A 67,506-nucleotide genomic window follows, 5' to 3' on the forward strand; every position below is an offset into this window, starting at 1 on the left:
CACCGTAATCCCCGAGCTCGTTGTCTCTAAAACCCACCAAAACATGTCAAAAAAACCATCTGCAAACACCTAAACAAACTTTATAGAAATAAAAAAATAAATAAATACTGTGGAAAACTACAGAAAAGTAATCAAAAACAAGTAAAAACCAGTTATATTTGAGGCGAGCTTTAGTTGTTTTTTTTCTTCTCGCTTCCTGACTCAGCAGTTTTGAAGCTAAAACTAAAAGACTGGAGTTTTTCTTCTCAGTAAAAGAAACCGAACATTTACCGACACTTTCCATCTCTTTCAGCACACTTGAGTCTGCACTAATCACTGGATGCTCTCTATACTACTGCACACACACACACACACACACACACACACACACACACACACACACACACACACACACACACACACACACACACACACACACACACACCCTCTCTGTACCTTCCTGCAGGATCTTGTTCATTGAAGTTCTTGGCTTCAGACTCCAGCCCCCATCATTTCTGCAGCAAATGCATTGATGACACTCTATGTTCGTTGCTCTCTGTCTCTTATTTCTTCCCCTTTCTGTCCACTAACTTTATTTAATTTAATTTATCTATCTTAATTTATTTATTTCCGAACAAAAAATATATATATAAACAAGAGAAAGAAACAAAACTAATTAAAAAGAGACATTTATTCAAATGAGTATCACTCGACACATACTCCAATTTTACAGTATGTTGTTTGTATGTACAGTATGTTTGAAAAATGGGGTTGGGAGAAGTCCGACTTTTTTAATACTACCCTTTTGCATCTCTACAAATTCACACAAAATATTTATTTTCTTCATTTTTCCTAATTTACATCAATGTTGTTCTATCCTATATGCAAATAACAAAAACGATGACGATTCATCCAGACAGATTCTTTCCCCTCCACTAATAAACAGTGCAGCACCATAACCCACAAGCCCTTGCTCTCATGGCAAAACCCTGTACCTCGCCAGAATCAACTCCTTATATATATATATCCTTTTTTTAAAAACTGTATTCAGTGTGTTAATTGTTTATTCTCTGTTCATAAATTTTTTCCATAATTCTACATTGCGGCTGGTGATACCAAAGCTTTACTGAGTGGCACAGACTCTACAGGTTTTTAACTGTAATTTTGCCCTGAAGTTGTAACTATTCAACCAGAGCAGCAGAAAACTGTCACTTCTGAAAATGGTTCAGCAGCAGAGTCTTTCCCTCTGAGGCTCAGCTCAGACAGAACGCTGCTTCAAAGACTCAAGATCACCGCAAAGACACCCAAGATCTTCAAACGATATAGAACCCGCAGTCTGATGGACTGAGAGATCAGCAGACTCTCAGGATGTTTTGTGTTCTGTCAGACGTGTTAATTCAGTTTACAGATAATTTGACTCTCAGAATCATTTTGTGGTTGTTGAGTTTTTTTCCCCCTCAGTCTGACAGCAGTGAAGACACACACTCACCTGAGCCAGGTAACCTCTTCTGTTCAGGGGCGACACGCCCCGAATCACCCAGATCACCCAGCTGCCAGACGGAGCCTCTGATGTTTGGGGTGCGTTTGATTCGCTCACCGTGGTGTCTCGTACAGAGCCGAGAGCGGCAGGTAATGACAAGGCGCTGCCTCGCCGAGGTTTTTCAGGTGAATTTGCGCCGTCAGACGGAGAGAGGGAGCTTTGTCTTCTGACTTCACTCAAGCCTGTTTACAGGGCTTAGCGGAGCAGGGCCAGGCGGGGGCGGAGGGTGGCGGTGGTGGTGGCGGTGGTGGTGGTGTTATGGAAGGCTTCATTCACTAATGCCCTTCACCACAGCTTTGATTCGTGCCCACATGAAAAGGTGTAATTACGCAGCGTCTCCTCCTCTCAGGGTGTGGACAGAAATCCGTCTGCGGCCCACTTTCACCTGCCTTCCAGAAAACCTGGGACGTTGTGTAACGTGAAGGCGGAGATAGAAAGTCAGGACAAGTGGGAAACTCCAGTTCTACTCATTCCACGGTGAAAATCAGTCCATGCAACACTTGATTCCCTATAAAGAGCAGATAACACTGTGTTATTGAGAGTCAAGCCCTGATATGGCAAGAAGACCAACAGATCAATGGATCCATCAGGATCGGCACATATAGACATAGACAGTCACAACCAATTGGTTGGGATAATGTACTGAAACATCTGTGCCCAGTTTGGACTGGAAGGACCCAAATCCCAGTGGAACGTCCCCCCTGAAGGTGGTTGAGCACAACAGGGCAAATGTCAGACTCAAGATGCATCAGGAGTGTCAGTATGTGTTGTATGTATGAGTGATCCTGAGACAAAGTAACTTCCTGTAAAGCATCAAAAGTTCGACTCTAATTTTGCTCCTTGAGTCTTTTACGATGCAGAAAGGCCAGTTGAGCACTCTGGTTCTTTAAATGTGAAGACGGGCCCAAACCCTGGACAAGTTTAAGAGCAAAGATTGGACAGTATTGCAGCTGAATTCAGAACAACCTTGTTCTGTCCCGCTATTTGACTTATTTCTTGCAAAAACACTGGGGGCATTGGACTGTAAGTCATGTTTCTGTGTTGAGCTGTCGTCACACTCTTCAAACGTCAGGCAGAGCACTGATGAATTATGGGGGATAAGTGGAGGGAGACGGAGAGTGACCACAGACCAAAAACCACCGAGGTCATAAAAACTCTGAGGCAAAAAAGAACACACACACACACACACACACACACACACACACACACACACACACACACACACACACACACACACACACACACACACACACACACACACACACACACACACACACACACACAAACACACAGAGCCTAATTTTAACTTAATCTGATTTTAACTTAATCTCAATTAGCCTGACTATAAACAAACCTAACCTGAATTTAATGAAAGCGAGAACTGAGTCTCAGCCACATAGTAATGAAATTGCATATTGTATTGACAGAAAATATGGCCAAGGGGGAGGAGATAGACAATGAAGAGGATGGGACCGAGGACAGCGCCCTGGGGGACACCAGAGGAGAGGGGAGACAGCTGGGATGTAAAAGACTTTAACTAAATGAACTGAGTGCGATCAGAGAGATTTGACTTGAACCAGTCCAGCGGTGCATTTGATCTGATCTGTGGCGTGAGACAATGTCAAAGGCTGCACCCGGAATGAGGTGGAGGAGGATGGATAGAAGTCCAGAGTGAGACACAATCAGGAGGTCGAGGGTGACTTTGATGAGGCTTGTTTCTGTGCTGCGATAAGGATGGAAGCTGAAACTGTTCATAGAGATTGTTGGTAGAGAGATGACAGTGAATTTGAGAGGCTGGAGTTTTTTCCCCCCAGCATCATTGAAGGAAATGGCAGATTAGAAATGGTACAAATGTTGAAGTTGTTGGGGTCAGAGCCTAACCTAACCTGAATTTAAACTAATTTGTACTTTACTTAATCGTGAATTTAAAAACTCAATTCAACAAAATTATGAAAGTAACCCGAACTCAAACTCACCTAACTATGAATTTAACCTAACCCAAACTTAATCTAATCCGAAGTGAACCTAACCTGAAATCACCTGACCTGATCTCAACCTAACCTGAACTTCACATAATCTGAATTGATCCTGTACTTAACGCAACATGAACTTAAATTAATAAATAACATTTTCTGACTATGAATTTAAGATAAAGTGAACATAATCTAACCTGAATTTAATCTAATCTGACCCAAACTTTTTATGCACTAAACCCTTTAACCTAACATGAACTTTACCTAACTTAAATGTAACCTATGAACTTAACCTAACCTGAACTTGATCTAAGATGAATTTAAAATAACCTGAACTTGACCTATGATTAATTTAACCGAACTCGAACTTTACCTAACCTGAACTTAACCTAAATATGGAGTGATGTTACGCCATCGTTTAACCCATTCACTTAACTCTGCACGAAACTTTGTGTGTGTGTGTGTGTGTGTGTGTGTGTGTGTGTGTGTGTGTGTGTGTGTGTGTGTGTGTGTGTGTGTGTGTGTGTGTGTGTGTGTGTGTGGTCGCCTCCGCCACCCCTGCCTGCCTCTCCCACCAATCAGCAGGCAGCATTCCCCCCTCATGCTGTAATGTGTGTTTTGGGTGTCTGCGGGACCTGATGAGTGTTTGTGTACCAACACAGAGTGGGAACAGATCCACTGCTCACTGTCATCAAGGCAGAGCCAGACGTGATGTCAGCACACACCACTAGCCCTTCAAATTAAAAGCTTCTGCTTCACACCAGCGGTGTATCTTTGACCTACAGGGGGCAGGAATACACCAAGGAGAAGCACTATAACTTACTAAGCAAAGGGATTATGGGAAAACACCTCCACATCCCAGGTAGCTCAGCAGTGATAACCTACAGGTGGCGCCATCTTAGCATGCAGTCAGTGAGTACCTACAATGGGAACGATACTTGTTACTTTACTCAAACACGGAATTGTGACAATTTGACCAAATCAAAGGAAATTCTGTCATTTCAAAATAAAAGGGGACTAATGGTTGAGCCTTGAGGAACTCCTCAAATTCTTTATTCTTGCCTTGTTTACACAACAATGTTTCAAGTGTAAACGCGTTTAGACAGTGTCAATTTACACAGACATGGCAAAAACGATGAAAACTAGTTAACAAATATTTCCCAATAGACATGCAGTGCGTGAGTGCAAGCCTCAGGGCGCCTATTAGGAACATATGAGCACAAGTTCAAATGTTTTGTAAAATACAGTAATTACCTGTGCCTTTATTGACATTGAAGTACTTTTGCAGTACGGAGGCACGAGGGTGACTGCGAGGAGGGATGTGCAACGAGCCTCCAGCGGCAGGGAGAGGGTGGATGACAGGGCGACTGCTCCTCCAGCTACGGCACAAGCCCAGCCCAGGGCTTAGTGGTGTTCAGAATATAAAATTTAAAAAAAATAATAATAATAATTATGTATTTGACTGTTGTATCTGCATTTTTGCACCCACTGCAAAATACCATATTTTATCAAGTAATGAGGTTTGTTCTTTCTTCGTGTGCGCGACATCTTTGAAAAAGGCGCCGCTCTTCTCTGAGGCGGTGCTCTTCTATTAGGAACTATACATGTTAAGCACTTTCAGCAGATAAAACACAGATTGTAATTTCTGGTTGATATTTCTATTTCAACACTTTCCGACGCCATTCTCAACTTTTAATTAAACTTTGAATTTGATCGATTTTTTGCAGGTTAAATTCCAAAATTTTCGGCGTTACTGTGATTATATCTAATATACAATACGAGACATTTTCTTTATTTTTTTCTAATTTACTTTACTATTGCTGCTTTGTTGTTTCACTTCCTGCTTAGATATTCAGAGACTACAATGTTACACTGAACTGAACTGTTCTAGTGTGTGTGTGTGTGTGTGTGTGTGTGTGTAGTTGTCCTGCTTTAGTTGTAGACATTGTTGTGCAGTCTGGTTCTTGCTGTTGTAATGTTCTTGTTCATATATATTTTTTCTGCATTGCTCTGGGAGTGTTGCTGATGTCATGTTCTATTTCTAGACTCATAACACAGTAATTGTTGCTTTTTTGAATGTTGCACTGACAGCGTTGCTATTGTTGTGTATTTGCTCCCCTTGTTGTGTTATCTCCTCATGGTTTCCAGAATCAACCGCTAAAGACAAGCAAGCCTGAATATGGACTCAGTGAATTTAACTCAAAAGTTTTTGCTCAAGTGAAACATTATTTTTTTAACACCCAAAAATGACACTGACGGGTGCAGCAGCTTGTGTCTGAAACCTGAGGAGGTTGCACGACCTCCACCGACTGAGAGTGCGAATCCACACCGGTAGTTGAGTTGAGCGCATTAGCTCAGCACACTGGGTGGATTTTTATTCAGTGAAAATCTGACAGAAGATTTTGAAGCATTTCCTCCCGAGCATGTTGGTCTGCAGAGGGGGAAAAAAAAAAAAAGCTTGTTGACAGAAGAGGCTGCTGGGAGAAAATATCACAGCTCTGAAAATAACTGCACACCGAGGGAGCGCCCATTAATTTTTCCACACCAACTCTGAACAAAACTTTCCAGGAATTATGTAATTTCATGTCAAGACCCCCAGAAAGCTTAGCTCTGCACACCGCCCCCCGATGGAGGAGGACTGAAACTGCAGGCAGGGAATCTTCTGATGAATGTGTAGACAACAATAGGTGTGCTCATTCCATCACTATATATTTGAGTATGTGTATTAATGTATACAGAATTTCTTTTTAGAAAAAACATTAACAGTCCAACAAATCACAACAGACCTGTAACTGCTTTAAAATAACATGTAATTTAAATTTAAATGCATCAATTCATTCATTAATTTGTTCAGTTGAATGATTTCTATACTGTGTGGTGGAGCAAAAAAAAGACATGTTGGCCAATAATTACTTTAAATGGTAAATGGACATCACTTATATAGCGCTTTTCAACTGTGCTCGACATCACTAAGCACATTCACCCATACACCAATGGAGGCCATGCCTGGTGCTGTCACTCCAATGGGAGCAGTATGGATTTCAGTGTCTTGCCCGAGGACACTTCGGCATGTGGAGATGGGAATTGAACCCGCAAAGTTCCGATTGGGAGACGACTACTCTCCCAACCGAGCCGTGCCACCCATTTAAATACAGTAAAATAGAAAATACGGAAGCTCTAAAATCAATCTCATAGGAACTCTGCACCTTGCTTTAGCTTTTTAACTTCACATGAACCAGGTAGAAAATTAATTGGCGAATACAGATGTAACTACACCGGCACGCTAAATAAAAACAAAGAATTGATTCAAGTTATCCAAAGAAGCCAAAAATTGGATAAATTATGGAAAAATTAAACATATATCTTTTAACCTGATGAGGACACAAATCTAATCTCGAACTGAATTTAGAACAAGTCTAAATTGAGTGTGAAACTCATACAATGCAACATAAACCTGTTTCAAAGTGTTTTAAAGGTGTTTGACTTCACTTAATTGGATCAGCATTTGGAAATCCGTATGTGTGTGTGTGTGTGTGTGAGTGTGTGTGTGTGTGTGTGTGTGTGTGTGTGTGTGTGTGTGTGTGTGTGTGTGTGTGTGTGTGTGTGTGTGTGTGTGTGTGTGTGTGTGTGCAGGATGTGATGACACACGGCCGGGTCCCGACGGGCTCAGTTCAAACAAACAGGTGAAGGCTGCTGTCTTTAAATAGAGGCCCAGCGTCTGGGACACACATGTGGAGGAGCAGCTTCACCTCTGCCCGTTGGTAAAAATAGAACATCGGACTGTTGGAGTTCTCCTGCTGTCTGACAGATGTCCCAGCAGCTTCATGGGGCGAGGAGGACGGAGGGGCCGCAGAGCAACACAAGGTTTAACTTCATTCATGTAAAATGTAAACAAACTTTGATGGAATTAAAACTTCAAATAAAGCAAAATCAATAAACTGATTGTAACTTTTACTTTCCTTAAACCAGATTAAATCTGAGCTATAAACAGCCTCTATTGAAACGCTTCCTCTGGTATAATTGAGGCCCACTGAGTCCCCCAGGAACCCAGTCTGAAACCAGTCCAGCACCCTATTTTAAAACCAGTCTAGAATCTAGTCTTAAAACGGGTCCAGAACCATGTCTAAACCCAGTCCAGCACTCAGTCTGAAACCAGTCCAGAACCCAGTCTTAGAACTGTTCTGAAACTAAGTCTTGAAATGAGTCTCATAGGATCTGAGATCTGGTTGAAAACAAGCCACACAGACGGTTTGTAGAATCGTCTGAGCAGAGTGCCTCACTAAACCTCCAGCTTGACCTCCGGTCATGTTTTGACGTGAACTTTAATGTGTCCATCAGAAAAAAGGGCGAGCCACTCTGGGTTTGCTCCAGTTCAGTGTTTTTTGGGTTTTTATTTATTGGAAAAGTCTGCTCACGTCTTCCTGCTGTTGTTCCTGTTGTGTCTCCTTCCTCCACGAATCCTCCCCAACATGTGGGACACATGGTGAACTGCAGCAGACCTGCTGGGGGAATTTTCCAGAACTGTGGCGTCCCGACATGTTTCCACTCCTCCATTTATTTTGAAAAGACTCATCAGGAAGTGTGAGTCCACTGGATGCTTTTACGTCCCAAGTTGTTATGTATTTGTCAGTTGTTAGTGTTTGATTGATCTCTGTGTGTGTGCAGCTTTTGTATGCCGGCCTCATGGCCTTCCATGGTGTATCGTGTGCGTGCATGTGTGCATGTACCTTTGAGAGTCTGGGCGGACACTGTGTATGGACTCGGCGATAAAAATCAGGAGGATCTGTTGAAATGTGTCCATCTGCAGCTCAGATACCATCTGAGTCCGAACGGCGGCTTATCTGCAGGCCGCCGCCCTGCGTTGATGTATAAGATCAATAGAGGAACGCCCGCTGGGTCAACACTCAGCCTCGGGGCCTCTTGGGGGGCCCGGACCCTCGCTGTGTGAAGGTGAGCTTGTGGTGTTTGGCAGCCTCAGTTTATTGGTTCTGGGAGTGTGTGTTGTCGTTAGGATGAGAGATGAAGAGCGAGCGAGGATTAAAGACAAACACGCCTTTATTTCCTTCAGAGATGCTCGGGATCGATGCAGCTTGTCTGATCTCTCCCGCCCCAATCTGCTGAGTCCTTGTTTCCAGTCTACCTCAGTCTGCTGAGTCACTGCTTCTAGTCTGTCTCAATCTGATGAGTCACTGGTTCTAGTCTACCTCAGTCTGCTGGGGGGGCAGGCTCAACAGTGATTACTGTAACATATTTGCAAGTTTTCATTTATAATCGTTATACTTAACTCTTCAGTGCCATCATCACTAACACTCGCAACTTTAATCTAACAGTATAGATTACAATATCCATCCATCCATCCATCCATCCATCCATCCATCTTCTCCCGCTTATCCATTTCCAGGTCGCGGGGGTGGCAGTCTGAACACCGTCACCCAGATCACATTGCACCGATTAAGAACCTTCCTGCAGGTGATGAGCCCTGGGGAAGGTTTGCATGAGACTCTCAAGGTAGTGGGTTCATGTCTCACGCTCTACCAACTGAGCTCGCCGGTAGATCACAATATCTTCAGGAAAATATTTCGCTTTTAGAATCTAGACCAGCGTTCCCTTCCATTTCCTCCTCTGTGGTTCAGGTGGAGTGAAGAAACAAGTTCCTGGAGGCGAACGTAGAGACTAAACTTACTATTTTAGGTGGTGTTTAGCAGAGTTGGGACCCGATCCTAGACCAGCTGCTAGACCAGTTCCTGTTGGTATGTAATGGACTTCAAACCCAGTCTAAATAAACCCTGGTTACCCACAATGCCACAGGTCTGACACCTCCTCAGTTTGTGATTCCGGGGAATGTTCTTTTCCGTCCTCCTGGAAGTTTCCGGAGCAGCGATCAGACGTTGAGGTGGAGGGAAGAGGAGTCTGAAAAACACTCACATCTGCTTCTAAAACATGCACCTACACACACACGCACTCACACACACTTCAAACAGTCAGAAGGGGCATTTGAATCCCACATGAAATTAAACATCCACTTTTTAAAAGCACCGAAGGGAGGAAACATGTTCCATTAACAGCTTTTATTATGTATACGAAATCCAAAGTACAACATTGTTTTAATAATTAGTAGTTTGATATTCTGCTTGAAATTCACTGAAACACACGAGGGAGTGAGAGAAGAACTGAGTGAGACGGAGCGGGAGTCAAAGTTTGAGGGTGAGAGAGTGAGACAGAGAGTGAGGGGTGAGTTGGTTGGTGAATGAGAGGGTGAGACAGATTGCGAGTAAGGGAATGAGTAAGAGGATAAGAGGGTGACTTTGAGGATGGGAGAGGGTGGTGGAGTGAGTAAGGGGGCGAGGGTGTAAAGGCGGATATCTAGATTCCCAATTGCTTTCATACAACATGATGGCAATTTGTTGACCAATAACCACGGAGACAAACAAATAAACAAACAACCAGACAAACAAACACTCTCCTCGTGGTCTTTGACCTCTGCGAGCTCAAGGTGAAGAAAACGAATTCCAGAGAAAGTGACCTATGTGACCGACTTCGAGCAGGCAGCAGCTTATCAGAATGTAAGAGGGAAACAAACCGGGACACCTGCAGGGTGCAGGACAGGGCTGCTGGCCACCGAGCGTTTCTTCAGCCCCAAGAAACACAAACACCTTAAGTCTCCTCACCTGTGTGGGAACTACTGCACGCAGAGAAAGAGAGGGACCTGTGCGTGTTGGTGTTTGGTGGTCGGTGGGTGCAGCTGCTCTCTGTGAGGCTGCAGACTTCAGTGTGTTTACTGTTGTGTGTCAGGTTGGAGTATGGAGACCACCGGAGAGCGGCAGTTTATGACATCATCCCCCCCCCCCCCCCCCCCAATACCAGCATTCATGAGAGACGCCCCACCCCCACAGCATTGACTCACTCCAGTCATTATGGAGAGCAGACTGTCTTACATCCTTTTTCCAATTCACCTCTGCACAGGACATAGGGCCACACAGGGCTCCCTGCACAGGGCCCGCACAAGGCTCCCTGCAGGGGTCTCACAGGGCTCTCTGCAGGGGTCCCACAGGGCTCCCTGCAGGGGTCCCACAGGGCCCACACACTCTCACATTCACAACCGGGGGCAATTTAGGGTCACCAATTAACCTCACATGAATGTGTTTGGTCTGTGGGAGGAAACCCACGCACACACAGTCAGAACATGCAAACTCCCCACAGAGAGGCCCCGGCTGATGTTTGAACCCGGACATTCTCGCTGTGAACTAACTAACCACGACACCTCTGTGCAGCCCGTAGCAATACCTTCGCTGATTGAAGCAACGTTGTGGAGAGAAGGGATGCTGAGGGAGATGCAGTACTCCCGATCAGCCAGTAGAGGACCTGCATATCAGCTACGTCAAATTAAATACAGCTTTTCCAAAACGCTGATACTGCGCCTGTGCACATGGGCCATAAACAAATGAAGAGAAGATTTCTTATAACCAGAGCTGAACTCTGAAACACCATAGACAGACTCTCTGAAATTGGCCCTGACGGGAAATGAAGACTCGTAAAACTTGTCACTGTTTCAAACATTCATCAGACTGCAGCTGGACTCTGAACACAGCCCATACTTTGAATGAAGGCTGGATTCTTTGTTTTGAGAGCAGGATTCCTCGGATGTTTCAATCTATTGAATCAGCAACGTTGATCGAACAATGTGAAAGGGTTAAAGTGTTGGTGGAGCGAACCTTGTTGTTGGGGCACTGAGGTGTAAACCGTTTCCACAGTGGTTCAGGATGAATGAGGAGCAGCACAAAGGCTGAACTCGTACATGAATACGTCCTTTATAGAGACACTGGCTCTTTATGGAAGCACGCAGCAGATACTGATCCTCGGCAAGAGGAAATGTTTGCCTTGGCCCGGCTGGAAGCGGCTCACTCCCTCTTCCTCCTGCTCCGACAGCCTCCCGGGGAACGTCCCGGAGACCCCCGAGGACCCGTAGCGGCCGGATGCAGAGAAATGTTCCTCGGTGGAAGGAAAAGGGAGGCTTCAAAGGTGGCTGACGGCGCGAGGATTATGAAGTGTGGAGAGAGTGACCACACGCAGCTGCTGAACAAACACACTTACTTCATTCTCCACTTAAAACAGTGGCCGTGACAGGGATTATTACTCTGTATACCTTTCTCTCTAATGGTTCCCATGCAGTGGAGCAGTGGGAAAGCCTGCAGAGTGCTGTCCAGCGCTGCCTCCTTATCGCACATCTACTCCCCAAAGCCGAAGGTTAGAAAATATTGGATGAAGGTGTTTATCTGTAATCCCTTCCCGTGTTCAGCGGCCCGTTTTCCCATTGCACACTGGGGGGGAATTCAAATACCTGCAGGGAAAATGAAAGAGGACGATGCGGACAAGCTCCAAAGAAACGCTCCAAACACTAACGAGCTTCTGTCGCCAGGATGATCCACTTCCTGCTGTTGACAAATATTTGAATGAATTTCGATTCAACGTGTCAGATCTGATCAGTCCTGAGCACGTGGTTTTATACTTCGTTAACAAACAGTGTTTTTTTTTTTTTGTAAAGTATACACAGGTGATGGGTTGACAGACAGTTGTTTAATGAACTGCTCACAGATTATGGTTTTATAAAGTGTCAAAAGTCAATGGCTTCCTGACACGTTGAAAGACAATGGTTTTACAAGGTTTTCACAATGTGAAAAGTGTTTATAGGCAGTTGTTTTATAAAGAGCTCACAGATGATGGCTTCATGAATTCAGTTCAATTCAATTAGAATTAATTAGCTCTAAAAACAACAGTGTCGTATGAGTCGTAGGCACTTTCACAGTGAAAAACCAACTGTTCCAGATGAGGAGCAGAAGATGTGGAAAGGAAAAACTCCCTTTAAAATTAAGGAGGCGACCTGCAGATTTTCCAGTTGGAGTTTGTGGGGACAGAAGTCGAGAAAAAGAGCGGACAGTGACAAGAAAGCAACAAACAGATTGCCATAAAGCAGCTCTCTACTGGAGTAAAGAGGTGAAGGATGAAGCGGTGAGACCAGCAGCAGCAGCTTTTTCAGATCCTTCCCACCTCGGAGCGTTCGCTGTGTCATCACTTTGTGCTAAAGCTCTGTTTCACCGGCCGAGCCCATCCAAGCACCTGGAACCGCTTCAAGGACTCTGGGGTGGTTCTCCAAAACCAACAAACACAGCAGCTCTTAGGTGAGCGCTCCAAATGTTCATCAGTCTGATAGGTTAAGGACATCCTAGCCTGTGGTCCACGCCCAGATCATCTGGGCTGCCCTCTGGGCTTTCCTTTGGACCCGCAGATCCTCAGCAGATTGTCCAAATTGGCCTCATTTAAGCAGCAGAGAGGCACAGAGCACTGACATCACTCCTGTTCCACAACATGTTGGCAGCCGTGTGGCTGGAAAAGCAGATAAACTTCAACAAACAGATGCTGGGAGACAATTTTACTCTGCACTCATTATCTGGGAAACAAAACAGGGGCCAAGTCCTGCCTCGATCTCAGAGTCCTCCTGTTTCTGCTGAGAGCGGAGAAAATGATTTTCTTCACGGTGAAAAGTCTTGGAGCTGTTTCTCATTACTTTAGAGTTCTGTTTAAAGTCATCCCCGAATGACCAGGGCTTAAGATCAAAGACAACATTTTGAGAATTGAGGAATCTTTCTTTTTTGGATAAATATAAGAATAAATGGCAAAATGTTGAGAAAGAGTTCAATATTCCAACAATGTATTATTGTCATTATAGCTATCCCCTGTTGTTTCATGTGGTTTTTTTTCCCCCTGCGATTATATGTAATTTTCTGTTTTCTGATGTTTCTGATTATTCTCCTGCTTATTGGTTCTAATGTGTTGTTTTCGGTTTTTGGTCACATTTTGTCATTTTGTGTCCATTGATCCATCGTTGATATGGCTGAGTCTCATCCTGGCACATCAAGTTCATCACAGGAAAAACACTCAGAGGCAGACAGTCACACATGCGCCCATTTACAGCCACCAACTAACCTCAGACATGTGTTGTTCTAGTGCTGTAGAAAACATACATGAGCACAGGAAGAAAATACAAACTCTGCACAGGACGGTCCTGCCGTGTAGTGACACTGCGAACCACTACACCTCATTTTATGTGTTTTCTCTGTTATTCTGAGGAGTTTTGTGTCACTTTTCAGTCACATGATTTGGTTTGGTTTAATGTAGTTTCCTCTGTGTTTTTTTTGTTTGTCGGTCTGACTGCAGCTGGCATTTTAGATGATTGGTTCCTTCATTGAAAGGTTGATTCCAGCTGTTGTTGAGCTTCACTTTGATGTGTGTGGGAGCATCAGGATCAGGATCTCACAGGTTCAATTCCCACAGCTGACAGGTCACCCACCAGCTCCCACCAGAGCCCCTGATGGCTGTAATATGGCTGAACCAGAGATAGGACGGGTAAGTGCAGAAAAAGGAATTTCCCCAAAGGGATTAACAAAGTATGATTTGTTCATTTAGCTTATTAGTTTTGCAAGTACCATTAGCAATATGCAGTATTTTTATATGTGACTTGCAAATGCTAATTTCCAAAGTGGGACCTGGCCATCTGCCCAGCCTGGATTGGTTCCTTCAGTGCTGAAGATGAGACATTTCCTGGGTCAGACTCCAATGTTTGCCCCCTCAGAGTTGCAGACTGTCTCCGATTAGTTTGTTTCAGATCAGTTTAACCAGCAGGAGGAACAATCAAGAGGCAAAGCAAGCGCTCTCACGCTGAGTTTATTAGGTGAACTTCACTTCAGATGAGTTGGGACGTGAAGATTGAAGGAACAAAGAAGTTCCATATGATGAAAAATGGTTGTTTTTAGGGCGCGCTGGCCTCCTTCAAAACTCCACCTTACCTCTGACGTTCTACATCGCAGCCTGAGCCTCCACCGTCAGCTGGATGCTCACTTATGCAAATCTGAGAAGCTGACAGGCATTCCTGAGCATTAACTACCCTGAACCCAGGCGCTGGCTCCTCTGGACTCTACACAACGCCCCAGTTCTCTGACGGGAGGGCAGACGGAGGGCCGGGGCAGCAGCCTCTCTGTGGTTTCTGGGCTGAAAATGATTTTACATTGTTGGTTAACCACAACATGAAAGCTCCACACGTGTGATTCAGTGAGGCCAAACAGTCTGAACTGCAAGCCTGTAATGAACTGAGGAGCCACAGGAAAACACTGGGCAGTTAATCTGAAGGGTATAAGGGCAGGGGAATAAATACCCTAGAAGCACTGAACTACCTTGTTTTTTGATTCTGGTTTCTGGTGGTTTAAGTTTTATTTAACCTAAAATTTGTAAGTAAATTACAATATTTTCTTTGAATGAAGGAGTTAATAACCTAGAAGCTTAGGGTGTTTATGACGCACCATCAAGATCCTGGGTAAGGTTTTCTTCAGGTCCATGGTGATGTGCCTCTGAAGTGTGGGCTGAAGGTTTGGGTAATATTCCCCTGAGTGTTTCTGTTTTTTACTGTGAATGGTAAGAATGTTGTACCCTTGAGTTCAGTGTAATTTTCTCCTCTTTATTTGTTCTTCTGGCAGGTTTTTCTTCTTGCTGTGAGTTAAACTAAAGGGAATAGTCTCCACCGTAAGCAAATTAATTTGGTTTGATCTGAACAAACTAATTTGCTTGATAAGATCTGGTCAGTTTGAGGTCGTTTGTTGAATCCAGTCTGTCCGGTCCAGACCGTATGATTAGAGTCATGTTATTGGCTCAGTTTGATCTGGTCAGTTTAATACAGGAGGTTCTATTTGAACCCTGAGATCTGTTTAGTTTGGTTCCGTCATTTCAGTCTGGACAGTGGGTCCCTGGACTGTGGGATCCAGTTTGTAGGCTCTTAGTAGATGTACCTGAGATCTTGGCTCAGCAGCTGAAAGTGAACTGAGTCTTTGCGCTCAACGCTGCGATCACACAGATGTGAAGGTGTGTCCTGCTGCTGTGTAAATAAGCTCCGATCTGGACAGCAGCCAGCGGCTCTGGATGTGCTGAGTACGGGACTCAAAGCTCCAGCGGGGCCCGGTCCGAAGGTCTGGAGCTCATTACAGGAGTTAAACCCAGCTAAAGCCGATCAGAGCTCCCAGCCCACGACGGTAAGTCAGAGAATCACAGATCAGCCCAGAAACCCTCAAAAACACCTGCAAACACAAACACAGAGAGTGCTGAGAGATCCACAAACCAGCGGAGACTCACAACCGACCGACCGCGGCCCAAACCAAGAACCAACGAACCACCGACCAAACAAATTCACCAATAAAACAACAAACAAGTAAACAAATGAACAAACCAACACCAACTTCAGATCAGAGACCACAAATAGTAGATAAGTGGACACAAACTAAAAATCTCAGATTTACAGTTTGTCCCCCAAATTGTTTGTAATCGTAATCCCAGGTTGTTTTTGTCTCTGATACTTGGTTGTTTTATTTCCAATAATTCAGTCTCATTTGGGCTTTTTGTTGGTGTTTGTCATTTATGTGGTCATCTATTGTCCTTTCATGTGTTTCTTTGTAATGTGTGTCCATCTTTGTCTGCTGGCTGCAGCAGCAGCCAAATAGATGGTGCAAAAATGTCTGAAGTCGGTCTCCGAGAGCCGGGGTCTGTGATTTGGAGGACTGGACAGATGGCCTGAGCAGAGAATCTGACTGTAAGATCTGAGGGTTTCAGACTGATCTTCAATATGTCTGGGCGCCTGATGGAGGGTCTGATGGTCAGTCTGAAGCTTCCGATGGTCAATATGGTTTGTGGGTCTGTATGAAGTGGTGGTCTACATGGAGGGTCCTAGGGTCTGAGGGTTTGACAGTATGAGTGTCTGAGGGTCTGCATGAAGGGTCTGATGGAAGCACTTTCCCACAGTTTCAGGGGCAGCTTCTGTCAACAGGTGGGGATTGGAGGTAAGTCCTGAGGTCTTTGTTGTAGCGATGGTATGCGCTGACATCTGGACGGGTGGAGGAGGGCCCGGTGGGCTCGGTGGGCTCGGACCACCGCTCGGCTCCCACGGGTCTTTAGGCCAACAGCAGGTGCAGATGCAGTGAATCCTGTAATAACAAACACTCAGACAGGATTGGAGAGAGAGCAGATCTTCCTCCTCCTGATGGTCCTCCTTCTCCTTCCCCTTGTCCTCGTCTTGACGGGTCCTGGTCAGCCGTGTGAACAAAGACTCCATTAGAGTTTGAAGTTTGAGCTTTACTACGTGAAAAACCAAAATATATGAAACTGAGTGAGGAAAAAAATCATTTAATCAACATTTATTGGAACCTGGTTGTCAAAAATGTTGTCAATTAAAATAAGAATTAAAATCTTTCTTTGATGTAACAAGAAGCCAATGAGAAGAAGCACATATTAGAGTGATGTGATCTCTCATCTGTCAGTTATCAGGGGAACTCAGAGGATGGAAACTACAGAAACCATCTGTTGTAAGTGGAGGAACTAAAAATGAAGATGCTTCTTGCAGTCTTTCTGCTTTTCATCAGCTCCGTCAGCGGGACGCTCTTTCATCCAGAGTGTCCCTGAATGCCTTGTCTCTGCTCCTCAGTGGGAGTAGTTCAGGTACCGCTGAGGCGTCAGGAGCAGCGCTGAGTGAGTGCGAGCCGACGAGTCCCAGACTGTCACACCTCTTTATCCCTGATCCGCCATCGCTGTTTTTCCCATCATGCCCCTGGTGCCGGCTTCAGTCCCGCGCTGTCCGTCTGCTGACATGACCGAGACACGTTTGGGACACGTCTGAGCTCCATCAGCGAACACTTGCATCACTCCAGCCATCGTTTATGATGATTTCTGAGCAAAGTCACGATAAAGAACTTTGCCTTCATCTGTCTGAACAATACGTTTATCGGTCCAAACTGTTTTGCTGAGACAACAGGAAACAACTCGAAACCATTCGTGACGTCCGTTTTTTTTCCAGGACTCTGATTAGCTAGCATCGCTTCATGCTTCTTGTTACACTGCCCCCTACAGGCTTGACATGCTCATAGTAGCGCTGCAGGAGTATATGCAGTCCGTGTAAATGAAGATTTTTTTTTTTGTAAACGTAGAGGAGGAAATACCAATTTTTGTTAAAACATGGGCACGTGTGAACGTGGCTGAGACGTGGAAGTACAGGAAGGCAGAGACGCAGGAGCGCAGAAAGATTGAACAACCAACACACACAAGAGAAGCCCATTATATACTAAAGCCACCGGGTGACGACAGTCACACACTCAGGCACTTCTTAACCAGTTCTGTGATATAACCATACCTGGTTGCTTCAGCGTGTGTTTTCGGGGTTCGGGGAGGTTTGGCGTGTTTCTTCCTCACTTGACCTGCAGGTTTTCTGCTGTTTTTTTTACTGACTTCACCTCAGCCTCTTAAACACACGCAGACATTTGTTCCTGAGCGACACGGCTCATCACAAAACCACCTGCAGCCTTGTTTTCAGAGGAAAAACACCTCAACCCTGGCTCATTCATCAACACCGTGCTAATTTTAGCTCACCCTGACATCATCGCCACACATGGCTCCATGTGGCCAACTCTCACCGTCAGGAGCGCCGTCTCCTCTTCTTCAGCCATTCGGTGGCACCGAAGGAAAACTTTCATTAACAGCTTTTCTTCTTTACTGTTCATTTACATGGTGTTCCCCCACGGTTATGTTCAACAGCTTTATTTGCTGGCCTTTGGTTTAGGACACGGGGCACTGGATGCTGGGTTTAAGACACTGGATGTTGTGTTCAGGGCACTGGCGTTCACATGTTGGATTCCAGGCTTTTTGGACCATTTAAGAGTTTTTTGGTTTGGAAAACTGAGCTTTTCAGGTCTTGTAGATTAAATTAAAGGTCTGGTAGCTTCACGTTGGGCTCATCCTCGGTTCAAGGGTCTGAGTTCCAGCTGAACTACAATCAAGGTTAAGTCATGGGTTTTATATTATTTTATAACTTTGAGTTTTGGCTTAATGATGCTGTATTTGGTAAAGTAAAGCTGAAAGTAGGTTCAGTATGGTGGGTTCTGGATGGTACTTTAAAGACGGTGTATTCATTGGATCAAGACGATGGTTTTAGGATTTCGGTTCAGTGTGGTGGGCTTAGAATAGAGACTTGATTGGTTGAGGGACGTGGGTCCCCTGGTTCAGAATAGCAGGTTCACTGATTTGAAGTGGTTTGTTCATGATGGTGGATCAATTGGTTCAGGATCGTGAATTCAGGATGTTCGGTTCATTGCGATGGCTTCAGTGATTCAGTGGTAGGTTCCCTGGTTTGGTATGATGGCGTCATTGGTTCGGGATAGTGGATTCAGGATTAAGGGTCAGGTATGTGGGTTCATTGGTTTGGAATGGTTGGTTTTCGATGGTGGGTTCAGGATGGTGATTTTAGTTGTAGGGCTTCAAAGAATCAGGTTCAGTGTTTGGTCCTACAGTGTTGAGTCCTGTGTTTTTGGTTCCTGATGGACTCCGGATGTTGGTTTCATGACATTTGTGGGTCCATACTTCAGGTTAAAGGTGGCTTGTGGCTCAGGTTTGAGGGTTTTGAGAAGGTGGATTACAGAGCGAGGACAATCAGTTTTTTAAATTTATTTTAATCAGCATCAACAGCTTCAATCATTCTTCCATAAAATATTTGGTACCGTGACTCCGCCTGCGTTTTGATTGGCTGCCAGGGTTCCCGGTTCCCCCTCCCTGCCCACTGCCCCCAATCAGTGGACAGGATCGGGCCCCTGCTGATGATTACACTCTTTGTACTGGTTCCACCTGGTTATGATTTGGAGCTGAGGAGAAGTGTTTTAGTTGGCCATAGACGCTCTTTTGTGCCTCGTCCTCTTTACTTTTATTTCCTTTAACATGGAGGTAAAAGGCTGCTAATTGGGAGCCACTTTACTTCCCCACCCCCCTCCTCGTTATGACGGGGTTAATGGCTTTAGTGCGAGGGCACTTTTCGCGGGTTCCCCTGCTTTCTGCAGGGCCTCTGAGCCAATTACAGTAATCAGAGCTGCAGTGTGGATGTGAGCGGGCAGCCACATGTGGAGCTTCAGGTGGAAATTGATCCGAGGAGGTATTTCTGCTGCAGAATGACTCCTTGTTCCCTCCCCACCCCCCACAGGTTGCCCCCCCAACATGTCGACGGCACAAATATGCACGCGTTCCATCAATGTTCAAACTTTTCCATCAGAGGGGAAACTTTCAGAGGACTTCCACCTTCCTGACCCTCAGTGTTGTTCCAGTTCATCCATTTCCACGGCGTCTCTCCCCATGAGGTCCGACACGTTTATTTGATAATGCTCTGGTTTATCTTCGGGCTGCAGAGGAGGTCACAGGTCAGCTCACAGGCTGAGAGTTACAACATCTGGACAGGAGAACAGCAGGAGATCCACTCAGAAGGCAGCCAGCAGAGGTCAGAGGAGTGAGCTTGTGTTGGGAGGGTCACACCGCCGACAGGTTACTACTGTGGGCTCGAATGAGGCCCCAAAGGCCTAAAACCACCCCCAGATTATCCATTGTGATGTAATATAAGAATTACAAAGAAAATGAAGTTCACAGTTTCATTGAAATTAATGGACATTTATTCATGTATTTACTATCTGCTTACCATGTATAAACTGTATATAGTATTTTTTATTGTGCCTATTTCATATTGCTTTTCCATTTTATTTTACTTTTATCCCCTTTCATTCTTTACTCTTTATGTTTTAGGCCTCGACCGGGCCTCAGGAACAGAATTTGGTAACAGGACATGTAATAACATGTCATGGCATGACAATAAAAAGCCTTCAGTTACAAGCTTCATTCAAAACAGGATCAATCCAAACTACAATGAAGATTTTAGGAGTTTTTGTTTTTTTAATTTAATCAATTATGGTCAAAATCAATAAACTTATGACTGGAAAAAGGCTGAATGTGTTTTTTTGAAAGTAGTGATTTAATTCATTCAAAATCTGATACCAATTAAACTAATTCAAGAGAACTTTACAGAGGTCACATTTTGCATCTCACTTGTAATGAAACAAATATCTAAATGTTATTTCTTTGAGACGAAGACAAATAAAGATTTCCTTTAAAAACGTCCACATTAGCTTTAAATGACAAAATATTTCATTCAATAGTACTATACTTATATAAAAATGATACATCTTCTTTAGTAAAATGAGGTCGCCTCTGAAAGAATTCTGCCTTTTGTCAGAGCCAACTGATGTTTCAGATCTAATTTTTGTTTTACATCGTTTCAGTCAAGTGAAGTACTATTAGATGAACTGGGCTTCAACTTGATTGAAGCGGTCAGAGGAACTCAGTCGGAGTTTTCTTTGGCGGACAGCGCCTCCCTGCGGCCCGACACTGAACTGCAGTAACACGTTCCCAGGTCCTGTGCGGAGCTTCCTAGAACTTTCTTCTTAAACTTCAACATTCTGATGTGTGGTGAATAAAATCATTGATTTCATCATTCAAGTCACCCTGCCTCCAGGAAGACTGATTTAGTGTGCAGACACACTTTTTCTCACCACATGTTGAAATTCTAGAGCAGGTTTGAGGCTCCAGAAAAGAATATTTGTTGGGAGACCACCAACATTTGTGTGGTGAACATGGTGACGGTCACAACGTTCTGACCTGAATCAGCACGTCTGCACAAGAGCTTCACATCTGTATACAGTTACAGCCTCAACATGTTCCAAGTGAAGAAATACTGCAGTTAAATTGTTTGAGCAAATCAACCTCACTTTAACGAGGAACTAAACTATCCAGTGGCGATTAAATCAGACAACAATCCTAAGCTCCCTATGAAAAATTTAAAATGAATGAACAGTGATGGAAACATTGCAACACTGGTAATATATGAGCTATTAAAGAGATCAGACTGAGAATCTAATTACATGCAGTGGTTTTTTTGAGCTCCCGACACAGGTGATGGTCTTAATTATATAAAAGAAAGTAACAAAGCATCATTAGATTCCCTCCGACAACGAGACGAAGCAGTAACTTCATGTAGTTTGATGCAGTGCGGTTAGCTTTAGCATTGGCTGCGACAGTGGAGTCGCCAACTTTGATCCGAGGATTCATGAGTGACGACATCTTCTCCAGTGGAATCACAACATTCCTTCAACCGTTAGCATCACAACCGCTGACTTACTGCGACACGTTTGCATTTTCAGGTTGTTTCATTTGAGAGGTTTTTTAAGGTTTTGACAGAAAGTCTAGTCCAGTCTGTTTGGATTCCTTTATTTTTTCGCGCTCAGGTTGAAAACGTACTAAACGTGCTAATAGAAGGTGTTTGGTCTCTTGGTGGTGAAGCGCGGTTTGTGTTGGCGGCGCAGGACCCGGTGAGGCAGTGGGAACTTGATCTTGGAGTCCTAGAAGAAGAAACAAGGGTGAGACGTTTGCAGACGTTACTTAAAAAAAAAAGAAAAAAAAAATCTCATCTCATTTGTATGTCGCCAGGATCAGGACCGCCGAGTTTAAAGATGGAGGCTTTAAACCAGGAAGAGGACTCTGGCTGTTGGTGTTGCGGGTTCATGAACCAGAACTGACGGAGGAGGCGGCAGTCCGGAGAGAGCCCCGCCCACTGACGCTCGGCACCAATACTCACGTGGAACTGCTTGATAGCGGGTCTGCGACACTTGCTAGCAGCGATGACTTGGACCTTCATGATCTGGATGGAGTGAGCACGAGCGCGATGGCGAGCTCCCATGTCACGATCTGAAACACGAGATCAAACACTTTAATTGCAGGAAACAAGTCACTTTCAACGGTCCAGAGGACCTGAAGCTCAGATCTGCAAGTTCTACAACATTTTAGAAGTAGAGTCATAACCAAGTCAGAACCTGATCTAAATAGTTTAGAACTAAAACTAAATCTAGACCTTTGAATCGACCAGATCCACAACAAAGTCTAGAAAAAAGTCAGAATGACAGGATTTTTGTTGTTGTTCCGTTTTTAAATCAAAGCTTCATGTAAAAAAAACTAAATAAACCTTAAGTCAGTCAAGTTCACAAGGAGTCAACTCCAGAATGTTGTGAATCCATCCAGACCACCTGTCCATGTGGTCGCGGTGTTACTTACAGCACTGCGTGACGGCTCCAGATGTGGTCAGGTCTCGGTACTCGCGGTACATGTTGTGAGTGCCGCTACGAGAATCGTAGCGCAGCCAGATACCGAAGTTCTTCACCTTCAGAGGCGTCTTCTCGTGGACCTGCGGGGGAATCAAACACGGCTTGAGCGGAAGATGGTACAAGATCACACTTCTGAAATAATAAACTCTTTTTACATCTTAACTGAGCACACAGACTGTGTGACTCCCGATCTGGGTGAAAACTCACTAAGAAGCGAGCAACTGTTAATATTCTGTGGGAGAAGTGAAACATCAAACAAAAGATCTGTTGGTCTTTGGACCCACCACACTGTACCAGACGTACAACCTGTGACGTCTTCATCGTGATCGTTGTACGAATCAAACACACAAAACAGGTGAAACGCTGCAGTTTGGTCGTGAGCCCCCTAGGAGGTGCTGTGTTGTTCTAATACTGCCCCGATGTGATGATGGACTAAATATATAAATGTGTCACTCCAATGCTTGGAAACGTTTTCTCTACTGAAACATTGAAATTATGAAAAGATTTGTCACAGCTGATATGGAAACAACCAAAGTTCAATGGAAATGTGGGTGAAAGAGTATCCAGTTGTGTTTATGCAGTTTCAAACTGTTAATCAACATGAACTTTTGATCTGTGGTAGTTTTTGTCGTTCAGTTCGTTTCAAAGTGTTTCTACAATCTAACAGCTTCATGTAACTGTCAGGGAAGAAGTGTTTCATTTAACAACCACAAACCTCTCCCATTCAATTGTTTACTAACCTTGTTGCACGACTAAGCTTTTTAATATGCTCCCTCTAATTCATACAGTCAAGCGACCCCGACACTTGTTTCCATGAAAACAAACTCCCAAATCCCTGAATTAGACACAAGTTGTCTTTAGATTTCCGGCAGGACACCCACCAGGCCGCAGTACACCGTCTCTCCGGACGCCTTCTTCATCTTCCTCAGCTGAGAGACAAAGTACCAGAAGCGGGATTTGGCCACCACATGGTTCGGCGCGAAGATCCTCATCCTGTACAGAGGTGGGGTGGGGTTCTTGGCAGAGGGCAGCAGACGCCCGATGACCTTATACTCCCGAAGCTGCACAAAGACACAAAGCCCATCATTAGCAGGCAGACGGGAGACACGGACACGAAGGAGTCGTCACGAGGACGAAGTGTGGACCCTCGAATTCACTTTCAGAGGCACAGTAGCAGCAGAGAAAGGCGACGAGGGTCGTTGATGTTCGCAGGCCTGACAAGATCCCACTACCAACATGGTGGGGCCTTTGGGTTAGGCTGCAGAGCTCACAGTCAACAACGTACACATTAGGATTTATATGATCCAATTTACAAAATACTCCACTCAGAACAATTGACGATGTTTGTAAATATTTTCTTAACATGTTAACATTAAAGTTCACACAATATACCCTTATAATCAATATTTTAAACTTTAAATCTACACAGTGCAATACACAAACAAATAAGGTCAGTACTTTTATTTTTTCAATCGATAAAGAACGACTGAATCATGTCATTTTCTAAAACTTGTAAAATTTCAAACTAGTTTATATCGTCTATACATGATCCACAGTAATTATTGAGATATTCAATAAACTCACACCTGTGAAAACTAAAGTTAAATTCTGCAAGTTTAACTTGCATGTTGTTATTTTCAAATGACTAAAACCCTGTAAGAGGCCAGATATTCTGGATCAAGTGATCAACTGACCCCAGTTCACAATAAAGTCAAATTCGCATCAGAAAGCACAAACACTTTCTGAATCGATCTGCTTTACACCAAACAATTAACTTCTGATTGGTGAATTTATCAGGCTTTAATACCCACGTTGATGTAGCACATTAGCGGCTAACGTTGTCAACTATATAAGCTAAGTTCGCTTCAACTAACAGCCGCCAATGACTTTACCGACGGCTAAACTCATCTTTTCATCTCATTGACAAGATTTGGACCGCTGATTGAGTCCTAACGCTTTCATTACTCAAGACAGCAGCTGAAGTCAGCCCTCAGTGGTCAGCTGAAGTCAGCCCTCAGTGGTCCACATGGTGGCGCGGACGCCATGTTGTAGCCGCAACAGCACCGACACTAAAATAACTCAAAGTCCCGCTTTAACCCAAACTTTTACAAACGTTTTTAACACGAAACGAAAGAACTCAGCGTTATATTGCTGAATCTGCCCTGTTCGGTCGTCTGGGGACGGTTAGTAATAGAAAAAGACGGTTTTTTACGTACTGTGCCGGACGCCTTCATGGTGTCTCGCTCACTGCCACAAGAAAAGAGGAAGCAGCAGGGCGGAGCTTCCGTTCATCAAACTCGACGGGGTGACAGGAGGCGGGACTTCCGGCAGTGGCGCTGCTCCAGAACTCCAGTCAGAAAAGCTTTGATTTAAGATTTAATTTGGCTTTAAAGTAAAACATGTGGACATTCGAGTAGAAATCCTCCCAGAACCTAAGAAAATTGATAATTGTTTATTCTTACGAGATTTGTTAAATATAGAAATATGAATAGGTCCTGGAAATATGATGTAGTCTGCTGTGAAGAATTTGATTTTGAAAGAGCTATTGGACCTAATTATGAACCAACTTTGAACAAGTCTGGATTTAATTGGAACATTTTCATTTCGGTAAAGATTGTGACCATGCTGTGGCTTGGATTCCAGGCAGTAATAAAATATTTATTTAAGCCCACTAGATTTGCACAATAGAATAGAATAGAATAGAATAGTATAGAATAGGATATAATTTTATAATTTGGTCTATTTGTGAACAGTTTTTGGAGAGATATTTGTTGGTGTTTATTGGATAATCACTCATTTGGACCAACAGATGATGATGATGATGATGATGGTGGTGATGTTGACCTCAATCTGAACTAATCTGTTATAACATCACTTCTTTAAAACAGAATAGATTATTATTGTTATTTTGATAAAGAAAGCAAATACGGTGAAGAAAGCATTACAAGTAATACAAATTCAACAAAATATCTCTAACAATAAAACCTTTGAAAATAATAATAATAATAATAATACAGTTGTATTAGATGTGCAAAGTTCCCTCAACATGCATTTTGTTGACGATACCGTCGGCATGTCGACGATATTAAGAGTATTAAATATTCATATTGGTTTCTTCAGTGATATTATTTATGTAGTATTTAGATGTCATTCTGCGTGGCATGATAATCCTGATTAATAGTCATCTTTTAGTATTCCTTTGTTTTATTAGTATTCTTATTCTTATTCTTCTTTACTGTTATTATTTCTCGGACCCTTGTTTCGGATGAATTGGTTTCCATGTTAACTGGTGACCAACGTCCTTTGGCGTCCGTCGTTGCTGCTCGGAACAGCAGAGATTAAAGCCCGACGGAGATTTGTAGCTGTTCTGGAGAACCACACTTTTCGAAGTTTCTTACCTTTTGTGAGTCTTATTTTAATATCTGCCGTTACCAGCAGCAACGACGGACGCAAACGTCTGTCACCAGTTAACAGAGGAACCAGTTAATCCGAAACACCAGCCCCCCCTTAGCTGAACCTCTTCCCGGACGACGATGGTCTGACCCGGAAACGATCGGAGCGGGACACGCCGCACCGACATGCGACAGCTCGGCACTCCTGGCACCGCGGCGGCTCGGTGACGGACTGACGGGACGGAGATCACCGGACCATCGGGCTCTTTTCTCTAAGGTGAGCCGGTCTGCTGAGTGTCAGGGCCCCGCTGCTGGAGCTCAGACCACCGCTCTGGCTACTCTGTCGCTGGGGAGGCGACCGGAGCAGGCAGCGTCACCGGGCCGAGATAAACCGGGATAAAAAAACAAAACACTGTTAACGCGCCTCTACGTCTCCCACACTGCTACCGAAACGCTTCCTGGTGAATAAGGCCTCCGTAGCGGGACTTTATCCGCCGGAGCAACCCCTCCGGAGGACACACAGCAGCTAACGGTTCGGTGCTCTCAGCTAAGTGATGTCAGGGTGAAGTTGTTAGCAGGCAGCGCTAACTCCGCGAAGAGAGAGCCAGGTAGTGTCGCCTTCATCCCCGGACAGGCACATAGAAGCTGATTACTAAATCGGTTCGTGTGTGGAAAGTTTGTAAAGCGATTCATTAGTTAAGGGAAGTTTAAGTTGATGACACTGCATTGCATCATGATACTGCCGGAGTCTCCATTGTGCTCCCTCAGGTCACATGGACCAGGATTATATCTGAGTCACACCTGCATTTAAACCAGGTTTAATTCTGTTTCAAGCCTTTACCCTCACCCGTTTCAGATCTAGATTTAAACCCGTGTCAGACCTAGATTTAAACCCGTGGTAGACCTTGAGTTAAACCTGTGTCAGACCTAGATTTAAACTTGTCAGACCTAGATTTAAACTGTGTCAGATCTAGATTTAAACCTGTGTCAGACCTAGATTTAAACTGTGTCAGATCTAGATCTAGATTTAAACCTGTGTCAGACCTAGATTTAAACTGTGTCAGATCTAGATCTAGGTTTAAACCTGTGTCAGACCTAGATTTAAACTGTGTCGGATCTAGATCTAGATTTAAATCTGTGTCAGACCTAGATTTAAACTGTGTCGGATCTAGATCTAGATTTAAACCTGTCAGACCTAGATTTAAACTGTGTCAGATCTAGATCTAGATTTAAACCTGTGTCAGACCTAGATTTAAACTGTGTCGGATCTAGATCTAGATTTAAACCTGTGTCAGACCTAGATTTAAACTGTGTCGGATCTAGATCTAGATTTAAATCTGTGTCAGACCTAGATTTAAACTGTCGGATCTAGATCTAGATTTAAACCTGGGACAGACCTAGATTTAAACTTTGTCGGATCTAGATTTAAACCTGTCAGACCTAGATTTAAACTGTGTCGGATCTAGATTTAAACCTGTCAGACCTAGATTTAAACTGTGTCGGATCTAGATCTAGATTTAAACCTGTGTCGGCTCTAGATCTAGATTTCAACCTGTGTCAGACCTAGATCTAGATTTTAACCTGTGTTAGGCTTTAACTTAAACCTGTGTCAAATTTGGATTCAAATTGAGGATTAAGGCCAGGTTTACATGTACCCTAAACTTCATTTACATAGACTTCATATACACCTGGTCCAGAGCTACTATGAACATGCCAAACCTGTAGGGGGCAGTGTGAGGAGAAGTATGAAGCTATGCTATTCCATTAGAATCCTGGAAAAAACAATGTCACGAATGGCTGGAGTCATTTTGTGTTCAGGGGTAATGGTACACGATTTGTTTATTTGGACCGAAAAAGAAGCAGAGCTCCTCCTAAATGTGGCGGTAGAAGATAACGTAAAATGTAAAACCAAGCGCTGCTTTCACTGTATCCATTTTCATCACAGCAGTCAGATCTAGATTTAAACCTGTGTCAGACCTTTATTTAAACAGAGTTTAATCCTGTTTCAGACCTACAGTTAAACACAGGTCGCACATGGAGGATGCTGATGAAGCTTCCATCTCATATTGTGACTTAAATCTCCGTCTGATCCTCTTTAGATGCAAACAGAGAAACCCAAGTTCTTCGAGTTCTCCACTGTGGTCGGAGTTTTAAGAAATCTTGTTGTGATCTTGTGAAGTTTGTAGTCACTCGTAGCTGCGTTCATGTGTAAATGCAAGGCCCAAACACAGAGAAATATCAGTTTTTTGTAAATACCTGGGTACGTGTAAACGTGGCCTAAGCCTGTCTCACTTGCACATGCCCCACTGTGTCTCATTCTTGACATCGACCACAAAGGCCCGTTGGATGTTTCCCCATTATATGTTTTGTACTATTTAAGTATGTGTTGTAAGTATTCTTAATCTGGTTAAGATGTCTTCCTCTTTCCTCCTTGTCTCATTGCTGTTGCCATGTTTTCTGTGCTTCCCTCCAAACTATAGACTTGCCTTCTGTCCTCGCCAGCCTGATGTTAGTCTCTTTATTTGCTTTGACCGTGGCTTTCTTGTCCAGCCTGTCAACTCTCTCGTCACCCACATGAGCAGGACCCCACATGAAAACAATTTCACTCCCCTGTTTTTTTAGTCTCTGAATATTCGGCCATTGCTTCGTACAGTAGATCCTGCCTGCTGTGTGACACCCCCCGATCTGGGGCTCTGTAAGGCTGACACCGAGTCACTACACAACTCCGTAGCTCCTGTTACCGACGCCGTCCATTGATCTGTGTAAATGTGGACAAAGTCTATAATTTTCCTCCATAGACGCACAAACCTCATCCATTAGTTGTAACCCTCCTCAAGTGTCCTTCCTTACCAGCATGCTGCGCTCTACCACTCTTCTCTGTCGTCCACACTGGCAATATCACCGGTGGACCCCCCATTTCACCCCTGTGAGACACCTCCATGATATTTATAACTTTGTGACATTTCACCACTAATTGCCATACATTCGCTTTCCATGTTAAGCTTGTGTCCAACCACACCCCCAAAAATCTAAACTGATCTACTCTTTCAATACTGTTCCCATATATTTTCACCTGCTTCCTTTCTGCTCTTCTGCCTTTGTTAAATATCAGGAATTTTCGTTTCCACCGAGAATTTAGCCCAACCCCCTTCCTGAAGTTTATGGCTTTTCCACAGCAGCAATAAGCGATCTTCCCAAATCTCTCTGCATCTTTACAAAAATATCATTACTGAAGATTGTGGAACTGATGACACTCCCCTGCAGTGTCCCATTCTTTACCCAGTGCCGACTCGACAGTTCTGGGCCTATTTACACCCGATTGGTTCTTTCCCTCAAAAAAATCCATGTTCCAGTTAAACATTTTCCCTCCCACCCCCACCTGATGCCACGTAATCATCAGTCCATCTCTCCACATCATATCATAAGCCTTTTCTTCATCGAGAAAGACCACTGTTCCCACCCCCTTATTCACCTGTCCTTTCCTTACATCGTCCTCCAAACACAGGACTGGATCAATCACGCATCTTTTCCTACTAATTCCCCATATCTCTCCAACTTTTGGTGGTACTACCAATTGAGTTGCAATATTCCCTCCAGTATACACGGCTTGTATGTCTTGTTTCACTCCTCACTGCTGCTTGAGCCTGCTTATAGTGAGTCATTGCCAGAAAGCTGTGTGTTCATTTCACCTCCTTAAAAGCTTTATTCCTGTTCTTCACTGCTTCTTTACACTTTTCGTCCCACCAAGGTACTAACTTTTAGGACTAGCCTCTTCTGCTCAAGTATTATGGTCTTTTTGATATAATTATCCAACGTCTCAATATCTTAAGTCATCATCAATCTGATTTAAGTACCTTTCACTCTTCCTCTCAAATTTCCCCCAATCTGGCTTTTCATACATCTACTTGATGCCCCTCTCCCCTTTAGCCACCGACACCTCCATGCCAATCTTGTCACTGGTTAGTGGTCACTTCCTATAGTTCCTTCCCTATATACTCTCCAATTACTTATTGTTGCTGATCCACTAGACACCACAGTTAGATCCAGTACCGAGTCCCTTCCTGTAACCACATCAATCCTAGTTTTATTCATTTATTTCACAAATACTAATAAAAAAACACTCCCTGCAACAAAACTTCCAATCTGACACAGTCTAAATGAAAAGGAGAAGAGAAGATCAGTCTTATGATATTTGCCCCTTTGTTACCTTACTATCACTTTACATCAGTCTGTTACTTTAGTTTTACTTTCATCATTAAGACAAACTGAACTTTTTCATGTTTTCTTAGACATGTAGATAAACTGGTTTTGAACCTGTTCGGAGCTGGATTTGTACAGGATATGAACGTCTCTTAGAGATGGATTTTCATTGACTTGTTTCACTCCTGGATTAACTCTTCATTAGATCTGGATTTAAATGGGATGGATCCAGTGTTAGACCTATCGATTTAGGCTGCGTTCAAGCACATTTTGGATTCTAGCTGGGTTCAAGCCTGTTTCAGACCTGGATTTAAACTGGGTTTTAATCTGTTTCAGTCTGATATCAGGCAAGCAAGTAATACTGTATGTGTTTATAAAAACATATGAACACTTAAGTTGATGTTAATGTCTACGTGCTTTGAGACTTGTTCCTCCAAATAACAGTGCTCTTTCTCTTGCCCTTAATTCACACCAGCTGTGACCATGCCGATTGTGTCTGTGTTTCTTCAGATGAGAGAAAGCTGGCTGGCAGCAACAGCGAGGATTGAACCAGCCTCTGAGGAAAGCTAACCCACGAATGGCCTGCCAGTCTGTCGCTGCAGTCATGGACGAGCAGGCCCTGTTGGGGCTCAACCCGAACGCCGACGCCCTCTACAGGGAGAGGGTGAGACTGCTGCCGCGTGTGCAAGGAGGCTGAATGCGTTTCAAGTGCTCCCTGCTAACGCCGAGTGTGTGTGTGTGTGTTTTCAGGCAATGGTTTACTTTGAGCAGTTGAAGGCGTCTCAGGATGCGTGGGAGGTGTGTGCGGAGGCGCTCGCTAAAGGCATCTACAGGTGAGTTATTACCCCAGCCTGCCGTCGTTGCATCCGTTTCTCACTTTGTCCAGTTTTCTGGCAACAATTTAAAGCTACAGTATATCAGAAATAAGTTTTAACACGTCTTATATACTGATTGGCAGCGGTAAGTCTCAGTTTCTGTTTTCGGACTGAATGCAGGAAACAATGTCGAGTGGCACACCACACCACCTGCGGGTGTAAATTGGTATTACAGCACTGATCACTCTGGCTAGCTGGTTAACTTGTTAGTCTCCGTTGATTTCTCTGCTATTGATTAATGTAGTTTTTAGCTAAAAGTATGAGACTGTACCTTAAGGACCTGCAGTGTGTTTTTTCTGTGATATCTTTCAACACTATTACCTTTCATAAACATCACCCACCTTTTAGAAGGCGATCGTTTTCAATTACGTAATGCATTTTTCACAATGTGATTCTTGTTCATGCTGTTCTTTTTGTTAACCAAAACGACATCCTTTGTCACAAAAGCATTTTTCTAATGTTCTTTTACGACTGATCATGGATTTGGTACTTGGTTGTTTTTCCTGTCGTCTCTCAAACATAGTGATCAAAAGTGTTCACATTTCACAAACAAAATAAGCTTTTTTTCTGAAATGTTTAATGATTGTATTATTTACCAAAGCCTAACAAAAATCTAAAATTGATAAAGGGCCGAGAATTGAGCCCTGAGGAACACCCTAGCGCTCTGATATCTGCACAGATATATAAGAAACGTGAAAGATTCCTCGCAGTATTTAGTTGAACGGTGACGGCCCGGATCAACGTCTCCACAGATAATGAGGAAGATTTAATGTGTTCTTTCAGTGACGACCACGTGAAGTTCTTCTGCCTGCAGGTGTTGGAGCATCAGGTGAAGTACAGGTGAGGATGATGAAGATAATCGGCGTGACGTGATGAACGGGCGACCGTGTTTGAGCTGCTGTGTGTGTTTGTGTTGCAGACATGCAGCGCTGACTGGGATTCAACAGCAGCTGATCAGAGAGACGCTGATGAAGTGGCTCCAGTGTCAGGTAGGAACGCACTGCTCACTGACTGCAGACGGTGGTTTCTGGAAGTGTTTACAGACGATTGTTGGTGGAAGTGTTTGCAGACGCTGCTTAGTACACGTGTCCCTGCGGTGGTTTCCTCTCCAGAGTTCCTGTCTTTCTTGAATGCCTGATGATCTCCACCATTCAATCCTAATTTTTTCCTGCATATCACAGTTTTTCCACCCTGTTGCTGCTCCTGTTCCAACTTTTCTGTTCGTTCCCTTCTACTCATTCGCTCACTGTGACCCACAGCTGATGAATGCCGAGCCGGAGAAGTCGTTCATCAGGAACAAGGCGGCCCAGGTGTTCGCCCTCACCTTCGTCATGGAGTACCTGACCCTGTGGCCCAAGTTCTTCTTCGACCTGCTGTCCCTGGTGGGCCTGAACCCGAACGGCGTGGACGTCTACCTCAGGACGCTCATGGCCATCGACGCCGAGGTGGTGGACAGGAACATCCTGCACTCACCTGAGGTCAGAAGACATGAAGTCAGTGAGGTTTACAGCCGAGTCGCACTTACACATGGTGAAACTACACGAGCCAGGTTCTGCCCCCGTTACCTGCAGAACAGCTGTGAACCGCCGCTCATGTTCTCCACTTCTGGCGCGCGTGTGTGTGTGTGTGTGTGTGTGTGTGCGTGTGCGTGTGTGTGTGTGTGTGTCCTCAGGAAACTCGCAGGAACACGTTGATCAAAGACACCATGAGGGAGCAGTGCATCCCATCGCTGGTGGAGTCCTGGTTCCAGATCCTCAACACGTACCAGCACACGCACCCGGAGCTCACCTGCCAGTGTCTGGAGGTTGTGGGAGCCTACGTCTCCTGGATCGACCTTAACCTCATCGCCAATGAGCGGTCAGTCCAACCCCCCCAAGAATCATGGGAAAACACACTTCCTCAGCCTGTTTGTGTGTATAATAGGTGAGGGGTGTGTGTGTGCAGATTCGTGGCCCTGCTGCTGAGCCACATGCAGGTGGAGGAACTCCGAGAGGAGGCCTGCGACTGCCTGTTTGAAATCGTGAACAAAGGAATGGACCCGGTGGATAAAACCAAGCTGGTGGAGTCTCTGTGCAGAGTGCTGCAGTCGGCAGGCTTCTTCAACCTGGACCAGGTCTCACACACACGATGACGAGCACAATGAGGAAAAATGTTCATGATGTTTATAAAAAAAACAACAAAAACTGGTTTTATCAGGAAATGGTTTCAAACCTTCTTGTCGTTTTGAATTCAAGCGCATGACTTCCTCTTGTGCTCTTCTTCCTCCTGCGCCGCTCCTCAGGAGGAGGACGTGGACTTCCTGGCCAAGTTCTCCCGCCTGGTGAACGGGATGGGCCAGAGTCTGGTGGTGAGTTGGACCAAGCTGGCGAAGTGCGGCGGCGCGGAGGAGGCGCAGGAGGCGCTGCGCGCGCTGGAGGCCAAGGTGCCGCTGCTGCTGCAGCTGCTGGTGCACGAGGACGACGACATCTCCGCCAACATGGTGGGCTTCTGCTACGAGTACCTGCACGTCCTCAAACAGGTGAGCGCGCTGCCACGCCCAAATCAATAAACGCACAAAGCTTGTCCCACTTTGAGTTTCCTGACGGCGCTTTCTTCCCGTAGCTCCCTCAGCTGAACGACCAGCAGAAGGCCAACATCGAGGTGAGCCGGCGTCCGTGAGCATTACAGATTTCTCGGTCGTAGATCAGAGCAGGGATGTTAAATGTCGCGTTGTTCCTCGACAGGCCATAATGCTCGCCGTCATGAAGAAGCTGACGTACGACGACGAATACAACTTTGAAAACGAGGTGAGTACATGTGCGGGTTAGTTTCAGTATAAACGCAACACTTCTTAAACAAAAGTTCAAAAACGATGCGTTCGTCTAAACCAGGTCCCAGAGAGCACGTAGCGATACACAGAAATCCTCGACGTGACTCTTGACGCCAGCGTTGGCGTGCGGCTAACCGTCGTCGTGTTTTCAGGGTGAAGACGAGGCCATGTTTGTGGAGTACAGGAAGCAGCTGAAGATGCTGCTGGACCGTCTGGCTCAGGTTTCCCCGGAGCTGCTGCTGGAGGCCGTCCGCCGCGTCTTCACCAACACCATGCAGTAAGAGCCGCGTCACACTCGCAGCACCGGCGTCCCTGCGTCCTCCGCTCAGCATGTCTCCCCCCCCCCTCTCTGCTCTCAGGAACTGGCAGACGGCGCCCTTCATGGAGGTGGAGGTGGCCATCAGGCTGCTCTACATGCTGGGCGAAGCGCTGCCGGCGTCGCACGGCGCTCACTTCTCCGGAGACACGGCCAAGACCAGCGCGCTGCAGGACATGATGAGGACGGTCAGTCTCGCAGCGCACCGCCTCCTCTCCGTGAGAGCGAGTAACTCTGCAGGCCGGCCGGCAGTCTGTCGCCCTCCAGTGGTGGCAATGATTTAATGAATTAATTATCTGTGGCAAGAAAATCACACGTCAGAATATGGTTCCCTGTGAAGTTTGATCATTAAAAAGCGGAAAGTTTAAACACGTACAATCCGTGACGTCATGAACCAAACTGTGTGTGTTCCCAGCTGGTTACCTGCAACGTCAGCAGCTATCAACATTCTTCAGTGTCGCTGGAGTTTTTTGAGACGGTCGTGCGATACGACAAGTTTTTCATCGTGGAACCGCAGTACATCCCCAACGTCCTGGTAAGGCATGAAAAACAAGCACAGTGCGTGTGCGTGTGTGTGTGAGTGAGTGAGACTGTAACACGTGTGTGACTATTGTGTGCTGTCAGATGGCGTTTCTAGACCAGAGAGGTTTGAGAAACAACAGTCCGAAGGTCCGCAGCAGAGTCTCCTATCTGTTCTCCAGATTCATCAAAACCCTGCAGTGAGTACACACACACACACACACACACACACACACACACACACACACACACACACACACACACACACACACACACACACACACACACACACACACACACACACACACACACACACACACACACACACACACACACACACACACACACATATACGTTGCGTTCACATTATCAGATCATCAAACCGGCATCAAAGTTTTTTAAACACCTGAATTCAGACTTTCTTTGAGCTTGTAGTTTGTAAGCAGGGTTGTAGTTTGACTCCAGCATCACAGATGAGTTGTTGATGTTTTTACACGTTGTGTGGACAGTAAACACATGAACGCCTTCGTGGAGGACATCTTGACCAGAATCCAGGACCTGCTGGAGCTCGCTCCCCCGGTGAGTACCGCCCTCTCAGTTGTCCAATCACAGCCCCCGCCGCCCTCCGGCCACACTCTTGATTGGCCGTGCCGGTGTGTACAGGAGAACGGCTTCCTGGCGCTGCTGACGAGCGATGACCAGCTGTTCATGTTCGAGTCCGCCGGCATCCTGATCGTGAACGGCGAGAGTCCGGCGGAGAGGAAGCAGGTGCTGATGAAGAGCCTCCTCATGCCGCTGATGGACGCCTTCCGCCTGCTGCTCGCCAAACTGCCGCAGGAGACGGACGAGGAGCGGCAGACCGCTCTCGCCGACTGCCTCAGCCACGCCGTGGGCTTCGCCAGGTGAGGGCGCCGCCACGTCAAGACGCGAGAACACAACTCGGAAGAACCGTTTGAGAACGTTCTCTTTGCCTCTGTCTCGCAGTCGGACCAGTAAAGCGTTCAGCAACAAGCAGACGGTGAAGCAGTGCGGCTGCACCGAGGTGTACCGCGACTGCCTGCAGACCTTCCTGCCCGCGCTGAGCTGCCCCGTCCAGCGGGGGATGCTGCGCAGCTCGGTGCGCTCCTTCCTGCACCGCATGATCATCTGCCTGGAGGAGGAGGTGCTGCCCTTCGTCCCCGCCGCCTCCGAGCACATGCTGAAGGACTGCGAGGCCAAAGACCTGCAGGAGTTCATCCCGCTCATCAGCCAGATCACCGCCAAGTTCAAGGTACTCGCCGCCACGTAGCATTAGCGAAAGTCGGATCGGTTAGCGTTAAGCTACAGCAGTGTGAAGATAAACAAACATTTTGACCATTGCTCCTCCTCCCGTCGCCATGGCAGCGGCAGGTGTCTCCCTTCCTGCAGCAGGTGTTCATGCCGCTGGTGCTCGCCATCTTCGAGGTGTTGGCGCGGCCGGCGGAGGAGAACGACCAGGCGGCGGCGCTAGAGAAGCAGATGCTGCGGAGGAGCTACTTCAGCTTCATCCAGGCCATCACCGGCAGCGGCATGAACGAGGTCATGGCCAATCAGGGTGAGCCCCGCCCACTTTGGCCCGAACAGACGGCGACGCCCACCGATCTGAAGAAGGATATTTACCCGTGACTCTCGCCGTTTGTGTCTCCAGGAGCAGAGAACATCGAGCGCGTGGTGTTCACCATCATCCAGGGCGCGGTGGACTTCCCGGACCCCGTCGCCCAGAAGACGTGTTTCATCATCCTGACCCGGCTGGTGGAGCTGTGGGGCGGCAAGGACGGCATGGTGGGCTTCCCCGACTTCATCTACAAGAACATCGTCCCCGCCTGTTTCCTCGCTCCTCTGAAGACGACCTTTGACCTGAGTGACGCCCAGACCGTGCTGGTGTGTATCTGTGTGTGTGTTTGTCGGAGATGCTGTCGGTGTGTATCTTACTGTGTGTGTGTGTGTGGGTGTGTGTGTGTGTGTGTGTGTGTGTGTGTGTGTTGCAGACGCTGTCAGAGTGCACTCTAACACTGAAGATGATTCATCTCAAACGGGTAACGTGTCACTTCCTGTGTGTGTTTCTGGGGAAACCGTGTGTTTTTGCATTGTGTGTCTCTAATGTGACTGTTTGTATTTCAGGGTGCAGAGTTGCTGCAGTTCCTGCAGCAGGAGTATTTACCATCTCTGCAGGTTTCTCCTGAAATCTCTCAGGTCAGTCTCGGTTCTTTAATATCAATTCATTTATTTATTTTAACTTTTGATTTAATTCATTTCAGTGTCTCAATCCTAACTTGATCTTAAATGTACACACTTCTTGATGGACCTCAGTGTGTTCTTTTCTATTTTGGCTCTGCTGGTTTTCATCACTCCAGTTTCACTGTGTTGCCTTCAGGGTCTGTGGGGTTTTTGATAGTTTTCTGTCTAAAGTGTTAAAAGTCCCTGTGTGATTTTCAGGAGTTGTGCCAAGTCCTTCAGCAGCCGGACGTCAAAGTTTTAAAGAACTACATGAAGGTTTGACGGTTTTTCTGTTCAGATTTATTTATTTGTTGTTGTGTTCCTCCCATCGCCTCCTCCTGTCTTCTGATTGGTCCCCATCTCTTCTCGTGTCTGCAGGTGTTCTTCCACCGAGCGAAGCTTTAGTACTAAATACCAACAGGAAGCTTCTTCTCCGACTTCCTGAACTCTTTAAACCTGAAAAAACCTGAACTTACGTGGGAGCTGTCCGTGCACCTGAACGCATCACAGAGCCTCTGAAACTATTGGCCAACATGCCGCTGCTCCACTGACAGGAGGCGGGGCTTAGAGAGGAGCAGAACCATCACTGACTGGAGAGTTTTGGTTTATTTGGACTCTTTCGAAGGGCTGAAACTTTATTTTTGAACATTTTCCTTTTTTTTTTTAAAGCAGTGATTGGTCGGTTTCCAGGCGCTGTAAGCTTGTTGCGTTCTGATTGGTCGAGGACGACAGGTGAGTTTGAGATGGAGACGAAAGTATCAGGATCAAAGTGTAAATAAGAGGATACGATGTTAAAACGTGTAAATACAAATAAAAACGTTTTTAGTTTTTATTTTTTTTCCAATTTTCTTTTCCATATGGAGACATTGTACGGAAGCCCATTTGTGCCAAAATACAGAAAAAAAAAAATACTGGTAAATGATCAAATAGATAAAATTGACTTTGCCTTTTTTTGTGGGAAGACACAGGGTTTTGTTTTTGGGAGGCAACTCAGAAGTGTGTATGAATTTAAGCTGAATACTCGAGTATTTTTTTTTCCACTTTTGTTATTTAATTTTTCACAAACAAAAGTTAAAAGTCTGACAAGTTGACTTGATTCACAGTTGAAAGAGTTTCACCGCACTTTGTTACACGTTTCGATCAGAAAGAACTTGTTTTTCAAAATATTCATCTTGATAATGAGAAATTATTTTGTTTTGAATGAAACTTGATCAATACTTAAAATATTGCCAAAATTAGTCCAAAAACTGATTTACTCCCGTGTTTTATATTCACTATTATATCATTTCTTTAGTTACCTTTTTGATTCTATTGTTCTGAGATTCATAAAACGTTCAATTTGGAACTTTGAGTTTATGATCTGAGTATTTTCGGGAGAAATTTTGACCGTGTGAAAAAAGACTTGCAGTTTTTGTTTTTTTATTATAAATATTTGTATAATTTATTTTGAAACTTCCTAACATTTTCATAAATTTTTATTAAATGGACTCTTAGCTTAAAATCATTAACTTAAAATAGATGAAAGATATTTTAAGTTAATGTGATAGTGTTGATTTAGTTCAAATCATTTATATACTTAATGGACCGTTTACGGAAGTATTTCTTTTCTTTTTCTGGTTTTGGCGCTGATGGGCTTCTGTATGAATCCAGAATGGCTGATAGGAATCCGTAACTCGTTCGGTTCTGTACGAACAGGAAGTAGCTTGCATACGTTTTGTTTTTTTTAGTGACATAACCACGCTCAGCGGCTCCACAATGACGTCACGGTTTGGAACTGTCGCGTCGAGAAAGTTTGGCTTTGATTACAATCAGCACGCGGCTTATGTGACGGCGAACCAACACAAATCAAATTCCCGGAAAAAATTCGGACGCTTTTTCTGGAAAGTTGCCTTCACGAGAGGAAGTAAGGAAGTGCCTGAATGTGTTTCAGTTTGAAATGAAAAGGAAGAAAACGGGAGAATTGGTATAAAATTGTCAGAAAGGAACAAATTCCTGTTCAAAAATAAATAAATTCTTGTCCAAGCCCTCGAAAACCCCGAATCACGTTATTTAATTTCATTGAATCGTCGGGTTGATACACTTTAGCTTTTTCAATATAAAATGTAAATAATATATTTTCACACTAAACAATGAACTTTCCAACAGATCGTCTGTGTTTTGTAGCTTCTGGCAACAGTTTCCAGTCGTTATGCTAAGCTAGGCTAATCGCCCTGTGTTAAGAGTGAAAATGTAAAATTTTAAAACATTTTTCTCACATTAGCATTGGTTTTCTTTGTAATGGCAGAAATTTGTAAAAAAAAAAAGGAACTATTTTTCTCAAAATGAATTTAAAGTTTTTACTTTGAAGTTCTGTAGCTCAACGGTTTCCCTTTGTTTTTCAGTCACTACGCTAATAAGTCTGCTTATACAAACTTTAAAAGATTTTTTTCTCTAACTCGTGCATGTCTATACAAATATTAGATTAAGGAATTAATGCTACCAATGAAAGTCAGAATTATTGTAATATTAATGCAATTCTTCTGAAAGTAGAACATGATTTAAGTATTACTGAATTAAGCGAATTACTTTTGAGATTAACAAACTTTAGAGCTTAAAATCGAATGATATTTTCCGTGAGCTCAGCTTAGCACAAAGACTGAAAGCCAAAGTAAAGTGTTAAAAATAAAGACGAACAGCCGCTGGTCCCCCCCCCCCCCCCCCCCCCCGGTTTACCCATGAATGAACGTGTGAAGTGGGAAATCTGCCAAATGAATGAATCTGATGCTGAAATGTGTTTATTGGAAAGAACCTTCAATTTGAACATTTGTTAGAACCAATAAAGTGTTTACTCATCTCACGACTCGTCAGTTTACTCCTGTTTACCCTGCTGTCTTATTAGATCTATTAATTGACTCGACTTTGAATTCACTTTTTCATGTAAATGAAGTTCACTTTGATCTTAACGCCCTCTGACTCGACTTTTGAACTTCGCTAAACTCTTGACGGGTGTCTGGGATTTGGCTCGGAAACTCTCTGAGCCTTCAACTTAAAAGACTCGACTTGTTTGGACTTCGTTGACTCCATATTTATTATTCACAACAAAAAAAAAAAGGTTTTCTTGGTCATAACTCAAATTCATTCTATAAACAGAAAACTCGTCCAAATGTCTTTCTTCTCGTGCGGTAGTTTCATCCTTTGATGACAGCGATCGGCCTCAGTTTGATCGCCTTCCTACTGATTCCGGCGTCGTGACACGTGTTGACGACATCCGTCACGTTTTTGTACGACTCTGGTGCCTGAAGGTGAAAACAAAGACGTTGACATTGGTGCAGGTATCAATCTGAACGTTACTGGAGACGGTGGAACGTCGTCGTCGTCACCTCTTCCATCACCAGTTTGGGCGAAGCCACTCGGATGGCGATGCCCTTGTCGGCCAGTTTGTCCAGGACGTCCTGGAAGTCCAGGTTTCTTCTGGACTTGGCTCGAGAGAGAGCTCGACCCTGAAATGACAGAGCAGACATTCAGGAGGCGGCGGCGGACGTCAGCGGCGTTTCGAAGAAGGTCGTACCGCTCCGTGACAGGTGGTGCCGAACGTCTCCGTCATGCCCTGCTCTGTGCCGGTCAGGACGTAGCTGCAGGTTCCCATCGTCCCGCCGATCAGCACCGGCTGACCTGTCAGCTGAAAACAACGCGTTGGCGTTAGTGTTAGCAATTCCGTGGCGCCGGTGGACCTCGGTGGCGAGGGCGTGGTACCTGGTAGTCGACGGGGATGAGCGGGTGGTGAGGCGGGAACGCTCGGGTGGAGCCTTTCCGGTGGAGCAGCAGAGTGCGCTGCTTCCCGTCCACCATGTGCTCCTCCACTTTAGCGATGTTGTGAGAAACGTCGTAGATGACGTGCATGTCGAGGTCGTCCGGCGTCGTGGCGAAAACTTTGGAGAAAGCCTAAAAAAAATTTATATTCACCATCAATGTTAAAAAAAAACATGTTACAGTGAAAAGTTAAGAAATCTACATTAACTAGTGAGGTTGCCACATCCCGATCAGTCCTGTAATACCCGTGTGTACCAACAGGTGGTGCGATGAGTCGCTAAATTCAATCCGTAAAATAAAATTTAAAAAACCCAGGAAAAATGACGAAGCTTGAATGACTAAAATCTGACTTCAAATATTGTTGGAACAGATGGGAGCTCGTCTTTCTTTCAGACCAGGGGCTTTTTGTCTCATCGGTTTAACACTTTAACATCAATCACGGAAATTTGGACTCTTATTTTAAGCCCGTGGAATCTATTGACCCTACCAATCATTAGAAAGGAACTTGTTGAGTTGTTACACCATAACTTACTCCACTTTTTACGCTTAATTCTGTTCATTCTAGCACGCTCAATTGATCAGGACTTCGGAGGAAATGACTTGTCAAAAGGTTTGAGCGCACCTGTCTGGTGAGGAACGTCATGGATGAGCGGTTAACCCAGGCGTAGTTCCCCGCCGCCGCCATGCCCTTCAGGTAGTCCTGCCCCTCTTGGGACATGATACGGGCGCAGGCAAGCTGACGGTCATTCACGATGATCTTGTCCCGCTTCATGGCCTTCTCCATGGCAACCAGGGCGTCTGTTAACAGGACACACTTGTTCCTGTCACGTTGTTAAGTCGTCGGTTAAAACACACAACAACCTCCAACCTGCCGCAGATCTTTATGGGAACGTCACCTGATCAGTCCCGCCCAGATTCTGGGCCAGATCTCTCTGTGGAGACTCTTTCACCATCTCCAGTCCAGAACCTTCTACCTGCGGTTCTCACCTGTGGCGACCTGGTGTCCCAGGCCTCTGCTGCCGCTGTGGATCATCACGCACACCTGTCCCTTGTGGTCGATGCCCATCTTCTTGGCGGCGTAGTCGTTGTAGATCTCGTCCACCACCTGGATCTCTGCGTAGTGGTTCCCCGCTCCCAGAGTGCCGAGCTGCAGGCCACAGGAAGTGATGTCAGATGGCAGTCAGCCTCAGGTATGTAGGTATGTGTGTGTGTGTGTGTGCAGGCGAATGCTGCCGGGATACCTGAGGCAAGCCTCTCTTCTTGGCCTTAGACGACACCTTGTTGGGGTCGGCCTGCAGCATCCTGCCGTACTCCTCACAGTGCTCCTTGTCCTCCGCCCACGCATAGCCCTCCCTCAGGGACCAGTCCACCCCCATCTCCAGAGCCTCCTCCAGGTCCCTGACACACACACACACACACTGTAACACACACAAATCTCCAGGGCCTCCTCTGGGTTCCTGTTACACACACATACTTGGCATTCATGGGAATGACGCCCTTGGAGCCGACGCCCACCGGGATGTGGTCGAACAGTGCCTGAGCGAGTTGCTCCTTCACCGGCTGCACGTCGCACTCGTCCAGATTCGTCCTCAGCAGACGGACGCCACAGTTGATGTCGAAGCCGACGCCCCCTGCAGGAACGACGCAAGTTTCAGTGTTTTCGTTCAGTCAACCTTCAGTGTTTCGTCAGCCGCTTTTCTCACTTCAACACAAAGTGCTGCCTCGTTCACTCGAGTGTGTCGTACCTGGCGACACGACGGCATCCGGGTTGCTCATGTCGAAGGCGGCCATGTTCCCGATGGCGAAGCCGTACCCCGAGTGGACATCGGGCAGTCCGATGGATTTCTGTGGAAGAGTCAGACAGAGTGAGCGGTGGTCAGGTGTCCCTGGACTGGGCTGCAGCGGTTACACACTCACGTGTATGATTCCCGGCAGCGCCGCCACGTTCCCGATTTGCTTCATGGCCGGCAGGAAGCCGCCCACACCTGAGGAGGAAGCGATGAAAAGAAGAGGTGAGTGACAGGGGGCGGGATCTTTGTGGGGTGCTGGAAGTCTCACAGAGGAACCCACCTCCTCCTCGACAGGCGTTACGAAGCTCCTCGAACATCAGCTTCTCCAGAGGTTCGTTCACGTAGAAGTTCCCTTCAACCTGAAAAACAGAAGAGTCACACAGATCTTCACCTGCACTTCTATATCCAGCTCAGAGTCTCAGATCTGAAGGAAGCAGCTCATTTCCACACAAACCTTCACACAAAACTCCCTCCAGTGCTACTAATAGGACTAACATCACCCCAAAGAATAAACACACATTAATGTTTATATTCATTAGCCTCCTGGCATATAATGTAGCACTGACGCTTACGTCACTCTGCTACGTCAGTACGTTTTAACTCCAGTTTGCGACTCATTTAAGCGTCGCTGGCAAAACACCGAAAGTGATATTAAAACGCACCGAATGAACGTTAAATGTGAGGTTTGTTTCAGAGCTGTTAAGTTAAAAACTACTTTAAAAACTAACCCGCACGTGCCAGCCGGCTGTTAGCCGGTTAGAAGCTAGCTGACCTGCATGTTGGGCACGAAGCCTTTTTTGATCCTCCAGCAGTTGCTGCTGATTTTATCCAGAAACTGCAGCTCATCGTTGTAGCTGCGACTCATTTTTGCTTCCTCAGTGAAGCGCAAGGCGACAATATTTCACGGATTCTTTTATGAGTTAAACTGACGCAGAGTGCAGCAGCTGCTCTACGGATGCCCGTGTGCAATTAAATGGAAAAACGCGATTCTATATTTTGAATGACCCATCAAATTTCTAATAAGATCTGTGATAAAATCATGGGAACAACAAGAAAAAATTAAAAGTAAGTCTTTTTTTCTCTTTTATTTAATGACCATGTATTTATAGGCGTGGAGCGTTGGTGTAATAATGAACTATCCGCCCTCCGTATTTGTAGTCTTAGGTTTGTTAGACGCGTCACCAGAACCGAAAGTGTCTGTCAAGCTTTCACAGTAAAGACATCAGCATACCGTCAGAAAATCTCCACCAATCGTTTTCTAAATAATTAATTACGTTATCATACCGATAAACACAAGATAAGAAAAAGCAGTTGGAGTCAAATCGTTCTTAAAATTCTGATGCAGATCAGAAGAATGGAAAAGGACAATACTTCTGTAAGTTTAGCACCAAAAGCTCCAAACTGACTTCACTTTCAGGCTGGAGGTCATGAAATAACTTCTCTAGTACTCAAATACAAACAAACGCAACGAGGTGGTGGATACCTCTGGCGCTGAACACCGTTTTTAAAACAAAAATCAATATTTTCGATTCATCCATTATTTTTGGAAACGCCAACCGGAAGCAGATGTGCTGTGGTCACGTGGTATGTATTGACGGAAGTAAGACCTGCAAATGTGACGGAGTTGAAACTCCGAATACTCAGCAACACCTGAAATAACCAGGTTAGTCATCAGATAACTAAACTTTCAACAAGGTTAGTGATTAGTTAAAGACCTTATGACACCATAGTCCATGTTAATTGAATATTTTTCATCGTAAAGATAACAGCGAAAGTCATAATCGCCTTCATGGGATGCGCACTGGAATGTTGACACATTGCATGTTTTTGGACTGTGGAAGGAAACTCAGAGTACCTCCAGAGGAAACCTTCCCGATCAGCAGGTTTAAAATCCTTAGTGTGGAACTTTAGCCACATGGCAAAGTGAATAATCTTATTTTCATAGCTCTAAGTTATGCAGAAATGCACTCTGTGGCACGTTTTGATATTAGAACGGTCAAAATTGGATAAAACCTGTAGGAAGAGAAGTGAGCCAGGAAACACAGAAGACTGGAAAGTATTAGTGCGATTTTTCTTCCAGCATTCACACAATTCCGTGTTAATGTCTAAAAAGAGTGAAAAGGAGGCGAGTAGTTTCTGTTTCCTTTCTGGCTCGGGAGGGGGGGGGGGGGGGGGGTGTATGTTTTATTATTATTGGATTCCTAATGGTTATTTAAGTATTCATGTACTCATTTATTAGCTTTGTTGTTGCCTATCATCATTAGTAGCAGAATTAATTTGTGTTTTAATAACTAAGTTCGAGCTCTGTCACTAGAATGTCACTTTTATTTTGAAATCCGTTTGAGTATGCTCCTATGATAATGCATGGTGTATGGACGTTACTATTATTGAACAAAAACTGATTTTAAGCCTTCAAAATTCCTGTTTCTGGTTTGTAAGCATTTGAAGTTAATCCGCTGTCAACAGAGAAGTAATGTGGGTTCATTGTAAACGGTGATTGTTGCTTTGTCGAGTCAAAGTAACACAAAAATAACAACAAAAAAAAGGTAAACGACTCGTCAAAGTTTAAATTGACGACTTTCTGCTGTCTAACATTGCAACCGTCAAGGAAAAAATATTTAAAGTCTCATTTGACTGTCGTGTTCACATACTTTTGTGTTTTTCTTTAAGAAAACAATGAAAGTTTATTTGTGTGTCGCTCTGAAAAAGACGATTTCCTCCGAAAGGTTCTGGGTTGGAGTCTGTGTGTGGAGTTTGTACCCGGTATTGTGTGTGTGTGTGTGTGTGTGTGTGTGTGTGTGTGTGTGTGTGTGTGTGTGTGTGTGTGTGTGTGGTGCCTCAATGATGGACAGTGTGATGATGATGATGATATGATGATGATGATGATGTGTGTCCTCAGGATGAAGATCAGAGTTCGGATCAACAAACAGACGAGTTGTGTGGAGCTTCAGGGGGCGGAGCCAAGTGTGAAGGATCTGAGTGATGTCATCAGAGAGACTCTGCTGGAGAAACACGGCGTCAGGTAACACACACACACACACACACACACACACACACACACACACACACACACACACACACACACAGACACACACAGACGAGTGCAAGTGTGTGAATGCTTCTTCTCTATTCCAGCTCACAAACAGACTTCAATTTGTCCCTGAATGGTTCGGATTTTTTGACCGATGGCAGTCAGACCCTGGCGTCCTGCGACATCGTATCTGGAGATCTGGTCAACGTCGTGCTGCCGCAGCCCGCCGCTCCACCCTCACCTCCTCCCTCAGCTCCTCGCTTAGCTCCTCCCTCAGCTCCTCCTTCGATCAGCAGTATCTCAGCTCAGCAGCGCCTGCAGCAGGTGAGTCGTCACATCTGGGCTGAGGTTTCTCACAGTTCTCACTGAGCGCTGGCGTTGATGCAAAAGTGATCAAACTGCTTTAATGGTTCTGTCACATCTCAGTGGGGGCGGACGACAGTTCACTTATGAAAACAGAAAGTGATCAACAGGCAGCCGGATTCACTCTTCAGTCCCACAAAATATTTCAATTGGTTTCAATTGAAATCCTCCAAAAACGAGCCGGTGAACAAAGTGATGGTTTTTGTTTAAAGAGATTTTTTATAAAGACCTGAAGGAGAAAAATAGTGCACCGTTGTGAAAACTGATGCGCGTGAAGTTTGTGACGAGACGGTTAAATGTTGTTTGGAGTCGTCACGCTCCTGAACCGAATGAAACGGAAAGTCTTTGTCATTTCTCAGAGCCGGTGAAGAAAAACATCAACTTCTGGAGAAAACATGAGTCATCACACGTTAAAGATCCTCCCACACAGAGAAATTCTCAGAAAGCGAAACCAGTGTGAAGTTAAAAAATAATCTCTTTAGGTTTGACTCTGCGTGTGTCAATGTCCCGCCTTCAGCGTTAAGATTTTAAATGTGGTTGATGTTAATGTTGTTGTGATTGAGGTTCAGCAGTCCAGCGGCAGCAGCAGCGTCGACGCATTAATGGACTGTGAGGATTCGTCCGACATGCGTCCTTCAGCCTCCGTCTGGGAGCCGATGCTGTGCAGCGAGGCGGAGCCGGGTCGGGCGCCGCTCTCTCTGGAGCTGCTGTATCACGCGGTCTGCAGCCCCGACGACGCCGTGATGGTGGCAGTACACCTGCTGATGCTGGAGACCGGATTCGTCCCTCAGGTAAGGCTGCAGGAAGGCGGCGGGTGCCGGCGGCGGGTGCCGGCGGCGGGCGCCGGCGGCGGGCGCCGGCGGCGGGCATGGCCGCCGCTTCTCTGAGCCCAGCGTTTGTGTTCAGGGCGGCGAGCTTCGACCCGACGAGATGCCCGCGGGGTGGAAGTCAGAGGGCGGCGTCTACAAGCTGCAGTACCTCCACCCGCTGTGTGAGGGCAGCGTGGTCACGGCGGTCGCCGTGGTCATGGGGCCTCTGCTCGTCATCAACAGTGAGTTCAGGCTCTGCTCACTTTCTCACGCAGCGAACACAAAGCAACATGTCTGACTTGGTCTGGTCCCTTCTCACTCGCAGTGATGCTGAAGGTGGCGGAAAAGGTGGACACGGTGCGAAAACTCTGTGTGAAGACGTGCAGCTACGTGAGCGAGGAGTGGTCAGGTGATCCTCTGCCGTCCGCTTGATTTTTTTCAACCAACCAGCGTCGTCACCGCGTTTGCTCGCCACAACAACGCCGTCTGTCTGGTTTTCCTGCAGGGGAGTGTGCGGCCGCGGCCTTCAGAGACCTCCGAAGACTGTCCCGCGTCTTCAAAGACCAGCTGGCCTACCCGCTGATCGCCGCCGCCAGAGACGGTGAGACCAGGAAACCCCTGAGATGCATACGTGGAACAAACACATGGAAACACCTAAAACACAGACCTCTAACACCAGAAACCACCTTAAATAAAGAGAAAACACCTTAAATAAATAGAAAACATCTCAAATAAACGGAAAAAAGCCTGAAATAAACAAAAACAAAACCTGAAATAAACACCTTAAATAAACACCAGAAACCACCTTAAATAAATAGAAAACACTTAAATAAACAGAAAATCCCTCAAATAAACAGAAAGCACCTTAAAGAAACAACTTAAACACCAGAAGACACCTTAAATAAACAAAAAAACCCGCCTGAAATAAACACCTTAAATAAACACAAGAAAACACCTAAAATAAATAGAAAACACCTTAAATGAAAAGAAAACACCTGAAACAAACATCTGAGAACCGGTGACCTCGAGGTTTCCCTCTGTTGACTCTGGTGCTGTTTCCATAGCGATGGCCCTGCCAGTGGCCTTCGGTCTGCCGGCTCTTCCTCCGGAGCTCCTCTTCCGAGTCCTCCGCCTGCTGGACGTCCGCTCGGTGGTCCGTCTGTCGTCCGCCAGCCGCCATTTTCACGCTGCCACAGCCGACTCCATGCTGTGGAAACACCTGTACTACCGAGACTTCGGCGCCAGAGGTGAGAGCCGAGTGGTTTTACATCGGAACGGATGTTTTCTTCATTTCTGCACTTTTGTTTTCCCACGAATCACCTAATTACGTGTTCCCGGTGTGTTTTTGTGTGCAGTGTCGAGTAGCAGCAGCTCCAGAGACTCCGACTGGAAAGCAGTGAGAAACACAGTTTCCATTTTTCAGTCATGATGAAATCTTTTAACCTTCCAGCAGGGGGCAGACAAGCAAAACAGATATTTAGAAACAGAAACAATCATTTTATTTCAGAATAATTTCTTGATTTGCATTTTTGAATTATTAATGGGTTTGTTTTCGTTAAAGTACACACAACATCAGCTCATATACATCCGGGCTCCATTGTCGTGTAAACGGAACGCCAAAATACAACGGAAGTTTTTCCATTTTCACTTGTCAATGTTGTGTAAACAAGGCCGTAGTTTGATCCTGAAAAAATAACATTTAATCTTAAATGGAAACAAATTGAATACTTTAATTTATCTCTTTTGTACTTTGTTACTTTGTGTCAAATTGGTTGTAATATTAACTTCACCAGCAGAGGGCAGAAATCTGCACCATTGAACTGTTTCTAAAAACAATAGAACATGAAAACAATTCAATTGAATTTTTTCTGTTTTTTTTTCTTCTCAGATTTACATGAACTCGTATCGAATGCGATGTGAATTGCGACGTCGGACTGTTCCTCCCTTCTTTAATTACGCGGTCCTTCCCGGAGATTTTGGTTTCATCCCCGCGCTGCCCGGTATTATTGGCGGCGAGTACGACCAGAGACCTCTCCCGCTCCACCCTCTGATGCCCCGCCCACGCTACGACCCGATCGGCCCACTCACCAACCCCGTCAGGCGACCGACGGGAGGGCGGCCGTTCAACGTCCGCCGAGGATTCATCTGATTGGACTAATCCCAACAACCTAGTGTTCAATTCCCTTTTGTTTTTAATTGTCAGAAGCACTTGTTTTTTTCTAAACAAAAACACAAAATAACATCAAAATAAAAACCTGACAGCAGTTTTTACCTGTTGCTAACATAAAAAATAAATAAATAAAAAAAACAACAGCTGACATCTCTGACACCTTATTAAACAATTTCTGGTCTTTTCCACTCTGTCTCTTTATTGTAAATCTACATCTCACTTTTATTTAAATATTATTTCTAAATGTTATTTTGTCAACTTGTCGTCCTGCTCATGTTTCCGCTCGGAGACGTCTTACACAATGACGTCATTCTTTGTCTGAAAACAAAGAGAGCGCTTCTTTCCCGACACGCTGCTGGCCGGTGGGCGGAGTTTGCTGCGGTGGAACACCCGTGTTACGAAGAATCTGGTCTCCCGTCGCAGGCGGTGACCTTGATAATTTTTGACGTAATTAAACCGAAGTTTATCAACTCAAACCGACTCGGGCTACGATCATTCGAGTCAACAAATAAATACTAGTTTAGTGGTGGCACCGAATTTACCAGGTTGGATTGTTTTGCCCTAACGTTAATAAAGGCGGTCGAAGCGCCACACAGAGACACTTCGGAGGAGCCGGCGGTGTGCGCCGTGACTTAAAAGAAACGACCCGTCTAGAAGAGTTTGCAGGCCGGCCGCAGAGCTGAAGTTCGCCGTCAGCAACCCGATAATTTTCGAGAAATATTTTCTGGTTACTTTAATACATGGCTTGTGCATGTTGTGAAAATACGGTACAAGACCATGTGACAAGTTTTATTCTTAATATCCGGTTGTCTGATGGAGCTTTTCTCTCAGTTGTTGGTTTAGCAGCAAAGCTAACAGGGGTACGTTCGATTCTGTATCTGCTGAGCGCGGCTGAGCGAATCGGAGAAAATCAAACATTCCGACGTTCAAAGCTCTAAAACAAGATTAAATCACCTCAAATTGATTTTTATTTCTTTTAAGATGTTTAAGTTTAATTTCTCTTTTCACTTCTAAGTTAGTTTTATTAATTTGACCTGTTTTTCAACACAGTAACTCCAAAAGTTGAAAGTTAGTAGTTATTGTTTATTTGGAAGAAAAAAAAAGTTAAAATAGAATTTTTTGATTGAGAAAAAAAAGTTTTTTTTTAGTTTTTGTCATTAAAACATCAAATAAGCTCAAATAAGAACGTCAATATCACAAGAGCAACATCATAAAAAGAACAGTAAGTGAAAAGGGCAATAAAAAATCTTCAAAAATGACCATTTATTATGAAAGAACAATAGTTTATTCAGATATTCTTACATTGCGTAAAATAAGCATGTTAAATGTTTTAAAATACGAAAAATATTTTAAAAATAAAATTGTCGGGTAGTATGTTTCGGTGTTTTTGAATTGACTTATATGTAAATTGTGAAGCGAAAAACAACAACAAAAAACAGACATAATGTCATTAGTGTGCGGGTTTTCCGTGTTACTTGATTATCAGGGTGACGCTCCCTCCCGTAACACCTGCTCGCTGTTCGATCCGTGCGACGGTGTTCTGCGCCTTTAAGAGCCTCGTGTTTTTCCAGGAAGTGTGAGGGGTGTTTCCAGCTGATCCACAGAGGAAGGACCGGACTCTCCCTCAGCACCGGCCCGGCCTGCCTCCGCCTTTTCATCGGCTTAACTCCGCCTGACGCGTCGGTCCGGACTCCTGTCATTGGAGTGTGATCCCCGGGGTGAATCAGAGGGAGAACCGGGGGGAGGACCTCCTCTCCTCCTCCTCCTCCTCCTGCTGCTGCTCCTCTCCGTGCCCGTTACCGTTAGCCCGGACTGTCATGATCCCAGTCCGGAGATGGCGTCCTTCCCCGATTTGTGTAAGGCTGTCGGACCCGCGGAGGAGGAGAACGGAGAGCTGGACGGATCTCTGCAGCAGATGCTGAAGGCCATCGCGGACGAGCGGAGCCGCCTGAACAACCGGCAGGAGATCAGCGGGATCGGTGGGTCTGGCAGTCTGAGGCCCGGGGAACTGGTCGTGGATCAGGGTCCAGGTTCAGGGTCAGGGTCCAGGGTCAGGGTCAGACTGGGTACTGTAACAAAGTCAAAGCAACTAGTTACTTTCTATTTGCAGTACCTAGTAACCCATCTACCCTTCAGAGTATCAATTACTTGGAGTCTCCTTTGCTTTCTTTTATGTTGTTTCATTTTTCCCCCATGTGTGTTTTTTAGTTCTCCTCGTGCCTCCTTGGTTCCTTCATGTAGTTTCCTTTTTTTTTATCCCTTTTTTCTCTGCTTCCTTCTGGTGTTTCTGTTTAGAATTTTCTTTTGGTGATAATTTATCTATCTATCTATCTATATTACTCTCCCTTCGGGGAAAGTTCTTGACCCATTGGTAGCAACCACACAAAGTGGTGCTCAGGGGGTATCTGGTGGCGGCCGAGGGTCTTGTTGACCCCCCACCAGCTTGTTTAACAAGACTTTGCTGGTTGTCTGTGTGCTTAAATGTGTGTCGACACCTTTTTTTTAATATAGCGCCAAATACTACACTGTCATCAAGACACTTTTACAGAGACAACATTTTTTTCCATATGAACATGTATTTGGTGGAAAGAAAAAAAAACTTCCTTTTACGAGGAAGAAACCTGAAGAACCAGACTCAGAAGGGGATATTTTCTGCTGTTCTGATTGGGTTAGAGGATGAAAAGAAAAATCCACTTGCTGCAGACGTGATGTCGCCTCAGACCACAGACCTTCAGCTCCACTGTCAGAGATCCTACAGGAAGGCAGAGAGAAAGCACAGGAAACAGGAGAGAGACTGAATGTTAGTGATATTTTGTAATAGTGTATCGCCACTGTATGGAGAGAAAGAAAGGAGACCTTTAGATTCTTTCTTCAACAGGAAGCCAATATTGGAGTGATGTGATCTCTCCTGCTGGTTCCCGTCAGGACTCTCGCTGCTGCTTTTGATTAATTTCTCCGTGTCAGTCTGAGTCAACATATTCCCGATTTTTAGAATTTACAGGTGTTTAAGGTGGAAGTTGAAGGCTCAGTCATGGTCAGAACTAACTCCCAGGTTCTTCACAGTGCGACTGGAGGTCAAAGTAATGCCTTCCAGTGTTACCAGATGTTTAGATCATTTCTCTCTCTGATGTTTTGGGCTAAATAGAAACATTTCTCTTTTATCAGCGTTAAAAAGCAGAAAGTTACGATCTCATCCAGGCTTTTATGTTTCATAGACAAGCTTTGACAAGTTGATACATTATCCCCAACATGTATAATGTGAAGAGTATTGGACCGAGCACAGAACCTTGTGGAACTCCATGTTTACATTCAATCTGAGCTGAAGAGTCATTAAGTGGAGCAAAGTGGAATCTCTCTGATAAATATTATTGAAACCAGTTTAGTGCCGTACCTTTAACCCCCGATGATATGTTAAATTATCTGCAGTAGGATGTTCTGATCAATACGATCAAATGACATTGGTGCTACTGCTGCTAACACGGCTGATGCTAATGAGGGTGGCGATGGTGCTGTGGCTTTTGTTAATGTTGCTGCTCCTTCATGTCGGAGTGGCGAGCAGTTGCGGGGTGACAGTGCAGCTACCTGTGTGGAGAACACCTGTGGTGATGTTTGTGGGCAGCATCAAACAGCCGTGAGCCAGAGGAAGAGTTTGGATTCAGATACAGCAGCAGGTGACCTCGGGTCACGGACAGTAAATATTTAAAGACAAAGCCACCGCCTGGAGTCAGGGACACTCTTGAAAAGCATGAAATGTTGTTACATTTGTCTTATTTTTATTATTTGAAGCTATTGTTTCTTCATGAGACTGGGAGATTCATACATCTAAACAAGGTGAAAGCAGCCAGAATGCTGTAATTAATGATTAATATAAATATTAGAAAAATTTCCCCAAAATAAGATGTTGAAGTGAACAAAAACAAATTGAAAGAAATAACGTCGTCTTCCTCGTCAAGATGTTAGAGTTCCATGTGATTCCACCTCCGTACACAGGGGGGCAGCACTTAGTCTCTGTGGTTCCAGGTGTTCCCACCTGCGCCACCTGCTGGTACAAAGTGGAGTTACTGCATTGATCAGGCTGGTTTCTGATCTCTTGTTTGCTTCAAGAGTTTTCTCTCCTACGATCTTTCTTTTTTCTGACTCTGTGTGTGCGTGTGTGTGTGTGTGTGTGTGTGTGTGTGCGTGTGTGTGTAGGCTGCTTCAAAGATGACCGTATTGTGTTCTGGACCTGGATGTTCTCCACATACTTCATGGAGAAATGGACTCCTCGACAGGACGACATGCTGTTCTACGTTCGCAGGAAGCTGTCATACGTCAACACACACACTTCAGAGGGAAAGAAGGTACACACACACACACACACACACACACACACACACACACACACACACACACACACACACACACACGCACTCTCAGGTGAGGTGAAAACGTATAAAGAAAAATGATCTCCAATGCTTTAAAATGGAAAGCGTAAGCTGAGAGACGTGGGAGAAAATGAATGTCTATCCTTTGAATGGTTCTATGAACAGCCAGAACGGCAACGACTCGGCCAAGGACACGATGAAGAGGATCGAATCTGTCAAAGAACGCATTGATTAGCCCGAAGAGAAACGGAGAAACGCCTTACAGGCTGGTGGAATCCCTTTTGAAATGGGAGATTCACCAAGACAACAAACCCAAACACACCAGTAAGCGAGCAGCGTCTTGGTTTCAGACCAACAAAATGAACGCTGAGGAGTGGCCAGCAAAACCCCCGACCGTGATCCGATAGAAAACCTGTTCGGACATGATAAATGTCTTTGTTCCGTTTTCTGGAGCACATTAAAGAAAGACGGAGGATTTATGGAATGTAGTCGGTTGGAATACCTGCTCACAATGTTACCTCATGATGCAAGGCAGTTCTCAGAAACACTGGTGACACAACTAAACATTAATTTAGTGATTCACAGGAATCTGTGATTGAAATAAAAATAATTATAAGGATTCACATTTTTAAGCACGCGGCTATTGTTTTGAATACAACTGTATGTCGGCCCGCGTTGACGGTTGCCATGGAAACGTGTGCGCGCAACTTCTGAACACACTCCGTGACTGTGAGAAGCAGCAGCAGCAGGAGGTGGAGGAGGAGGTGCAGGTGTTGATGCTCCTTGTGTTCCAGGTGGAGGTGGAGGTCTACCGGAGGGACTCTAAAAAGCTCCCGGGCCTCGGAGACCCCGACATCGACTGGGAGGAGAGCGTCTACCTGAACCTGATCCTGCAGAAGGTCAGACCAGATCTGAGCCGGTTCGGTACCTGGATGAAGTCCCGGCTCTGCTCTCTGAATCTTTGTTGTTGTTGCTGCTTTCAGCTGGATTACGTGGTGACGTGTGCCGTGTGCACGCGCTCCGACGCGGGAGACATCCACATCCACAAGAAGAAGTGTCAGGTGGGAAACCTGGTCAACTGGCCGGCTCTGGTTTCCGCTGCCTGGCTCCTCCCTCACGCCGTTTTGTCTGTGCCGCTCTGCAGGAAGTGTTCGCGTCGCCCAGTAAACACGCCATGGACAGCAAAGGCGAGGAGTCCAAGATGAGCTACCCAAACATCTTCTTCATGATCGACAACTTCGAGGAGGTGAGCGCGCCTCTCCCAACACGTCGGCCGCCGATTGGATGTCGTCATGGTAACGGTGCAGGGGTGTGTGTGTGTGTGTGTGTTCAGGTGTTCAGCGACATGACGGTGGGGGAGGGGGAGATGGTCTGCGTGGAGCTGGTGGCGAGCGACAAGAGCAACACTTTCCAGGGCGTCATCTTCCAGGGCTCCATCCGCTACGAGGCGCTCAAGAAGGTCTACGACAACCGAGTGAGAACCCCGGAGACTCAATGCTGAGGACGCACAGCTCCTTCAGGTTGGTATCGGCGGTTTCAGCAGATTGTCTGTGTGGCGTGCTGCAGGTTAGCGTTGCTGCTAAAATGGCGCAGCGAATGTCGTTCGGCTTCTACAAATACAACAACATGGAGTTCGTGAGGATGAAGGGGCCTCAGGGCAAAGGTCACGCCGAGATGGCCGTCAGCAGGGTGCCCACCGGAGACACGTCCCCCTGCGGTACCGAGGAGGACCAGGTGTCCCCAGTGCACGAGAGGGTGAGGAAAAATGCCCCCCCCCCTCCCCCCGCCCCAACGTGTGACATCACAGGCGAGAGGGCGACGGCTGACGGTGCTCTGTGGCTCCGCCCTCAGGTGACCTCCTTCAGTACGCCTCCGACCCCGGAAAGGAACCGGCCCTCCTTCTTCTCGCCGTCTCTGAGGAGAAAAGTGCCGCGAAACCGGATCGCAGAGATGAAGAAGTCCCACTCGGCCAACGACAGCGAGGAGTTCTTCAGGGAGGAGGACCAAGAAGGTGATCCTCACTGGACCTGAACCGGGACTTTGACTCAAACTGGACCACCTGAACCTGAACTAGACCAAAACCTCACTACCTGAACAAGTCCATCTGGACCTGAACCGAGACTTTAGCCTGAACCAGAACCAGAACCAGTGTCTGACTGTGTTCCTGTTGTGTGTCGTCAGACCTGCACTCGGCCACAAACCTGCGCTCGCGCTCGCTCTCCGGGACCGGACGCTCGCTGGTCGGCTCGTGGCTCAAACTGAACCGAACCGAGGATTTCTTCCTGCTGTACTCGCACCTGACCTACGTCACCCTGCCACTGCACCGCATCACCACCGGTCAGAAACACACACACACACACACATACAAACTTGTTTGTTTACTGTAAATGACATGTCGTCAGTTAAGTTGACGAGTTAAGTCTGATTCTGTGTGTGTGTGTGTGTGTGTGTGTGTGTGTGTGTGTGTGTCTCAGACATCCTGGAGGTGAGGCAGAAGCCCATCCTGATGACGTAGCAGCGTGAGACCTCAGAGCTTCACTACCAAGTGCCTCCTGTCTCAGAGACCACAGCTGCGCCCCCTGGTGTCTACACTCAACACTCGCACACACACACACACAGTCAAACCAGCTGTCCGAGAAGTGCCTCCTCCTCCTCCTCCTCCTCCTCCTCCAGCCAGGCCGTCGGTGTGAGCGGAGACGGGAAGTGAAGAAATGTGTTTTGGTGTCAAAATCTGCTGCTTCATCACTTCCACGCAGTCACCCAGCAGGGGGCGGAGCCAGAGGGCAGGGTCAGAGGACAGAGGATGTGCCAGTGGGCGGAGTCAGGGCGGGGTCACAGACTTGAACCAATCAGGTACAAAAATGTATATTTTAGCTTCAATCTGAGCTGAAAACATGAAGTCTTTAATAATCAGTCACGTCTCGCTGGTTTTTACAGGAAATGTTAGTCATTACTCTTATGTCGAGACCAAGTTAACGAAAGTTATTTAATAGGAAAAAATCTGATAAATGTTTTTTTATTTTAATGTTTTTTTTCCTGTACTGAAACCCAGAAATTAGTTTGTCTAATACTTTGCCATAAAAATAGGTTTGGGGAAAAATTTCAAAGTAAATTTTGAAATATTTGTAAAGTTGCATTGAATGAAATATTAAATAAAAATATCAGTTTACATTGCAAAATATGTGAACGTGAAAATACTTAAAGTTAAATAGTTTAACATGAACAGAATTCTGTCATAATGTTCGAAAAGAAAATCTAATATTTTTGGCAACATTCAATTAGAAATATAATTTATTTAAAATAAAATCATCTTTTTAAATTCAATTTATCAATAAAGTTTTCAAATAGTAAAAAGTTTTTACCTTCAAAGAAATTCAAAAAATTTAAATATTAGTTCTTTAAAAGACAAATTCATGGAAAGTAGTCTGGAAAATTTTAACAAATGTTTATGTAAAAAATATAGATGATTATATTTCTTTAACTGATGAGGAAGCAACATTTTTCTTGATTTAATTAGAACACAAGACTCCGCCCCGGCTGTCGGACCACCAGGAGGAAGACGAGGATGATGAAGATGATCCGCCAGCAGTCCACTTTTCACAGATTTTATAAGACACTGAAGGATACAAACTTAACTCCCTCACAGGAAGCTCGAGGTTTTCAAGCTTTATTATGAAAGGGCGACTCGGACAAAACTGGATACTTTTAACCTGAAAAACCTGAAGATTCAAAGGGAAGAAACAGGAAGTGACGCTTTTTGTTTGTCTTGTGGGATCCTCAAGCCTTAAACCTCACCTGGGTGACCTCCTCCCCTTGATCACCACCTCCCCCTCCTCTCGATCACCTCACCCCTTCTTTCTCCCCCTCCTCTGCTCCACCTTTGTCTTCTTCACCCCCCCCCCCCATCAGATTTCTAACTAAGGGATCAAGTCTTTCCTGGATGGTTTGTTTTGAGTCGCTCAGCAGAGACAGTCGAGTATCGACGCCGCCGTGGATCGAAGTCTCACTGTTTTCCTCTTCGTGTCGTGTTTGATGGTGAATTTCGCTCACAGGACTTTGAATCGAGCCGACGGATCCCAGGCTGACTAATGGATCCTGATCACTCGGCTCCTCGGTGTTAAGCGATAGCTGTTAGCGCCTCGGGCTGAATGTACCACACGGAGCGGTTTGATCACATTTGCACTGTAAAACGCTTTGAGCTTTTTTTTTTTTTCTTTTTGTATGCTCAGAACATTGTGACATTGCTGACATCACAGCTTTTGCTCACTCACGATTAGCGTGCATGTTATCGTCTGATCTTCTGTTACCGGACTCTGTACCTTTACCTTAATTTATTTATTCAAATACACGTTCGCAGAAAAATTCTGCCTCTGCGTGTTTTACTCACGGTGCTGCTGCAGCACCCCCCGCTGGACAAACCAGGTCACTTCACACACAATGGTTGATAGAATTCTGCACTTCTTTACAGTGTTACAATAAAATTACCAGTGTTTTAGTCTGAAGCTTTATCTAATTTGTAAATCTGACGTACTGTACCTTTAAGAAGTTTTATCCATCAAAAAAGTATTGGAAATAAAAAGCAAATGGTGTTTTCCCTCCTTTTTATTGCGATAAAACGTCTTTACGAATGCAGCTGAATGATGACGGGGTGTTTCCTGAAGGACGGACCCTCGGCCACACAAAGGACACTTAAAAAAAAAAAAGATCTTTACAGGAAGTGAGATTCAGCAGAAATCCCTCCCCTGTGATAAATAGTTCCCCACCAAAAAAAGTTAAACAGTAAGTCAGCGCTGGCTGCAGGGGGTAATTTGTAAAACCAAATTGACTTGCCCTTCTTTATCCAGAGCGCCCCCCCCAAAAGAAAAAAATACAGCTGTGTGAGGAGGGAGGGGGGGATTTAAACGTTTCACAGTATGACCACAAAAGTCATTTGACACAACCGCTAGATCAGAGGGGGCGGAGTCACATGATGAGGGGTGTGGTGTTGTGAGGGGTGGGAGGGGCCTGCAGATAAGTGGGAGGGATCTACAGTGAAATGGGGGTGGGGGTTCAGCTCTTCTTCTCTTCCAGGATCTTGTGCAGCTCGTCGGCGTCCTCAGCGGTTTTCACGCGGATCAGCAGCGGTATGGGGCTACTGGGGCTCTTGTCGTACAGCGGCGGATTTGGAACGCACACCACCATCACGTTGTTCTTCCCGACCCGCGAGCACGGCATGGAGGGCGCTACCAGGATGTTCAGCAGGATGTTACCTGGACGACAGTCGCATCAGGGCAAGTTAGAAACACGTTTCAGTCGTGTGCGTGTGTGTGTGTGTGTGTGTGTGTAGCAGTGCCTTGGTTTGTTTACCCAGGTTGGTGTCAGCACGGATGATCATCTGTGTTTTGCCCTCGGCCGTCTCTTTCAGGTGCAGCGTTCCAACACCTTTCTCCTTGAACTCTGCTTCTTTTTTGTAGAACATCTTACACCTGTGCACACGAATCAGTGACAGACGTGAGCAGAGAGCAGCTTTGCTTTCGAACAGTCACAAGCTTGAACTTTTAGCACGAGAACAAGAGAAACGCAGACGTACTTTTTTGAGTAGAAGGCGTCGTCTTCCTTCACCTCCTTGACTTCGGGTTTGGGCGGCTCCTCTGACTCTTCTGCATTCTCATCCGCTGAAAATATTTACAATCAGATTCAGAGGTTCTTGTTTTCAATCACATCAGATCGATTTGGGTTCATCTTTAGTGAGAAAACTAAGTGTCAAGCTGCTGACTGTTTCACCTTTGACCTTAAAACTCCCTGACCTCACTTCCTCTGCACTTGACTGACCTGCAGGCTGAGTGTCGTCTGTCTTCGTCCCGCTGAATGACAGCGGCGCGGCGGCTCCTCCGAACAGCGAGGGGCCGGATGATGAGGAGGAGGTGGAGAAGGAGAAGCTGGGGGCGGAGCCTAAGGAGCCGAGGACCGAGCTGTCGACCTTCTGACCAAACTTAAAGGAGACTCCGGTGGGGAGAGGGGAGGAGGTGCTCTTCTCTTCTGTTTTACTGAAGGAGAATGGGGAGGAGGAGGAGGAGGGAGGAGCAGTAGCAGTAGGAGCAGAGGAGGAGGCTGCATCCTGCTTCTTCTCCTCTGCGCCTCCGTCGGCCGGCGTGGCGCCATACTGCTTCTCGATGGAGGCCAGGTGGCGCTCGTAGTCTCTGAAGATGGGGTTGAGGTCACACAGCGGGTTGTCGTTGACATGTTTGGTGATCCAGTCTCGTACAGACACATTGAGCGCCGTCAGCTGCCGCCGGTACTCCTTACTGCTCCCCCCTGCTCCTCCTGCTGTACCGCTGTAGCAGGAGGTCTGAGGCGGTGGCGGGGTGGAGCCATTCGTCTGCTTTGTGTCTGCAGGGGCGGGGCTGGTGAAGGTCAGACCTGAGAGGAGGAGGTGGAGCTGTGAGAGGAGGAAGACAGACAGGAAGTGCACTCTGCGGCAACGGAGAGCGGCTATGTTTGCTTACCGGGTCCAGAGGAGGAGGTGGGCAGACCCGAGAAGCCTCCGAACGTCGGAGAGCTGCTGGTCCCGTTGGTCAGACCTAACGGACCTTTGAAGCCGCCACCGTTACCGAAGCCGGAGAACGGCAACGACGCCCCTCCTGATGAGGCCACGCCCCCAGCAGGAGAGGCCCCGCCTCCAAGCGAGGTCAGAGAAAAACCTTTAAAACTTTTGAACGCTCCGCCTCCTTCACCCTGAAACACAAACACAGGAGGAATGAGGAGGTGAGGAAAAGAAGGTGAGGAAGAGGAGACGGAGAGGAAGAAGAGGTACCTCTGCTCCTGTGTTCCTGCGTTTGGCCCTCTTCATCGCTCGACTCTTCAGGACGTCCTGACTGGCGAGTGAGAACGTCCCCGCCTGACAAGAAGTACAGGTCACATGTCAGCAACTGACTTCCCGTTTACCTCCCAGCATGCAGTGTGGCAGAACAGCACTCACCTCCTCGCCCTCTTCCTCCTGATCCCAGTTTCTGTCCGTCAGCTCCTTATCGGCAATCCTCTTCGCCATCGCCCTGACCTGAAACACACAGGACGCCATTGTTGTTATTGTCCAACCACTCGCTCATGTGCAGAACTAATTACTAAGGCTGTGGTGTGTAGCAGCGTTGTCGAAAAGTTGCATTTCAATAGGTTTCCGGGAGACAGGGTTGGGAGTGTTTTCGAAAAGTTGCGTTTTCAGTGACTCCAGGCACCGTCGGCGTGTAAATCAACACTAAAACACAAAGTAAGTTGGTTGGTTGAGGTTGGAAGACTTTTCTCTCGACTAGGCTGGTTAGTTTATTGACCAGTGATACAAACTTGTTATTTTAGTCGCTGAGAGATGTTTTGTTTTAAGGTATTCTCATTTTACATCCAGTTTTGGTTCACGAACCAGATGTGGCTTTTCTCGGGCTGCTGTGGCCTGGTTGTTAGAGTGATCGTCTCTCAGTCGGAAGGTTGCAGATTCAATTCCCCATCTCGCCCTGTCCATATGTTCTTGAGCAAGACACTGAACCCCAAATTGAGTGGATGGATTGAGTCCCTCGCATGGTATGTGTGAGAGAGAATGTGATTAAACTCTTTTTACGAGTTTCAATCCTGATACAACCATCGAAATGACACCATCAGTAACCTGGTAAACTTCAGTTACTTCAAGAGACTGCCGTTCTTCATTGAGCCTCCGGTGATGAATGATTTGTTCCAGACATTTTTAACACTCTAACAGCAGTTAATAGATTAGTCGGAGTTGTTAGTGTTTAATTAAATATCAGTTCATAGCTAAATCGCCTTTTTGAGACCTGTTCGTGTAGCTCAACCTCTGGTTAAAGTTCACCGTGACGGAGCGGGCAGGTGACTACCCCAAGTTAGCTCCCAGACACACCTTCCGCTCAGGTAAAGAGGGTAACTGAAGTCTTTGTTAGGTCAATAGTTAACTGGTTACTCTTGTAATTCAAGGCCGTGGGAACAGTCCCCGTGCTATTAGCCTGTTAAATTAGCCGCGGTGCGAACTGACCGCATCGTGAACCGGCCCGCTCGGTTAGCATTTAGCCGCTAACGTCGCGTGAAACGGGGAAAACCGCCGGTTCCGGGTTCTTTTTCTGTCCACCGTTAAATTGACGCACCTCCTTTGGAATGTAGATTCAGACGTCCGTCTTTAAGTGTCCACCTCGCGGCTCGGGGCAGTTCTCGGTGCGTCTCTACCGTGTGATAAAAGGACCGGCTTCGAGGCTAAAAGCGACCCGCACACACCGCCATTTTACAGCGGATAGTACATCCGCGTGTGTTCCCGCGCCCCGCCTCTACGCGCACGCGCAGCAGCGGCCAGCCAGCCGGGGTGCATGGGACTTATAGTCCGACAATATAGTGCAACAGCTAACATGGAATAACCTGTAAAATGTAAAACTGACAATAATAGAGGCAAGGCAAATTTATTTAGAGCACCAATCAAACACAAGGCAATTCACACTGCTTTACAAAGAAATTAAAGAAATACAGAATAAAGAAATACATTAAAGCTTCAGAAGAAATTAACGAAATGCGTTAAAACAAATAATGAAGAAAAGTATAAGAAATAAGATAAGTTTAATAAGTAAGTAAAATCAATTTTTTATTCAAAAATAAATCATAAATCATCAAAAAGCACAATGAAGGACTAATAAGAGACCATTTTTGTTGCTTTCACTTGAAAGTAGGCTATTCTTGCCATAATACTAATGCATTTGCAGAGACAAATTCAGCATTTTCATTATTCAGGACTTTTTTCCACACAAATGTCACATTTTTCTTACCCAAACCTTGAAAGTGTGTCATAAGTCATCTGGCTAAAAGAGATGCAAAAGTTTTATATTTTAGCAAGTCTTCTTTTAACATATTGTAAAGTTATCTTTATGTTTTGTGTTTCTTGACATTTGTTTTGTATCTGCAGCATATTTTTTTTCTTTTTGCCCGTGTTTTGTAGAAAAGCGTTGTATTGCATATAAATTTTAGGCCAAACTACTACTGGGGGGTGAATGGTACAGAGCAGGGCAGCAGATGGCGGCTCTCCAAGCTTTCAGTGGTGCCAACCAAACATGAACAGGTGCTGCAGAAAGACGGCAGCGAGCTGAGGGCCCGAGCGGCCACGGGAGGCCCCCGGCCAGCTGGCCACCAGCTAATGGAAGGAGCAAGAAACGAAACGAAACAAAGAGCAGGTCCTGGATTCTGTGTCAGGAAAAAACTTGACTACAGTTCCACAACTCAGATCTAAAAGTCACGGAGTGTTCAAAAAGAGACCTTTTCCTCACGTACGGTAAAGGTTTACACAGGTTGAAATATTTAGAATTAAATCAGAGGGATTCCATCTCTGTGGAAACACTGTGGAGTCTGAATGGGGCATGTTTTGTGGAATGATTTCATCTTAATAAGCTCAATGGGATCCAATTCAGAGATTTATTTACAGGACAACAAGAAAAAGACAAACTGTAGACTCTGGAACAAGCACAAATACCAGAGAAGAAAAGCTCAAACGCAAACCAGATGAGGGAGGTTAAACAACAAAGAGATTAAATTTGAAGTGAAGAACTGAAACAAAGTTGGCGTGAGTCTTTTTATGATCCTGTCACAAATACAATCGGTGGTCATCAGAATCATTTTATTGGTATTATGCATATGCTTCCATCCGCACAACGAAATTGCATTTGGAAGTCCTGGCTTTCAGCAAAAAGAAAAAAAGCATAAAATAGACTTTTAAGAAGGTATAAACAGAATAAACTCAGATGAAATACACACATTCACCATATTTCATCTGTGTGAGATACACAAAGCAACAGATTCTAATTAATTTTACTCTTTAGACAATCCAGGTAACACACGACTGAACTCTTTAGAAAATGTTTTTCTTCTAATAAAGAAAGGAATGATGAGCTATTTCACCAATGACGAAAGATTGAATATGGAAAACTGAAAAGTTATCAATCAGTTTAAATTTATGAATATCAGTAATCGCAAAACATCAAAGAAAGGGATGAACTGGGCTTTACAGGAAACCGATCTGCCAGTGCCAGTAAATCCAGATTATAATTTGTTTAGGATTACATTGGACAAACAGATTAGAAACTCTTCTCTTTTTTGAAAGATCATAAAAAAACAGACAAACACGACACAAGGAGGAACTTTTGTATTAGGAAACAGATCAACAAAACTAAAACTGGTGCTATTATTCTGCTATATAACCTTTCTCACTCAGTAACTCTAATGTATGTTTGTCAGTTAATTCGTTAAGCCAGAAGATGTATTTCCTGGCATGACTAACACGCCAGGAAATACATTTGCATTGCATCTCTGATAGAGAAGCAGACAATTAATATGTGTGCAGATACAGATCTCCATCGTATGTTGCTAAATGAAAGACTACGCAGTTATCTTTAACAAACACAGCAATACAATCCCTGCGTAGCTGTGGGAAACACTGAACGAACATCATGAAATATAAATAAATCTTTCTCTGAAAGCTTCCTGCACCAAAATTAAGTAAAAATGTTAAGGTGACCACCTTATCCTGGGTTCTTACCAGCCCGACTGGATCATATCAGCAATTGGCCCATTGTGTTATTGTTTGAATAACTTATGCGACATGTATGGTTTGGACAAACAGGATTCCTTTCAATTTTTGAAGTTCAGGAACTGTTTTATCTGAAGACATTAAAAGGATATAGCCCAGCAGCACTCAATCAAACTGACAGCCTCACCTTTCTCAAGGTGGACTAAGATTATGTGACAGAGAAATAGCACAATAACATGCTGCGTGATTAGATTCTATATCACATAGAAACAGAAATTAAAAGAAACTGACACTGAACTTTTGGAGAGAATGTTGAGAGTTCCCTGCTGATCATGAAAACAATAGAAAACGACTTTATTAATCCCAGGGGGGAAGTCCCACTGTTGTTCCACACTGAGTAGATTAACAAAATATTACATTATCATATAAGTAGAAAGAGGCGGATTTGGAATGAGACTTTTGTGCATTCAAAAGTCTTTGGCTAGCTGTTAGCATGCTAACTTCATTCCTTTGAGCAGATTGACAGGAGATGTGACTGGAGTTCCCATTATTTTCCTGTTTTTAAGATTGAAATGTTAATCATTAGATGATGTACCTTTAAGTTCAGACCAACCTGGTCATCATTAATCAGAAAAAGGGGGTTTGTTGACCCCTCCATCGACCCGGACTCCTCCCTTAGTGTACTGACTGTGACCAGCAGAGGGCGCTGGCACACCTGATTATAGTGATATTATATCTACGTGTTGTTTTGTGGCTTTTTCTGTTTTTGTTGTTCTTTAGTGACCTTTTGCAGTTGTGATGCTTTTTTTTTTAGTTTTTATTATTAACTTGTGTCTTTTTACAAGAATCCCGGGTGGGTTTTTCATCCTCTTTCCCTTCATGTCAGTGACTTGTTTCACCTCCTCCCTCCCTCTTCAACAGGCTCCATCAAACATGGAGTGAAACTTTTGGGGGGAGGTGTGTGGAGGCGCCTCGGGGTGACCTCCAACATCAGACCGACCAGAACCACACACGGCCTCCTCATACTCCTGCTGCTCCTTCTCTGTGGACTTCTCCGCTGAGCCGTGAAATGGGGAGCAGCAGCAGCAGCAGACGGGGGCGAAGCCCCTGTCGGGTGGGGGGAGGGATCCAGCGGCTCTGCGACGGGTTCAGGCCTGCGAACCCCCGCAGAAGGACGGGGAACAAGTCGGGCGGATCCGACATGGTGGCGGATGGATCCTGCTGAGTGAGCCCTCCTCCTGCCTCTGTCCATGGTGCTGCTGCGGCCGCCGCACGGTTCACCTCGACGCAGCTCCAGCCGGAAAGTGACATGCGGGCCTGACTGCTCCAGTCAAACTACCAGAGTCTCCGCTCCGCAGCACTCTCACAAGCCCCGCCCCACTCAGCCTCCTCACACCGCCCATTGGCTTGTCGTCCCGTCAATCTAAACCCACAACCCCTCATTGACTTACTCGTCCCGCCCCTTCTCTGGGCTCAGCCAATCGTCGGCCGACGTCAGTGTTCTGGTGGTGGGGTGTCAGGGGGAAATGATGGGGGAGAAGCTGGACGTGTTTCTGAGAACAAACTGCTACATTTGCCCTCTTTGTGTGTGCGGGGGTAAAACACAGCAGAGTGTGTGATGCTCTTGGACGTTTTTATGCGCCTGAGCCGACATGTTTCACGTGTTTGGCTCTTTTGTGAGTGTCAGAAGTTCAAAGTGAAGCAGTGAAGGCAGCTGCTGCCATTTTTTTCCTCTCCCATGTCAAAGAAGCTCAGTTCACTTTTCCTCATTGTTGCATTTTTAGACGCTTTGTTTCTCCGCTTTATTATTATCTCAATATTTTGCTCCTTTAGCGTCACATTTTTACATCTTTATGCCTCACACGCATCACTTGAGCTTCTTTATTACTGTTTGTTGCCAGATTGAGTTGTTAAGGGCCTCTGATGGGTTTTATACAGAAATATAGATATATCTCATAGTGTGACTAATCACTTCTGACAGATAAAAGTTTTTTTTGGGGGGGGGGACAGTTCCCAGCAATTTATTGATTTTACTGGACATTTTCTTCACATTATTATTCTGTTAGATATCATAATAATGTGTAATTACCTTGACAGATGTGTGGGTTTATCGAGTGTCATTATTCACAATCAAAGGATGATAAAGTCTGAGCCACTATCCTGAATGTAAATGTTCATAAGTAAGATTTAGTCAATGGTTTGTCACCACGGATATAAAAATACATACTTTGTTAGGGAACATTGTCTCATTGTTAGTGAGTGACAAGTAAAATGACTTAATTCACAAAAAGGTTAATTTAAAGGTTTGTGTTCTGGAAGATTATTATTGTCAAAGTTAGTGGAAATTGTCAAAAGACCAGTCCGAATTGAATTCCTAAAGATTAATTTAATCAAAAAAACAATGTTCTGTGACAAAACTAAAAGTATATGAGGATTGAATTAAGTAAATTCCTCTAAAGTTATGACTTGAATGTGTTTTGTAGTGTGACATTATAATGTGGCATTATAACCTGCATTAATCAAGTATTAAACATATTTAGGTCACATAGAAGATTAACACCAGGGGACACAAACAGAGATAAATACATGATTGGAAATACAGTAACAAAGTAAAAAAAAAAAAAACTTTGTTTCTTTAAATTCATATTTAGCTTAAGAAAATAAATGTTTCCTGGTGTTTTTATTTAATGGCAGTCTTTGTTTAGTTGTAATTTTTGTCCCAACATGTGTGAAAATCATACTTTTCTCTTGTCTAAAAGTTCTTTATTCATCAATATTAAATAGAAAACAGAATAAAGCCAAATATAACATAAATACAAGACTAGAGGACAAACACGTAAACAAATGCATGTGAAGAGATTATTCTCAGATGACTCAAGAGGACAATAACATGTGAGTAAGTTCACGTGTATTGGAATAAAAAACACATTTCTGCCACGTTTTTATTGAATCTGTCCGATGTGAGTTTTAAATCTTCGCGTATGCGTAGTTTTTAACTTGTTTTTCGAGTGAAATCGCCATTATAATCAGAAAAACTTCATCAGAAAAACAGACACGCTGCACACTCCGCATGCGCACACCGCGGGGGAGGGGGAGGGGTCTCCATCCGGGAACTCGAGAATTACCATTGACAGCCGCAGCACTACTTTTCCCGAGGCAAAGTGAAATCAAGCCGCGGACTCGGACAACATCTAGTTCCCGTTTTTCAACTTAAAATCAACGACGGAACCGCCGAGCCGCCGCCCCGGAGGACCCGTCGACGTCCGGCCGTGACCAGGAGAGCGCCCGGCCGCGGTCCCGAGCCCTCCCGCCCGCTCTGGAGCACTTTTGAAGACGGGCGGAAAGTGTAGTGATGAGTCCTTCAGCCTGGTAGAAAAAAAAAAAAAAAAAAAAAGGGAGAACTTGCTGGTGCAGCTCGGAGTAATTCTTCTTTCAATTGTTACTGAGGCTGCAAAAAACCTCTAAATTCCGCCTGAAGTTCGTCTCGGAGCGGCACAAAGTGGCACCAAAGTGCCGCCGGGCTCCGAACATGGAGGTCCAGGGCCCGCAAGAAGCGCTGCAAGTGGAGATCCAATGTCACCAGGTAAGGAAACATCGAGCTTTCTTCTCTGTTGTCAGAGAGTGAGAGCGGAGCGGCCGGAGGGGAGCTCTCTGCCCGGGGAGGGGGGCCGGAGCCCCGCCGGCCGCTCCGCTCGGTCCGGTCCGGTCCGGTACTCTCCCCCCACACCCCCTCCCTCCCCCCCGCGGCACTTTGGGGCTGAACGTG

At 45.3% G+C, this 67,506-nt stretch overlaps 7 protein-coding genes across 20 annotated transcripts in view; 4 read left to right on the plus strand and 3 right to left on the minus strand.

Annotated features, from left to right (window-relative positions):
* Positions 1-21,635: 21,635 nt before the first annotated feature.
* Positions 21,636-25,341, minus strand: rpl18a (ribosomal protein L18a). Its single transcript, XM_080492125.1, has 5 exons — positions 24,758-25,341; positions 23,423-23,602; positions 22,492-22,621; positions 22,019-22,128; positions 21,636-21,782 (listed from the first exon to the last, which is right to left on the minus strand). Exons 1-5 carry the CDS (start codon positions 24,773-24,775, stop codon positions 21,690-21,692), a joined length of 531 nt encoding a protein of 176 aa, XP_080348251.1. The 5' UTR covers positions 24,776-25,341; the 3' UTR covers positions 21,636-21,689.
* A 740-nt stretch (positions 25,342-26,081) lies between these two features.
* Positions 26,082-37,776, plus strand: xpot (exportin, tRNA (nuclear export receptor for tRNAs)). 2 transcript variants are annotated; one of them, XM_080492097.1, is made up of 24 exons: positions 26,082-26,210; positions 30,644-30,797; positions 30,884-30,966; positions 31,792-31,848; positions 31,928-31,997; positions 32,268-32,501; positions 32,681-32,865; positions 32,953-33,121; positions 33,290-33,526; positions 33,610-33,648; positions 33,732-33,794; positions 33,970-34,094; positions 34,177-34,321; positions 34,549-34,668; positions 34,758-34,852; positions 35,162-35,231; positions 35,316-35,554; positions 35,637-35,922; positions 36,036-36,225; positions 36,319-36,551; positions 36,659-36,706; positions 36,792-36,863; positions 37,107-37,163; positions 37,266-37,776. In XM_080492097.1, the coding sequence occupies exons 2-24, from the start codon at positions 30,711-30,713 to the stop codon at positions 37,290-37,292; spliced, it is 2,931 nt and encodes a 976-aa protein (XP_080348223.1). In that variant the 5' UTR covers positions 26,082-26,210; positions 30,644-30,710; the 3' UTR covers positions 37,293-37,776. The 2 variants fall into 2 exon arrangements, with proteins under 2 accessions (XP_080348223.1, XP_080348224.1); XM_080492098.1 differs by having other exon boundaries at positions 32,268-32,486.
* A 1,864-nt stretch (positions 37,777-39,640) lies between these two features.
* Positions 39,641-44,056, minus strand: rtcb (RNA 2',3'-cyclic phosphate and 5'-OH ligase). 2 transcript variants are annotated; one of them, XM_080492103.1, is made up of 12 exons: positions 43,950-44,056; positions 42,747-42,825; positions 42,594-42,661; positions 42,422-42,521; positions 42,151-42,307; positions 41,918-42,074; positions 41,664-41,823; positions 41,299-41,474; positions 40,620-40,808; positions 40,435-40,545; positions 40,247-40,366; positions 39,641-40,162 (listed from the first exon to the last, which is right to left on the minus strand). In XM_080492103.1, the coding sequence occupies exons 2-12, from the start codon at positions 42,781-42,783 to the stop codon at positions 40,055-40,057; spliced, it is 1,383 nt and encodes a 460-aa protein (XP_080348229.1). In that variant the 5' UTR covers positions 42,784-42,825; positions 43,950-44,056; the 3' UTR covers positions 39,641-40,054. The 2 variants fall into 2 exon arrangements, with proteins under 2 accessions (XP_080348229.1, XP_080348228.1); XM_080492102.1 differs by lacking the exon at positions 43,950-44,056 and adding an exon at positions 43,239-43,433.
* fbxo7 (F-box protein 7) lies at positions 42,656-49,025 on the plus strand. Of its 11 annotated transcripts, none has more exons than XM_080492111.1 (10): positions 42,656-42,797; positions 45,366-45,488; positions 45,602-45,821; positions 46,424-46,651; positions 46,767-46,911; positions 46,995-47,078; positions 47,175-47,270; positions 47,734-47,916; positions 48,025-48,065; positions 48,558-49,025. In XM_080492111.1, the coding sequence occupies exons 2-10, from the start codon at positions 45,367-45,369 to the stop codon at positions 48,816-48,818; spliced, it is 1,380 nt and encodes a 459-aa protein (XP_080348237.1). In that variant the 5' UTR covers positions 42,656-42,797; position 45,366; the 3' UTR covers positions 48,819-49,025. The 11 variants fall into 11 exon arrangements, with proteins under 11 accessions (XP_080348237.1, XP_080348242.1, XP_080348238.1 ...); XM_080492116.1 differs by lacking the exon at positions 42,656-42,797 and adding an exon at positions 43,083-43,531 and having other exon boundaries at positions 46,430-46,651; XM_080492112.1 differs by lacking the exon at positions 42,656-42,797 and adding an exon at positions 43,398-43,531.
* Positions 49,026-50,415: 1,390 nt separating this feature from the next.
* Positions 50,416-57,792, plus strand: kiaa0930. 2 transcript variants are annotated; one of them, XR_013936485.1, is made up of 11 exons: positions 50,416-50,818; positions 53,031-53,179; positions 53,998-54,102; positions 54,187-54,264; positions 54,348-54,449; positions 54,537-54,677; positions 54,770-54,958; positions 55,055-55,214; positions 55,385-55,540; positions 55,678-56,056; positions 56,721-57,792. XR_013936485.1 is itself a non-coding variant. In XM_080492122.1 (10 exons), exons 1-10 carry the CDS (start codon positions 50,674-50,676, stop codon positions 55,716-55,718), a joined length of 1,266 nt encoding a protein of 421 aa, XP_080348248.1. In that variant the 5' UTR covers positions 50,440-50,673; the 3' UTR covers positions 55,719-56,378. The 2 variants fall into 2 exon arrangements, 1 of the variants encoding a protein (XP_080348248.1); XM_080492122.1 differs by lacking the exon at positions 56,721-57,792 and having other exon boundaries at positions 50,440-50,818; positions 55,678-56,378.
* Positions 57,653-61,487, minus strand: nup50 (nucleoporin 50). The gene is made up of 8 exons (XM_080492117.1): positions 61,324-61,487; positions 60,162-60,239; positions 59,997-60,080; positions 59,689-59,917; positions 59,015-59,602; positions 58,773-58,857; positions 58,550-58,668; positions 57,653-58,452 (listed from the first exon to the last, which is right to left on the minus strand). Exons 2-8 carry the CDS (start codon positions 60,228-60,230, stop codon positions 58,253-58,255), a joined length of 1,374 nt encoding a protein of 457 aa, XP_080348243.1. The 5' UTR covers positions 60,231-60,239; positions 61,324-61,487; the 3' UTR covers positions 57,653-58,252.
* A 5,624-nt stretch (positions 61,488-67,111) lies between these two features.
* Positions 67,112-67,506, plus strand: part of phf21b (PHD finger protein 21B) — a 17,542-nt gene continuing 17,147 nt past the window's right edge. The window contains exon 1 of the mRNA XM_080492101.1: positions 67,112-67,323. Within this exon, the coding sequence (XP_080348227.1) occupies positions 67,270-67,323 (54 nt within the window). The 5' untranslated portion in view covers positions 67,112-67,269. The remainder of the gene's footprint in view (positions 67,324-67,506) is intronic.

Source organism: Lipophrys pholis (assembly GCF_963383615.2).
Source record: "Lipophrys pholis genome assembly, chromosome: 22".
Lineage (NCBI taxonomy): Eukaryota > Metazoa > Chordata > Actinopteri > Blenniiformes > Blenniidae > Lipophrys > Lipophrys pholis.

What these genes read in the sequence shown, in the direction of transcription:
- rpl18a (XM_080492125.1), bottom strand. An exon ending in AGACGGTGTACTGCGGCCTG is followed by an intron (nt 22,622 to 23,422) that starts GTGGGTGTCCTG and finishes ATTCCCCCGCAG; the next exon opens with GTCCACGAGAAGACGCCTCT. An exon ending in TGGAGCCGTCACGCAGTGCT is followed by an intron (nt 22,129 to 22,491) that starts GTAAGTAACACC and finishes CTCGTGTTTCAG; the next exon opens with ATCGTGACATGGGAGCTCGC.
- xpot (XM_080492097.1), top strand. Translation starts at nt 30,711, where the DNA reads ATGGCCTGCCAGTCTGTCGCTGCAGTCATGGACGAGCAGGCCCTGTTG. An exon ending in GAGCATCAGGTGAAGTACAG is followed by an intron (nt 31,849 to 31,927) that starts GTGAGGATGATG and finishes TTTGTGTTGCAG; the next exon opens with ACATGCAGCGCTGACTGGGA. An exon ending in TGCTGGAGCTCGCTCCCCCG is followed by an intron (nt 35,232 to 35,315) that starts GTGAGTACCGCC and finishes CGGTGTGTACAG; the next exon opens with GAGAACGGCTTCCTGGCGCT.
- rtcb (XM_080492102.1), bottom strand. Translation starts at nt 43,331, where the DNA reads ATGAGTCGCAGCTACAACGATGAGCTGCAGTTTCTGGATAAAATCAGC. An exon ending in GCTTCGTGCCCAACATGCAG is followed by an intron (nt 42,826 to 43,238) that starts GTCAGCTAGCTT and finishes TCTGTTTTTCAG; the next exon opens with GTTGAAGGGAACTTCTACGT. An exon ending in AGAAGAGAGGCTTGCCTCAG is followed by an intron (nt 41,824 to 41,917) that starts GTATCCCGGCAG and finishes TGTGGCCTGCAG; the next exon opens with CTCGGCACTCTGGGAGCGGG.
- fbxo7 (XM_080492111.1), top strand. Translation starts at nt 45,367, where the DNA reads ATGAAGATCAGAGTTCGGATCAACAAACAGACGAGTTGTGTGGAGCTT. An exon ending in GATCGCCGCCGCCAGAGACG is followed by an intron (nt 47,271 to 47,733) that starts GTGAGACCAGGA and finishes CTGTTTCCATAG; the next exon opens with CGATGGCCCTGCCAGTGGCC. An exon ending in CCGAGACTTCGGCGCCAGAG is followed by an intron (nt 47,917 to 48,024) that starts GTGAGAGCCGAG and finishes TTTTGTGTGCAG; the next exon opens with TGTCGAGTAGCAGCAGCTCC.
- kiaa0930 (XM_080492122.1), top strand. Translation starts at nt 50,674, where the DNA reads ATGGCGTCCTTCCCCGATTTGTGTAAGGCTGTCGGACCCGCGGAGGAG. An exon ending in TGAACCTGATCCTGCAGAAG is followed by an intron (nt 54,103 to 54,186) that starts GTCAGACCAGAT and finishes TGCTGCTTTCAG; the next exon opens with CTGGATTACGTGGTGACGTG. An exon ending in AGAAGGTCTACGACAACCGA is followed by an intron (nt 54,678 to 54,769) that starts GTGAGAACCCCG and finishes GGCGTGCTGCAG; the next exon opens with GTTAGCGTTGCTGCTAAAAT.
- nup50 (XM_080492117.1), bottom strand. Translation starts at nt 60,230, where the DNA reads ATGGCGAAGAGGATTGCCGATAAGGAGCTGACGGACAGAAACTGGGAT. An exon ending in GCAGGAACACAGGAGCAGAG is followed by an intron (nt 59,918 to 59,996) that starts GTACCTCTTCTT and finishes TTTGTGTTTCAG; the next exon opens with GGTGAAGGAGGCGGAGCGTT. An exon ending in GACGCCTTCTACTCAAAAAA is followed by an intron (nt 58,669 to 58,772) that starts GTACGTCTGCGT and finishes TCGTGTGCACAG; the next exon opens with GTGTAAGATGTTCTACAAAA.